The following is a 66,681-nucleotide window of genomic DNA, read 5'->3' on the forward strand; positions in this document are numbered from 1 at the left end:
AACAAGGGTCACATATAGCAATTACTGACTGCCTGACACAAATAACAGATGGTGTGAGGGGAGACGGGAGGGAAGGGATGCATTCCTATTTATGCTCTGCGGAAGCAGTCATTATGAAAAACCTCTCTGCACCTTGTTCATTACTGGAAGCATCTGTTAATTTTGCCTGCCTTTTGACTTTGTTAGCATTACTTTGCTTCTGGCTCCTAGAATTATTATTCATTTCTGAGAATGAATTCTGCTGTCTCTGAAGGGGCTTTCTTGATTCCATTGAAAATTAGATGATCTAAAGTCCAGGAAGAGAGCACAAAGCATTAAAAACCATGAACAGCCTATAAAAAGAAAAGAGTTCATGGGTCTGAGTCAAGAGATTCCAAGTGGAGTTGGGTAGAATTGACAAATTAAGCCAAAATCAGAGAAGGTATGCACTGAAGAGGTTATCTGGAGATTAGCTAGTGCTGTCCAACCCCTTATTTTACTTCTACAGGCTCAGAGAGGGTGAGTGACTTTCATAAGATCACACAGCAGCTTAAGTGCATTCATATCTCTTTATTTGCTGCCCTGTGACCTTTCTGTTGCCTGAGCAGCTGCTAAAACAAGGCAGAAAATATCTCAGAGCAGGCAGATGTGAAGCACCAACATGAATAGATGCAGAGCCTTCACTTCCTTCCATGCACAAATGTAAAGAGACAATTATATGTCATTGCAAAATATACAGGAAAGTAGTCAAAAAGCAACATTTGTTAAAAGAGTGAGGAAGATAAGCCTTAAAACAATAACCCATCCCCATTTGTGTGGTGCTTTTTAGTTAACAGAGACCTTGCATCCCCCTGAGTTGTTTTGTAACAATTCTAAGAGGTTGACAGTGCAGGAAATGTCCCTATTTTAAAGAGAAACTGCTAAAAGTCATAAACACCTGCTGTGTTCCACTGTTCTGAATGCTTCTTAGGTATTAGTAAATCCTCATAGTGATCCAATGATGTGGTTACAATTATTATCCCCATTTTTCAAGGGTAGAAACTAAAGTGCAGAAAGGTGAAATGATTGGTCCAAGATCACTGCCCATATCTAGATATGGTGGACACACTCTAGGTTGACCCCCCAACAAGTCACTGTTCTGTGTAAAAATCTCCCCTTGAGTGTTGGCAGAACTTGTGACTTGCTTCTATTATCAACAGAATTTGGGATAAAAAAGGATATTACACAATGATAAAGGGGTCAATTCTCCAAGAACACATAGTAATTCTTAAAATGTATGTGCCTAACAACAGAGCATCAAACTTCATGAGGCAAAAACTGATAGAACTGCAAGGGGAAAATAGATGAATCCACTATCATAGTGCGAGACTTCAACACCCTCTCCCAGAAATGGGCAGATCCAGCAGGTGGAAAATCAGTTAGGACATAGTTCAATTCAACGATGCCATCAATCAACTGGATATAATTGACATATAGAATATTTCATCCAACTAATAATATATATTCTTCTCAAGCTCACACGGAACATTCACCAAGATAGACCACATTCTGGGCAATAAAACACACATAACATACCATAAGATGTTAGGTTGGTGCCCACATCCTGGGCCATGAAACACATCTACCTGGTTCACTAGTTGAACTCTTAGAGTTGTCACAAAACCTAACAAATTTAAAAGAATAGAAATTATGCAATGTCTATCCTTAGACTACAATGGAATTAAACTAGGAATCGATAATAGAAAGATAACAGGGAGATCCCCAAATATGTGGAGATTAAACAACACACTTCTAAATAGCACATGGGTCAAAGAAGAAATATCAATATAAAAGTTAAAATATTTTAAACTAAAAGAAAATAAATCACAACTCATCAAAATTTGTGGAATGCAGCAAAAGCAGTGCTTAGAGGGAAATTTATAGCACTGAATGCATCTATTAGTAAAGAAGATCTAAAATCAATCATCTAAATTTCCACCTTAGGAAACTAGAAAAAGAAGAGTAAATTCAATCCAAAGTAAGGAAAGAAAATAACTAATAAAAATTAGACCAGATATCAATAAAATTAAGAACAAGAAATCAATAGAGAAAATCTATGGAACCAAGAGCTGGTTCTTTGAAAAGATCAATAAACTCAATAAAGCTCTAGCCAGGCTAAGAAAAAAAGAGAGAGCATGACTAATATCAGAAATTAAAGAGGGGAAGAGACCTTCAAGATGGCAGAGGAGTAACATGTGGAGATCACCTTCCTCCCCACAAATACATCAGAAATACATCTACACGTGGAACAACTCCTAAAGAACAACTACTGAACGCTGGCAGAAGACCTCAGACCTCCCAAAAGGCAAGAAACCCCCCACGTACCCGGGTAGGGCAAAAGAAAAAAGAATAAACAGAGACAAAAGAATAGGGATGGGACCTGCACCAGTGGGAGGGAGCTGTGAAGAAGGAAAGGTTTCCACACACTAGGAAGTCCCTTCATGGGTGGAGACTGCGGGGGGCGGATGGGGGTATCTTTGGAACCGTGGAGGAGAGCGCAGCAACAGGGATGCAGAGGGCAAAATGGAGAGATTCCTGCACAGAAGATAGGTGCCGCCCAGCACTCACCAGCCCGACAGGCTTGTCTGCTCACCCACCAGGACAGGTGGGGGCTGAGAGCTGAGGCTCAGGCTTCGGAGGTCAGATCCCAGGGAGAGGACTGGGGTTGGTTGCATGGACACAGCCTGAAGGGGGCTAATGCACCACAGCTAGCTGGGAGGGAGTCCAGGAAAAATTCGAACTGCCTAAGAGGCAAGAGACCATTGTTTCGGGGTGCGCGAGGAGAGGGGATTCAGAGTACCGCCTAAATGAACTCAAGAGACAGGTGTGAGCCGCGGCTATCAGCGCAGATCCCAGAGACGGGCATGAGATGCTAAGGCTGCTGCTGCAGCCACCAAGAAACCTGTGTGCAAGCACAGGTCACTATCCACACCTCCCCTCCTAGGAGCCTGTGCAGCCTGCCACTGCCAGGGTCCTGTGATCCAGGGACAACGTCCCCAGGAGAACACACGGTGCACCTCAGGCTGTTGCAATGTCACGCGGGCCTCTGCCACCGCAGGCTTGCCCCGCATTCCACATCCCTCCCTCAGCCCAGCCTGAGGGAGCCAGAGCCCCCGAATCAGCTGCTCCTTTAAACCCATCCTGTCTGGGCAAGGAACAGATGCCCTCAGGTGACCTACATGCAGAGGTGGGGCCAAATCCAAAGCTGAACCCCAGGAGCTGTGCAAACAAAGAAGAGAAAGAGAAATTTCTCCGTGCAGCCTCAGGAGCAGCAGATTAAATCTCCACAATCAACTTGACGTACCCTGCATCTGTGGAATACCTGAAATAGACAACGAATCATCCCAAAACTGAGGCAGCGGACTTTGGGAGGAACGATATATATTTTTTCTACCTTTTTCTCTTTTTGTATGTGTATGCTTCTTTGTGTGATTTTTTCTGTTTAGCTTTGCTTTTAACATTTGTCCTAGGGCTCTGTCTGTCCGTTTTTTTGTTGGTTTTTTGTTTTCTTTTGTTTTTGTATACTTTTTTTTTTTTTTTTGCAGTACGCGGGCCTCTCACTGTTGTGGCCTCTCCCGTTGAGGAGCACAGGCTCCGGATGCGCAGGCTCAGCGGCCATGGCTCACGGGCCCAGCTGCTCTGCGCCATGTGGGATCTTCCCGGACTGGGCCATGAACCTGTGTCCCCTGCATCATCAGGCAGACTCTCAACCACTGCGCCACCAGGGAAGCTCCTGTTTTTGTATACTTTTTAGCACTTGTTATCATTGGTGGATTTGTTTTTTGGCTTGGTTACTATCTTCTTTCTTTCTTTCTTTTTTTATTACTTTTTAAAAAAATGTTTAAAATATTTTTAACAACTTTATTTTATTTTTTTTATTTATTTATTTTCTTTCTTTCTCTTTTTCTCCCTTTTCTTCTGAGCCATGTGGCTGACAGGGTCTTGCTGCTCTGGCCGGGTGTCAGGTCTGTGCCTCTGGGTTGGGAGAGCCGAGTTCAGGACATTGGACCACCAGAGACCTCCCAGCTTCCACATAATATCAAACGGCAAAAGCTCTCCCAGAGATCTCCATCTCAATGCTAACACCCAGCTCCACTCAACGACCAGCAAGCTACAGTGATGGATACCCTATGCCAAACAACTAGCAAGACAGGAACACAACCCCGCCCATTAGTAGAGAGGCTGCCTAAATTAATAAAAATGTAACAGATGCCCCAAAACACACCACTGGATGCAGTCCTGCCCACCAGAAAGACAAGATACAGCCTCATCCACCTGAACACAGGCACCAGTCCCCTCCACCAGGAAGCCTACACAACCCACTGAACCAAACTTAGCCACTGAGGGCAGACACCAAAAACAAATGGGAACTACAAACCTGCAGCCAGTGAAAAGGAGACCCCAAACACAGTAAGTTAAGCAAAATGAGAAGACAGAGAAACACACAGCAGATGAGGAAGTTAGGTTAAAACCCACCAGACCAAAAAAATGAAGAGGAAATAGGCAGTCTACCAGAAAAAGAATTCAGAGTAATGATAGTAAAGATGATCCAAAATCTTAGAAATAGAATGGAGAAAATACAAGAAACGTTTAACAAGGACCTAGAAGAAATAAACAGCAAACAAACAGTGATGAACAACACAATAAATGAAATTAAAAATTCTCTAGAAGGAGTCAATAGCAAAATAACTGAGGCAGAAGAACGGATAAGTGACCTGAAGATGAAATAGTGGAAATAACTACCACAGAGCAGAACAAAGAAAAAAGAATGAAAAGAATTGAGGACAGTCTCTGACACCTCTGGGACAACATTAAACACACCAACATTCGAATTATAGGGGTCCCAGAAGAAGAAGAGAAAAAGAAAGGGACTGAGAAAATATTTGAAGAGATTATAGTTGAAAACTTCCCTAATATGGGAAAGGAAATAGTCAGTCAAGTCCAGGAAGCAGAGAGACTCCCATACAGGATAAATCCAAGGAGAAACACACCAAGACACATATTAATCAAACTATCAAAAATTAAATACAAAGAAAAAAACATTAAAAGCAGCAAGGGAAAAGCAACAAATAACATACAAGGAAATTCCCATAAGGTTAACAGCTGATCTTTCAGCAGAAACTCTGCAAGCCAGAAGGGACTGGCAGGACATATTTAAAGTGATGAAAGAGAAAAACCTACAACCAAGATTACTCTAGCCAGCAAGGATCTCATTCAGATTCGACAGAGAAATTAAAAGCTTTACAGACAAGCAAAAGCTAAGAGAATTCAGCATCACCAAACCAGCTTTACAACAAATGCTAAAGGAACTTCTCTAGGTAGGAAACACAAGACAAGGAAAAGACCTACAATAACAAACCCCAAACAATTAAGAAAATGGTAATAGGAACATACATATTGAACATTACCTTAAATGTAAATGGATTAAATGCTCCTACCAAAAGACATAGACTGGCTGAATGGATACAAAAACAAGACCCGTATATATGCTGTCTACAAGAGACCCACTTCAGACCTAAGGGCACATACAGACTGAAAGTGAGGGGATGGAAAAAGATGTTCCATGCAAATGGAAACCAAAAGAAAGCTGGAGTAGCAATTCTCATATCAGACAAGATAGACTTTAAAACAAAAACTATTACAAGAGACAAAGAAGGACACTACATAATGATCAAGGGATCAATCCAAGAAGAAGATATAACAATTGTAAATATTCATGCACCCAACATAGGAGCACCTCAATACATAAGGCAAATACTAACAGCCATAAAAGGGGAAATAGACAGTAACACAATAAGAGTAGGGGACTTTAACACCCAACTTTCACCAAAAGACAGATCAACCAAAATGAAAATAAATAAGGAAACACAAGCTTTAAATGATACATTAAACAAGATGGACTTAATTGATATTTATAGGGAAACCATCCAAAAACAACAGAATACAGTTTCTTCTCAAGTGCTCATGGAACTTTCTCCAGGATAGATCATATCTTGGGTCACAAATCAAGCCTCAGTAAATTTAAGAAAACTGAAATCATATCAAGTATCTTTTCCAACCACAATGCTATCAGACTAGATATCAATTACAGGAAAAAATCTGTAAAAAATACAAACACATGGAGGTTAAACAATACACTACTAAATAACCAAGAGATCACTGAAGAAATCAAAGAGGAAATCAACATATACCTAGAAACGAATGACAATGAAAACACAATGACAAAAAAGTACTGTGATGCAGCAAAAGCAGTTCTAAGAGGGAAGTTTATAGCAATACAATCCTACCTCAAGAAACAAGAAACATCTCAAATAAACAACCTAACCTTACATCTAAAGCAATTAGAGAAAGAAGAACAAAAAAACCCCAAAGTTAGCAGAAGGAAAAAAATCATAAAGATCAGATCAGAAATAAATGAAAAAGAAATGAAGGAAACAATAGCAATGCTCAATAAAACTAAAAGCTGATTCTTTGAGAAGATAAACAAAATTGAAAACCATTAGCCAGACACATCAAGAAAGAAAGGGAGAAGACGCAAATCAATAGAATTAGTAATGAAGAAGAAGTAACAACTGACACTGCAGAAATACAAAGGATCATGAGAGATTACTACAAGCAAGTATATGCCAACAGAATGGACAATCTGGAAGAAATGGACAAATTCTTAGAAAAGCACAACCTTCCGAGACTGAACCAGGAAGAAATAAAATATAAACAGACCATTCACAAGCACTGAAATTGAGACTGTGATAAAAAATCTTCCAACAAATAAAAGCCCAGGACCAGATGGCTTCACAGGTGAATTCTATCAAACATTTAGAGAAGAGCTAACACCTATCCTTCTCAAACTCTTCCAAAATATAGCAGAGGGAGGAACACTCCCAAACTCATTTTATGAGGCCACCATCACTCTGATACCAAAACCAGACAAAGATGTCACAAAGAAAGAAAACTACAGGCCAATATCACTGATGAACATAGATGCAAAAGTCCTCAACAAAATACTAGCAAACAGAATCCAACAGCACATTAAAAGGATCATACACCATGATCAAGTGGGGTTTATCCCAGGAATGCAAGGGTTCTTCAATATATGCAAATCAATCAATGTGATAAACCATATTAACAAATTGAAGGAGAAAAACCATATGATCTTCTTAATAGATGCAGAAAAAGCTTTTGACAAAATTCAACACCTATTTATGATAAAAACCCTCCAGAAAGTAGGCATAGAGGGACTTACTTCAACATAACAGAGGCTATATATGACAAACCCAGAGCCAACATCGTTCTCAGTGGTGAAAAATTGAAACCATTTCCTCTAAGATCAGGAAAAAGACAAGGTTGTCCACTCTCACCACTATTACTCAAGATAGTTTTGGAAGTTTTAGCCACAGCAATCAGAGAAGAAAAAGAAATAAAAGGAATCCAAATTGGAAAAAAAGAAGTAAAGCTGTCACTGTTTGCAGATGACATGATATTATACTAGAGAATTCTAAAGATGGTACCAGAAAACTACTAGAGCTAATCAATGAATTTGGTAAAGTAGCAGGATACAAAATTAATGCACAGAAATCTCTTGCATTCCTATACACTAATGATGAAAAATCTGAAAGAGAAATCAAGGAAACAATCCCATTTACCATTGCAACAAAAAGAATAGAATACCTAGGAAAAAACCTACCTAAGGAGACAAAAGACCTGTATGCAGAAAACTATAAGACACTGATGAAAGAAATTAAAGATGATACAAGCAGATGGAGAGATATACCACATTCTTAGATTGGAAGAATAAGCATTGTGAAAATGACTATTCTACCCAAAGCAATCTACAGATTCAGTGCAATCCCTATCAAACTACCAACGGCATTTTTAACAGAACTAGAACAAATTTTCATAATTTGTATGGAAACACAAAAGACCCCAAACACCCAAAGCAATCTTGAGAAAGAAAAATGGACCTGGAAGAAATAGGCTCCCAGGCCTCAGACTATACTACAAAGCTACAGTAATCAAGACAGTATTGTACTGGCACAAAAACAGAAATATAGATGAATGGAACAGGTAGAAAGCCCAGAGATAAACCCACGCACATATGGTCACCTTATTTTTGATAAAGGAGGCAAGAATATACAATGGAGAAAAGACAGCCTCTTCAATAAGTGGTGCTGGGAAAACTGGACAGCTATATGTAAAAGAATGAAATTAGAACACTCCCTAACACCATCCACAAAGATAAACTCAAAATGGATTAAAGACTTCAAAGTAAGGCAAGACACTATAAAATACTTAGAGGAAAACATAGGCAGAACACTCTATGACATAAATCACAGCAAGATCCTTTTTGACCCACCTCCTAGAGAAATGGAAATAAAAACAGAAATAAACAAATGGGATGTAATGAAACGTAAAAGATTTTGCACAGCAAAGGAAAACGTAAACAAGACGAAAAGACAACCCTCAGAATGGGAGAAAATATTTGCAAATGAAGCAACTGACACAGGATTAATCTCCAAAATTTACAAGCAGCTCATGCAGCTCAATATTAAAAAAACAAACAACCCACTCCAAAAATGGGCAGAAGACTTAAATAGACACTTCTCCAAAGAAGATATACAGATTGCCAACACATGAAAAGATGCTCCACATCACTAATCATTAGAGAAATGCAAATCAAAACTACAATGAGGTATCCCCTTACACCAGTCAGAATTGCCATCATCAAAAAATCTACAAATAATAAATGCTGGCGAGGGTGTGGAGAAAAGGGAACCCTCTTGCACTGTTGGTGGGAATGTAAATTGATACAGCCACTATGGAGAACAGTATGGAGGTTCCTTAGAAAAGTAAAAAGAGAAATACCATATGACCCAGGAATCCCACTACTGGGCATATACACTGAGAAAACCATAATTCAAAAAGAGTCATGTACCACAATGTTCATTGCAGCTCTATTTACAATAGCCAGGACATGGAAGCAACCTAAGTGTCCATCAACAGATGAATGGATAAAGAAGATGTGGCACATATATACAATGGAATATTACTCAGCCATAAAAAGAATCGAAATTGAGTTATTTGTAGTAAGGTGGTTGGACCTAGAGTCTGTCATACAGAGTGAAGTAAGTCAGAAAGAGAAAAACAAATACCGTATGCTAACACATATATATGGAATCTAAAGAATAAGTAAATAAATAAATAGGTTCTGAAGAACCTAGGGGCAGGACAGGAATAAAGACGCAGACGTAGAGAATGGACTTGAGGACATGAGTGGGGGGGAGCGTAAGCTGGGACAAAGCGATAGAGTGGCATGGACATATATACACTACCAAATGTGAAATAGATAGCTAGTGGGAAGCAGTTGCATAGCACAGGGAGATCAGCTTGGTGCTTTGTGACCACCTGAGGGGTGGGATAGAGAGGGTGGCTGGGAGACACAGGAGGGAGGATATATGGGGATATATGTACATGTATAGCTGATTCACTTTGTCATAAAGCAGAAACTAACACACCATTGTAAAGCAATTATACTCCAATAAAGATGTGAAAAGAAACAAAGAAGTGAGTAGATAATATATAATAGCTACAGGCTTTTAAAATTCTGCTTGGTTACTTTTTACGTATGATGATATAAGTCATATATAATAATTAACATAAATCAAAATTTAAAAAATGAAATTAAAGAGGGGACATCACTACAGATCTCATGGACATTAAAAGGATAATAAAGGAATACTATAAACAACTCTATGATCACAAATTTGGTAACTTAAATAAAATTGACCAATTCCTTGAAAGACAACTCACACAAGAAAGAGACCATCTGAAAAAGCCAACAGACTATGGCAAAGCTGGTGGGATATCACTCCCATGGTTATGTTACCTCATATGGCAAAGGTTAAGGAATTCTGCAGATGTCATTAAGGTCCCTAATCAGTTTGACTTCCAATTAATCAAAAGGGAGATATTTCTGGGTGGACCTGGCCTAATCAAGTTCGTCCTTTATAAGACAGCTTAGGCTTTTCCCAAGATCAGAGACTTGAAGCAGCAGAGCCTCCCTTTTTCCTGCTGGTCTTGAAGAAATAAGTTCTATAGTCACAAGGAAATGAGTTCTGCCAACAACTATGTGAGCTTAGAAGAGGACTCTGAGTCTAGATGAGAGCTCAAGGTCTGGCAAACACCTTAATTGCAGCCTTGTGAGACCTTGAGCGGAGGATGCTAAACCATGTCTGGACTCCTGAGCGGGGGAAAATGTGACATAGTAAGTAGGTACTGTTTTAAGCTGCTAGGTTTGTGGTAATTTCTTGTGCAGCAATAGATGACTAATATAGCAGAGGAGCAAAGATTCCCACCCAGTCTGACTCCAGGATACGTGCTTTAAATACTGGTTCTCAGATTCTCTCTGACACCAGATGAGAGATTTTTTTTTCCCCAAACCAACAAATTCGCTATTTCTCCAACACCACCTAGGTGTTCTACAATTGAAATTCCAACAGTTTGACAGGAACTGGGGACAAAGACCAAATGTGTATATCCCATTATACCACATTGGTCTTTAAGACCTTTTGGAGGAGGACTGTGGCCCATACCAGTGACTAAGTGACCAACCAACGACCTCATGGCCACTGACTTAGGGACAAATGCCCCAGTCTTCATACTTTAGGACTTTTTGACTTCTAGCTCTATCCCGAGCCTGGGCTATCACCCCTAGAACGCGTAAAGGCAGGTAAAAGTAAAACTTTTAAAGGAGAATTTTTAATATATAAGAGGCAAGAGGACATTGGCTAAAGGTTAGTAGTTTTCGCATAGGTCATATTCATTATGATTCTGTGAGGTAAGTCAAAGGAGATACGGAAAGTGAAGCTCAGAGAAACTAAATAACTTCTCCAAGGTTACGGTCATGGGAGAGGCCCTGGGATTTGACCCTGGGCCTGACGCCCTCTTTCTCTTCCTCACAACACCACCAAAGAACAAAAGGGGAATATATCAACTATCTTCTAGTTTCCAGTGGATTGGCAGAATTCTTTAAGGAAGGACTATAATCAGGAAATTTCCATCTCCACAGAAAGAACTAAAGAAAATGAATGATAATTAAACCATAAAGGATTTAACTTAATCCTAAGGAAGAGCTTTCCAGGGGTAAGGTTAATTAAACACTAACAAGATTTTATTTCAGAAAAAAGATCGAAAGGCTCTAAAATTCTGCCTCCAGATTTCTGTTTATAAAGTCTCATGTAAAAACAACAAGAAGAAAGGTTGGGGATAATTTTTCAAGCCGGTCAAAATGCTTGCAAGCCCGAGGTCTTCAAATTTGACCCTAAGGATGAACTGAGTAAATACTGTAAAGATCAGTCATAGTTTTCTGGGAACCTATAGCAAATGTTAATAACATTAAATGTTTACATGTTAATTTCCAAGTTTGAAATAAAAACTAGCTTTTCTCATGAAATCATTGGTATTATTTTTCAAAATTATCAAGAAAGAAAGCAAATGGATTCAGGCACAGGTTTCAGCACTTACATAGTGTATCTCCTTTATAGGTGAAGGATTTCAGACCCTGCACCCTCCCCCTGCCCCACTGCAGGGCTGCAAAACTTCCCTCCTCCCCCATGGCCCCTGCTTTGTACTCTTTCCTTTTGCTGCTGCAGATCCATTGCTGCATGAGACCCTGTATTCAGCCCCAATCCTTTGATGCGTCATGGGCAGTCTTGGGACAGGAGATTTAGGTGACCTCATGTGCCATGGGGTGGGGGCAAAGGTATTAAAAAGTGACGGGGATGACCCCAAATTCTACATATTTGTGTACACCTTTCCTGTCCTATCTCTCCAGATCTGGCCCGAGATCCCCCAATCCCATCCTTTCTTTCTACCCTACTTCTTACACCCAGCTCCTACTCTAAGTCTTTTGACAAAATGCCCGAGAGAGGGGTGGCTTCCTCTGGATGTAGCTGAGTCACATTCTTAACTCCTGGTGTAGTCCAGAGGCCAGCCCTTTCCATTTATAGAACTCTTATCAACATCTAACTGAAAAGAAAAAGAAAGGAAGGGTAGTAAAGACAGCACTTTCTTGATTGAAAAGAATGGGACCATGAATTCCAACTTAGAAATAAAAGGAGCAAAAGGGGTTGGGCAAGGAATGCTCTCAATAACAAAATTTGGCAGTAGCAAAACTCTTTAAAATAACCATATCATTTGGTTCAGGCATTCTACTTTTAAGGATTAAACAATGGAAAGATAAATAAGATCTACATAAGTAGAGTGATATACCATTTTCATCGATTAGAAGTCTCAACATGGTAAAGATATGGAACTATCCCCATTTCACAGATGAATAAACTGGGCACAGAGAGGTTAAATAACTTGCCCAAGGCCACACAGCTATCAAGTGGTGAAACCATGATTCAAAACTAAGCAGCTGGGGCCCAGAGGCCATGCCCTTTACCACTCTGCTTTCCTACCTGCTCCCTGTGCTCCCACAGCCCCAAGCCACTGTTCTCACAGCATTTTCCCCTCCCTATGTGCCTGTTTCCTCTGCTAGAAAGAGCAAGAACCGCATCTTACTCACCTTGGCATCTCCAAGTGCCTGGCACACAGGAAGTACTCAAAATATTTTTATTGAACCCAACAAAATGGTGCATTAGTAAAGTTGTCTAGTCAATGGAGCTTATGCTTCTACCTTTATAGAATTCTCTGTAAACCAGGACACAGACATAGTTCCAAATATACAGACTTAAAAATGATTCTTAAGAAAAATAGTTTTCTCAGCTACTCCTCTTTCTTGGTTTAGGGTTGTTAAATTATTTAAATGGTAGATCCAGAATTAATTTTTTAATATGACTTTCTAAATTGGAAATTCCAAGACATTTCTCACCTTTATATTATTTGAGAGCAAGGATCAAGTATTTTCATTGTTATTCTATAGCGGGGGTTAGGGGGTGCCCAATAAATATTAAATACTGATGTCCCCATTAAAACTATAAAATTATAAAGAGGAAAGCTTTTTTTAAAGGAGGATGTATGGTTAGAGGAGGGAGATAAGAAAGGATTTCTTTATGCCTCTTATGTTTACAATAAAAATACTGAACCTGGTGGAAGTTTATGAGACCTGTGAATATGAAATGCTTAAACAATCACTAAAAGTTAGTTTAAGAAACTGGAAGTAGAGCGTTCCCAAGCAAAACTGCAGACATTTAGATCTGCCTCTGGTTGATGTGGTGTCTTGCTGTGTTTCAATATATAACCAGTCCCCTCAGCCCTGACTACTCTAGTCATCATAAAACCACATAGCCTCTTTGCTTTGACCTCTTAGTATTACCAGAATTTTACAAAACTCATGATCAGATATGTCATAGAGAAAGTGACCTCCGGCTGAAGAGGTCCAATTTAGGTCAGAAAAGACAGGAACCCTTTTCTGGTAATCATTATTTGTTTTGATAAAACCATTGTATTTCTCAGGGTTCTCCAGAGAAACAGAACCAATAGGACATGTGTATCTCTCTCTCTCTCTGTCTCTCTCTGTCTCTCTCTGTCTCTCTCTGTCTCTCTCTGTCTCTCTCTCTCTATATATATATATTTCCTTAAACTAATTGGCCACATGATTGTGGGGACTGGCAAGTCTGAAATATGCACGGCAGGCTGGCAGGCTGGGGGCCCAGGGAAGAGTTGATGTTGCAGGCTCAGGTCTAAAGGCTGTTTAGAGGCCAAATTCCTTCCTTCTCTGCGGACCTTGGTCTTTTCTCTTAAGGCCTTCAACTGATTGGATAAGACTCACCCACATTACAAAGGATAATCTGCTTTACTCAAAATCACCAATTTAAATTTTTTTGAATTTTTGAATTTTATTTATTTATTTTTATACAGCAGGTTCTTGTTAGTTATCCATTTTATACACATTAGTGTATACATGTCAATCCCAATCTTCAATTCATCACACCACCACCACCATCTCCCACCCCCGCTTTCTCCCCTTGGTGTCCATACGTTTGTTCTCTATATCTATGTCTCTATTTCTGCCCTGCAAACCGGTTCATCTGTACCATTTTCCTAGGTTCCACATTTATGCGTTAATATACGATATTTGTTTTTCTCTTTCTGACTTACTTCACTCTGTATGACAGTCTCTAGATCCATCCACGTCTCTACAAATGACCCAATTTCATTCCTTTTTATGGCTGAGTAATATTCCATTGTATATTCTTTATCCATTCATTTGTCACACCTGTCAGAATGGCCGTCATCAAAAAAACCTACAAACAATAAATGCTGGAGAGGGTGTGGAGAAAAGGGAACCCTCTTGAACTGATGGTGGGAATGTAAGTTGATACAGCCACTCTGGAGAACAGTATGGAGGTTCCTTAAAAAACTAAAAATAGAACTACCATATGACCCAGCAATCCCACTACTGGGCATATACCCAGAGAAACCATAATTCTACCATTTAAATGTTAATCATATCTAATATCTGTACAGCAACATCTGGACTGGTATTTGACCAAAAACTCGGTACCATAGTCTAGCAAGTTGACACATAAAATTAACCAACACAACCGTCAATATTCTTTTTTATGCCAGTTATTACAGCTACAATTCATTCAGCCAATAGGAAGAGACATACCTTTAAATTTCTCCCCAAAACAAATCAAACCAGTCCCTCTTCAAATTGTGTAATATTTCTGTGGACTAAAATCTATATCAAATATCCTTTGGCCAGATTCTTCCTCGGCCTACATATTACCCAAGAGTAGTTGCTATCATTTTTCAATATCAGCATGATGGCTTTTATCCTCTTTGACTACGTATTTCCAAGGAGGCACCACAGAATAAGGTGCTATCACATTCCACCAGCATGGTATCTCTCATCGATTAAATTATCCCAGTTGCTTTGATACAGGTAAGTAATTGCAGTCCCTTTGTTTATAAATCTGTGTCTTGGATTAAACATTCATGGCATCCATACAGTGAAGAAAAACACAAGAGTATTCTACCTCTAATGAAAGTTTAAACATTATCTGATAGCGGGGGCTTACAAAACGCCCAAAGCTGCAACTGGGTGGCGTGATCTCCTTGCTGGTCAAAAAGTAGGGGTTGCACACACTTCACCTGGGCATCTATGCCAGCCACCTCACTTCACTGCCAGCTCTCTCTCTCCCACCTGCACAACTTCCTTCTTCTAATTCCTTACATTATCTAAACAGCTATGGAGCCCTCGGACCGGGAACAGAGCTCCCAAGAGCTGGATTTAGAGGAGATAACTAGGAAGATTTCATTTCTGGACAAGTGGAGGGAAATCTTTAGTTATCACCGGTAAGATGTTCTCATTTTCTCATTTCTCTAGAACCAGAGGGATTTTAGGTGTTTAAGTAATCAGCTTTTATGCTTGCCACGTGAGAAGTGTCCGTTACAGATTTACATTTTAAATGCTTCAGGTATGACTGTTTGCAGAAAGAGCCATCCGTAGCAAGGTTGAAGTTGAAGAGGTTTGAGGGTATAAGGGTTGAACATAGTGAGTAATTTTCTTGATGTTTTCTCTTTCATTTATAGGTTGGGAACCAATAATACAACTTCTCAGGTAATTATTTTTCTCAAAGCCAGTGTGTTTTCCTCTAGCTGCTTCTTCAAAACAATCACATTAACAGCATAATCTGCGTTTATTCTGTGCACATAATGTCACTCAGGCACCCAGCATTTAACGTGTGAAAACACAAAACTAGAAACCTTGTTGAAGATCTTTTCTTGCACTTTCTTTTTTCATAAAAATCTCTTCCTATTTTTCTTTTTAATTGGGGTATAGTTGCTTTACAATGTTGTGTTAGTTTCTGCCGTACAATGAAGTGAATCAGCTATATGTATACATATGTCCCCTCCCTCTTGGACCTCCCTCCCGCCCCACCCCATCCCACCCATCTAGGTCACCACAGAGCACCGAGCTGATCTCCTCTTCATCATTAAAAGCACCATGTGGTTATTATTTTAGAAAAAAAAATATGAGAATCTAGAGTTCCTACACTTGTGAAATAACACTAGATTCTGACACCCAAGTGCTTCAGTGATCCTGAAGTAGTTCTGAAAATAGTTGTCTTGATTCAGCTTCTGAAAAATTGTTTTCCTTACCATCTTCAAATAAGGAAAAGATGACTGAATTCAGGTGTTAAAATGTATTTTAAAATCTGTTATACAGTATAAGATGAAAGATGTTTTTCTCTCACGTCACCTGAAAAGGTTAGAAGGTAATGGACTTTGTGTTTCAGATATTAATTCAATCACTGAACAAACACAGCATAAAATATTAAGGTGATTTTCTTGGCACTAATATATGATACAATCAAACAACTGAATTATTAAAATTTTAACTATTAACACTAAAGCACCTTGCTCCAAGTAACCTGTGATCAAAAGCCTTATTATTTGTGCTGAAACTCTCTTACCCAGTCTATTAGAATTGGGGAGATAATACTTCTGTTTTAGTCCTGAAAGTATTAAATGAGCTAGCTATCATTTGGGGGAATAGAATAGTCAAAAGATAAAACAATCTTTGCAAGGAAAAAAAATAAATGTCGAGTTATGCTTTAAACAAGGTGGAGGAAACCCCCTGCCAAACATGTAAAGATTTTCCATGTGATTTACGAAATGCATCTTATCCCACCAGTAGTCTGTGACTTGGATGCTGTGTTTCTGAGATAAGAAAGCATCTTAGCCTCTAGGAATCCAGAAAAACTAGGAAGGCAGTTTCCTTCATGTTTCAGCTACCAACTGGGCAAATTTGTTTCATGAAATTAGGATAGAAGTAAATTGGAAGAAGAATCAATGCTAACTTATATTTAAATGCCGTAAGAATCAGTTAAGAAAAGTAAAAATAGATATTTTTCTTAAAGGTAGGGGGTGGATTTTTTTAAGGAAGAAAATTATTATATTCACTTGCTAGGCAACAGGAATCTGAGAGAATTAAAAGGAGGTAACCTGACTTTGTTTACTGGCCAGTTAACAACATAATGAGAAGTACCTCATATAGACTGGAAAGATTCACTCATTCTTTATAAAATGTTGCCTTCTCAAAACAAGAGACAGTGACATTTACATTCTTCTATAAACATAATTTCAAGTCAAGGTCTTGATAGCGTTAATTATGTTTCCATAGTTACACTTAACCTCTCCGAGTCACATAAAACTTAGGAGAAACCCTTTTGACACAGACACTGGGATTTTTCTGCCTCTTCTATTGTTATTTATGAAAATTTTCAGACAGCTTTAAAAGGGAGACAGCATTTTCTGAACACTAATATTTCAGAGAGAGGGAGAGAAAAGAGAGGAAAAAAGGTCATCACCAGCTCTGTTTGCTTTGTTTTTTGGTGGTGGCATTTTACACAGAATCGTGAAGGCAACCATATATCTGCCGGTGAAACTGAAGATGGAACAGGAATACCTCAGCCAAAAGGACACGGACATTGGCCATCGAGCAGCCTTTGTTCTATTCCCAAACCCTCTATCATCTCTTCAAAATCGGGCGGCCTTCCTATCTCCCTAGCAGTGGCCACGGTAAGTATAGCTTGTCAATTAAACATGAAATGAAATGTAATCTTCCCCAAACAACAAGGCTGGGGAATCTTATCTGCTGTCATGTGAGAGTATTATGGAAGATAAGACTACAGACGGTGGTTACTGGTAAAAGGCGAATATAATTAAAATGACTTATTTATGGTATTTTTCAAGGACACCGGTGACGTTACAGGCTTTTCCTCCCAAACTCTCAGTCTCTCTTTATTTACTCCCTCAGTGTGACAGTCAAGTGTGAAGCCATGAGGGAGTTAAATTCAAATAATTTACATATAAGGTAGGACAGGGCAGCCGGTGAGGACTGCAAAGGTGGAAGACGAGGTAGATGTGGGAGACAGGACCCCTGTCCTGTGTGGGCAGGAGAGAGGGAGGTGGGGGCACATGTCCAGGCCCAGTCTTGGGGCAAAGAGATGATCTCAAGCAAGAAACGCTCCCTGGGGCTGCCAACTAATAAGCAGATTTGAAAAGAACCCGATGTTTAAGAATCCAAGTGGACCTGGAAGCTACTGTTCCCAGGGACTATTTGTTCCATTCAAAACTTGACCAGGGTTGGGGAGAGGGGCTGAGGCAGAGACCCAGACACACCTCATTGCATGGGCTGGGGGCAATGCCTTGGCGAATGGCCAAAGGACCAGCTGTCATGGTCAAAGAGGCATGATCGGGACCTGGGGAAGTGAAGCCAGGGGTCGAGGCAGGGAAAAAGCACCAGAGAGGGTGAGAGATCCCGCCAATAGGATTGTTCTGTAATATGGCCCTTTCAATCATAGTGAAAATCAGGGCTTTTAGGGACAGTTTTCCCACATTCACCCCATTTCCTCAACCTCCAGACCACATTCTAGATACTTAGGCAGAGACCTCTCCTTGGGGCCCTAAGGACAAAAGTCGGAAGAAGCACTTCCTTTCTGAGGACACGCGGCCCTGCACCTGGGCACGCTTGCAGAACCCACCCGGGACCAGCCTGGTCTTCTGGGTAAAGACCAGCAAGGCCTACGGTCAGACCTGCCATGGACATAAAGCTCTGTGCCCTGCAGGCAGGGTCCCTGATGAGAGGCAGGAGTGGGGGCCAGACCCCCCTCTGGGGAAACCTCACAGTCTCCACCTGCTTGTCGAGCCCAGAGGCCAGGCTGGCCCCGACTGCAGTATTTCTAACCCTCAGTGTAGCTGTTCCTGAGGCTCCCCAGGTGGAACATCATCGTACACAGGGACTACAGCCCCCGTGTTCTTTTTCATCACGCACATCTGCACAGGCTTCACAGAGCAACTCTCTCCACTGCCGTGGTTGCGGCACAAACGTGCTGGGAGGCCCACGTGCTCTTTCTTATCTTCACAGATCTTTCTGCCTCAATCCACCTTCCCTCTTGTGCTCCTGTGCCAGATGTCACAGGAAGACAGGCCGGCAGGGCTCTCTTGAGATGCTGCACTTTGCTCATTGGCCTCACAGTTCCTGGATGGTGCCTTAACTTGTGTCTTAGGTGTCTAGTTCATCACTCTCCTTTTGAGTAATGAAGACAGGTAACGTGTAATCCTATTAGCATCTCCAGGCTCAGTGGTTATTCTGCCTACACTGTGCTGTAGAAACAGTAGTTAGAGCAACTACAGTGCCCCTCAATATCCTCGGGAGATTGGTTTCAGAAGCCCCCAGAGGAAACCAAAATCCTCCGATGCTCAAGTCCCTTATAGAAAATGGCCTAATACCATTGCCCCCCCACCATATCCGCAGATACAGAGAGCCGAGTGTATCCACATTTTACTGTAAAAGGTTTTTAATGAACACTTTAATAAAAAAGTATTATTGGCTACTAATGAATTTCTATGGAGAATGTCATTTTAAAATTTACACATATCAGGAAATAGGCTACCTTTTGTATGGAAAATAGAGAAAACTGTGATTCTACACTGATACCGTATTTGCCTGTATATGCACACAGAAATTCCAGAAGGCTTCCTAAAATGTAACAGTAGGGGGAGGGAGGGGGCAAGGGCCCTGGGTCGGGGGGAGTCTTCTCAGCATAGCTTTTTGTACTCTCTGGATTTTGAACCATGTGAATGGACAATCTATTTCTCAAAACACCGTCATGCATTTCAAAAACAGGGAAAAAAAGGCATTCACAGGTGTTTCCAAAATCTTCTAGTTCCTCTCTATATTGTGGAGGCAGGAGAGTCTGGGTCTGAATTCTCCCACTTGTCTACAAACACAGACGTGATGCAATTGGAGACCTCCTCAGTGACTTTTCCAAGGTAATTCTCTCCCTTTGGAAAAGGCTGGGAGACGAAAGAATCAGACCTGATGGAGGGTTCAGGAAGTCCCAGAAGCAAAGAGAATTGATTTTTCTTCAAAAAAAAAAAAAAAACAAATTTGGATGTATTCCCATTATGAGGACCAGATGATAATGTATCCTTTAAATAACAGTAGCATTAATTAAACACACCCTGGGATTTCAAGATGATGAGCCTTGCGATTCTGAATACTCGTGTCCAGGGAGGCAGTTTGGAAGCTTGACCAATTCTAATTGACATTTTGGCCGTGCAGCCGCCGGGCAAATTATTAGAGCGATTGGATCCTAGCACTCACATGAGAGTGTTTTTCGTTGTCATTCTGCTGTTCTCATTTCCCGCCTCCATTTGGAATTGCGATTCATAGGATTTCCTGACATTGGCACACACTTTTTGCTGGGAATCTGCTGAGAAAGTAGGGAGTGGGCAAAGCAGCCAATGCCCCTTTGCTTTCCCCGGCTCTCCTGTTTCTCACCTTTTGTTGCCCTATTTCCAATACCACAGGGTTCTTCCTTCCCCCAGCCGCATGTCTTATAGTGTGTGTGGTGTAATGAATGGCAGGCAAGGCTGCTGGCCCAGGTGGCATCATGGGAGAAGGTGAGAGTCCTCCTCTGGGCTCTTCCACAGCAACACCCCCTCCCCCGCTGTGCTTCCCACCAGCAGGAGTTTTTCATCCTCCTTCACAGTCAGGCCCTTCTGCAGGACCCAGCCTGGAATACATTCCTATTGCCTCTTTTATCAGCAGCCAATAAACAAACCCCTAGTGTATTTGCAGTATCACCCAGCAGGATCATATTAAAACTGTAATACTGGGAGATCAAAATATTCTGGAGGAGAACCAGAAGAATGAAGCTCTAATCGAGGGTAACAGGCAATGGGCTGGTTTTAGGGGAGCAGAAAACACAGCCTGGTAACCCCAACATAGGTCTGGCTGATAGATGGTCCTCAGTAGATATTTCATTCATTCATTCATTGCCTCTGGGTGATCCCCAAGAGAGGCATCGCTGTACATGGTAGTGGGTGTCATTTGTGTGCCCCTTCAGAAGCATACTCTACCCCTGTCCGCCCTGCTTTCTGCGCTGGAGACTGAGCTGTACTCACCCCATCAGTAGGGCTCCCTCCTCTGACTTCCTGTTGAGTTTGACCAATGGGAGCCCTGGAGGGAGCCTGGAGGGATGGAAGGGAATGAAGTCAGGTGTGCAAAGCTGGCTGAATCCCCCTCTTCAGAAGGCAGTCCTCTCTCAGGACTCTCTTATCCCTTCCACCCCTCCAGGTGTCGGCGACATAAAAACTTCTCACTCTTGCTGATCCTGGGGCCCTGCATTCGCCACTGTTGCTGCCCCACATGCAGCCCACATCTTTGTAAATGGTCCCTGAATTAAAGTTTCCTCAAGTTAATTATCCTGACTCGAGTGCCATCTGTTTCCTGCTGGGACCCTGACTGGTACCAGTTGAAAGGCTTGCATTTGATTCCTGGCACTACCATTTACTATCTATGTGACCCTGGGCATACCACTTCACTGCTCTGGGCCCCAAGTCCTTTAACTGTAAAACAAGAGAGCCGAATCAGATTTTTAAAAATTCAACAACTACTTCTTGCGAGCCTACTAGGTACCAGGTACTGCACCAGATGCCGAGAAATTGATGGTGAACGCAACCAGGTAAAGAGACTACCACTCTATTTCTTTTTGGGTTTCTTTGTTTGTTTTTGCGGTACGTGGGCCTCTCACTGTTGGGGCCCCTCCTGTTGCGGAGCACAGGCTCCGGACGCGCAGGCTCAGCGGCCATGGCTCATGGGCCCAGCCGCTCCGCGGCATGTGGGATCTTTCCGGACCGGGGCACGAACCCGTGTCCCCTGCATCGGCAGGCGGACTCTCAACCACTGCGCCACCAGGGAAGCCCTACCACTCTATTTGATGGGCTAGTTTAGAAATGTCTTCTTAGGACGCAGTAATTCTAACCTCTCTGATTCCATGATGGTCCAGTAATTTCTAAAGCAGGAAAAGATTTAGGGAAAGAGCTTCAAAGAGAATTATTCTACTTCAAATTGTGGGCAGGGAGCATGTGGGAGAGGACTGGATGGGGACAGGTGGTCACAAGAGGTCCCTCTAAGACCAGGGACAATGGACAAGGCAGTCAGGGTAAGGAAATGAAATCTGTTGGGAAGAATGATCCAGGACCTGTGTGTGTGTGTGTGTGTGTGTGTGTGTGTGTGAGAGAGAGAGAGACAGACAGACAGAGAGACAGAGAGACAGAGAGAATGATCACCATCGTTATCATCATCACAGCAATCAGGGAAGAGAGGTATTCCTGGAAAACTAACAAAGTGAAGAGAGAAAAACCGTGCTTGATTGTGTTAAGTAATAACAATCATTATAGTCATTTATTAGGACCATTTGCCATTTGTGTCTAGTTACCAGGCAGCACAACAACATATATGTATCATTGACTATGTGTCGGGTTAATCTTGTTATAAATTATACCGATATGAAAGTCAGTGTTGGGAGGAGGGATAAATTGGGAGATTGGGCTTGACATATACACACTACTATATATAAAATACATAACTAATAAGGACCTACAGTATAGCACAGGGAACTCTACTCGGTACTCTGTAATGGCCTATATGGGAAAAGAATCTTAAAAAGAGTGGGTATATGTATACGTATAACTGATTCACTTTTGCCGTACAGCAGAAACTAACACAACATTCTAAATCAACTATACTCCAATACAAATTTTTTAAAAAAGAAAAGAGGGCTTCCCTGGTGGCGCAGTGGTTGAGAGTCCACCTGCCGATGCAGGGGACACGGGTTCGTGCCCCGGTCCGGGAAGATCCCACATGCCGCGGAGCGGCTGGGCCCGTGAGCCATGGCCGCTGAGCCTGTGCGTCCAGAGCCTGTGCTCCGCAACGGGAGAGGCCACAACAGTGAGAGGCCCGCGTACCGCACAAAAAAATTAAATTAAATTAAATTAATAAAATTTAAAAAAGAAAAGAAAGTCAGTGTTACATAAGTAAGGTGAGTCATCTCTGTTGCCACCCTGGACACTGGGGGCTCCCTGAGAAGCCTGCAGCCCCCCTGTTCTAGGCCTTCCCAAGGTGAATCTGGACAGTGGCTCTCCCTAGGTTGGAGGGGGCAGCTGGCAACAGAAATGGGAGTTTGATTTGGCTTACTGAGTTTTTTTAATTGAATTTGAATTCTCAGCTTTCTTAGCCACAATTGTCTTAGGCTGTCACATTATCCATGGCTTCTCCTCCCTTACCCCTGCCAGTGTCTGGGCTTTTTCCTTCTGGGCTGGGACTTTCTTCCATGCAACATGAGAGGTTCCAGTGTAGACAGGTTGTGTTTTCACAAAGGTAATAACAGCACTTATGGTTCCCACAGTCCTTTCCATACTTCTCCTCTTGCAGTGGTAGCTTTCAATTTCAGTGATGGGGCCAGAGCAGGGGTTATCCCCATTTCAGGATAAGCAAAGAAAGTCTTAGAGAGGTTTGACAATCTGTCCCCGTTCATGTGGTCGGCATGTTCAAGCAGAGCTGGGGTTTCTCAACCCTGGAGTCAGGAGTGAGAAGTTTTCTTCTGTGCAGTCTTGATGTCAGGGAGACACTTTCTGTCCATATTCAGGGCTCTGCAGGGGATGTCCTGGGTTGGTGGCCCTCTTTGGTTACAGGGCACACCGAGTCTGTGTCTCCCAGGAGCAGCCTTCTTCTCCCTCTCCTTGATGGCCACCGGACAGATAATTTTCCTTCAGGTGCAATTCTAGGCTCTTGCTTATTCTGAAATGCACCTGTCTCTATTTCTCTGTAGAGGCAATCTTTTCTTTTGAGGGTGGGTGCAGAGGTGGCCAGGAAATAAACTCCAGCCATGGAACCAGACCCTGGTTTGAGATGGGGGAGACCATTCCAGATGCATGCTTCTCCTGCATCTGTCCTTCTTGGAAACCATTAGAGCCCATGCTATGCACAGCTGGGAAGAGGCACCCTGGCTCTCCACCGGTTGGGCTCCATGTTCCTTTTGTCCACACTCTTCAACTGGCTCCTAATGCCTGAGTGTGATATTCAAAGCCCTCCAGGATCAGACCCAAGGTACTTTCCATTCTGAGCTTCCACTGACTTCCTGCCCTGTAGCCCCAGAACACACAGTGTTCTAGACCCAGTGAACCACTCACTGTCCCTGGATACCCTGGTACCATGTGTGTGTGTCTGCAGATCTCTCTCTCTACCCAGCCTCCCCGCCTTTACAGGCAACAGACCACTGTGTGGTCTGTCACAGAGTGTGGGACATGTGCCTGTGCTGGAGCATGGGGTGCTTTGGGGATATGGCAGTAAGCGACACTGAATAGCACTGAGTTACCTCGTGGGAAAGTCAGCCCCTTCTCCACTCTGGCAGGCCAGGGAGAAGACCCGGTAAAGGGCAGCACACATTCACACCTCTTTAACACCTCTTATCTCCCTTTTTAATTACAAAGAGTGCTGGGCTCAGTCAGAGCTTTCACAGGCAATGGTTTCTAGCATAATCTAATAACATCATTATATCTCTATTATTTTTTTTTATTATGGCAAGTGATTTTGATTCTCATTTAAGGATGTGGTATAAAGTGTCCTTTTAAATAAATGCTTTATTTATTTATTTAAATGAATGTTTCCTTGTAAAATGAGGATTAAATGAGATAATGCACATATCTGACCCTTTGTAAGCTCTTAATGACGGTGAACTGATTTGAAATAAAAGAGAAACTGCCAACCTCCCTACCAAGACAGACAGACAGACAGAAAGAAAGAAAGAAAGAAAGAAAGAAAGAAAGAAAGAAAGAAAGAAAGAAATGCTTTAAATAAATGTTTTCTAAGTTATAAAAGAATGGCCCAAGCTAATGAGAAATATTAATTCAATAATTATTGGCATACAAAAATGACAGCAGTTATAAGGATGGCACATACACGATTAAAGGTGGGGAGGCAGATCAGTGGTGTTAGAATGGGTACGAATACCAGCTCTGCCTGACTTGGTGGGTGACCTTAGGCAAATACTTTCCTGTAAAAGGAGGATGATAACAGTACCTTTCTCAAGGAATTAAATTAACATAATGAATGCAAAGCGCTTAGCCCAGTGCCTGGTGCGTAGAAAATACTCAATAAACGCTAGACACCATCTGCCAGCCTCGTTTAAATGCCACCTCTTCCATGAAGCCTTCCTGAGTACTTCAGTCGGAAGTTCTCTCTCTGTATCCATACCCCACACAGGACCTAGCGCAAGCCGCATGATTAATATGCCTCTGATTATAAAGGGATTCCCTTTTTGTCACGGGTTTGGTTTACAAAGGCTTGTGCCCAATTTTCTGGGATTTTCTAAAAGACCCTCTGCAATCTTAACATGCTGCAGAGTATCCAGAAAAAAACTTAAAGATTCTAGGGCAAAAAAACAGAGGCTGCTTGTTTAATACCAATTTACACCACTATTGTACTCAGACTGCTGGAATCAGAGTCCTGCCTATTCCTTTTTTCTGGAGCAAGAGAGAAAGACCCTAACGTGGGAGAGATAGGAGTTATAGAGTCATGGTTAGAGGAATGAGAGGCATAAGGAGAGCGTAGTCGCCCGTCATGGATCTTAAGGGGGGTACAGGGAAGATGGCTGGCAATGGAAAGTGAGACAGACACAGAGACAGAACTCGGATGGGGATAAAAAGGTGCAGAGTTGACACTCTCAGCCTTCAGGATAAAATGTCCTAAGTGAACCCTATGCAAACCTTTTGCACAGAGCTGGACAATTACAATCAGGGAATAGAGTAATGTGTGAACCTGACTCTAGGAAGGGGACAGGCCCTCCTCCACGGTTTCAACCACCTTGCTTAAGTCTGTTTGCTGAGGGCTTGTGTCTAGGAAGAATTCTCTTTGTTTGAACCATTTATTTCCCCTCTTTTCAGAAACTGCGCCAGATCCTCTTCGGAAATACAGTCCAGGTCTTCAGCTCTGACTGGACAAAGGCCTATTTCCGGTTTCATGATCCTTTTTCTGACCTGGCTTTCGCTTTGGAAGTGGGAAAGGTAATAGCAGGTGATAATTTTTTTTTTTTTTCTGGTACGTGGGCCTCTCACTGTCGCGGCCTCTCCCGTTGCGGAGCACAGGCTCCGGACACGCAGGCTCAGCGGCCATGGCTCATGGGCCCAGCCGCTCCGCAGCATGTGGGATCCTCCCGGACCGGGACACAAACCCGTGTCCCCTGCATTGGCAGGCGGACTCTCAACCACTGCGCCACCAGGGAAGCCCAGGTGATAATTTTTTAAAGTCCTAATCCCATGCTCCCTGTCTGTGTTTCCTTCCATCCTCCTCCATACGAGGCATGTTTTCATTATCATCATATGTAGAAACATATCGACGATTTAAAATTTAACCTTAAATGATAACAGACTATTGAAAATTATGACACGCTATCTAGGATGTCACAAAGTCTCAAACTCCTCCCCACTCTCTTCCAAATTTTCGTTTTCCTGGCACTTTTCTCCAGGTCCTAAGCATTCCTAAGAATCTAGAGGCTGGAAGAGATCTAGGAGTTTCTTTCTGGCTTGTTTAAAACCTCAATAATTCAAATCATTGATCCCTAGCCAGGCAGAATTTCAAGAGCTAGCTGACTAGTTCCTTACCTCCTGCAAATCTAAGGGTTGGACATGAGGCACGAGCCCAGTGAAGGTGGGGCGGAGCGGGACAGGCATCCCGGGGTGCCAGTCTATGGGGCTCCACAGAGAAGCTAGTCATTGCAGATTCTAGCCCAGCCATGGCACGGCCACAGCCCATGGGGAGGGATGGCACATGTAGAGAACAGTGGCCCTTCACTAAGCCTAGGCGATGCTGTGCCCCAGAAGGGAAAAGGCTGCCGAGAAGAATAAATAATGACATCCATTTCCAAGACTTCTCTTTTATAACGTGGGCCCTGAGGGTTCCACCACCATTGTAAACTCCTCACTGTTGACCCTCCGCTTTTCAGGGAGGTGCCCGAAGCATTCAGATGGCTGTACAAGGATGCATCATTAAATATTTGTTGTTTACAAGGAAGGGAAAAGACTGTAACTTTCTCAGGTAAGAGGCCTATGAAAAGTATTTGCAAAGAATTACCCATTTCCCGAGAACCTTTGTAGGCTAAATAACCACCAGGGAAAATCCCCCAGGTTGCCTCAGGAAGGGGACTTGCCTCATAAGAGGACTTGCCTCGTAAGACAGAAATGGCTCTGGCTCTCCCAGAGGGACTGAATTTCGTGACTAGGTAGAGCTCTTCCAGAGCCCCTTTCAATGTTCAGTTGCAGGGATAACACTGACAGTTTTTACGCTCCACTGCAGAGCACCCTGACAGAGGAGATGAAGCACCAGGTCTCCAGACAGGCTTACTTGACAACATTTGATAGGAAGTCCCAAACTAACAGTTCCAGAGAGACAACAAAAGGGGTGATGACAAACCTAATAAATGAAGGATTCATCCTCCTATTTAATCACGCTGACAAAGTACAGTGTTTGGTAGTTGCCTATTTAAAAAATCAGTTCAAATTATTTTGTTCTTAGATGCTAATAAACCCCTATCAAACTCTATGGTTGATATTAGGGGAAACAGAAATAATTAAAAGGCATCTACCTACCCTCAGGCAGGGTAACTTATCACCAAAAACAGGAACTGAATGTCTAATCTATTCTAAGAACGTGAATTGCCAGCTTCCTTAGAAGCAGAGCCAGAGGTGGGAATTCTTCATGCAGGTGATTTATTAAGGGAATGAATGCCCTCAGGAGAAACCCCTAAGAGAGCAGGGGAGCAGGCTGGGGAAGGAGGAGAAGCAGAGGAGGCCTGTGGCTGCCAGGGATGCCTAGCCTCCGCCTGATCCATGGGAGCTCTGGGGGGCAACTGCTCCATCTTCAGATAAGGGGGCGGGGCCTTTTCACCTCCCACCCTCATCAGGCATCCGCTATGGACCCTCCTATGGGAAGGTGGCACAACCCCAGTCGCTTCCAGGGAAGGTGGCTCCAATTCATCAGAGAAAGTTGAAGAGTATGAGGCCCTAGCAGCAGTACCCAAACCATTGGGGGGGGGGGGGGGGGGGGACATGTCCACCAACTGCGTAAAAGGGATCCCAAGGGATCTAGATGGAACACATACAGCATTTGCTCCATGAATAGCAAGCATTTAGCACAGTACCTGGCATATGGCAGGTATTACATAAATGCTAATGAGTAATTGCTATTATCGACCTGCTCCTTGAAGCCTTCCTGAACCTTCCGGATCACAAGTTCTCCCTCCTGCCCCTGTAGTCTCACAGCACTTTGTCTGACTCTCATTCTACCTTGCACAAGGGTTTTGGAGTGTGAGGGTCCTGCTACTGATTTCAATATCACCATAGAGCTAGATGGATTCTATAAATCAGGAGTCCCCAACCACCGGGCCACAGACTGGTAAGCAGTCCGTGGCCTGTTAGGAACCGAGCCACACAGCAGGAGGTGAGTGGCAGGCGAGCGAGCGAAGCTTCATCTGTATTTACAGCCGCTCCCCATTGCTCGCGTTACTGCCTGAGCTCCACCTCCAGTCAGCATTATGGTGAGCTGTATAATTACTTCATTATATATTACAATGTAATAATAATAGAAATAAAGTGCACAATGAATGTAATGTGCTTGAATCATGCCCAAGCCACCCCCCGACCCGTTCGTGGAAAAATTGTCTTCCACGAAACCAGTCCCCGGTGCCAGAAAGGTTGGGGACCGCTGCTATAAATCATGGGTGAGTTCATTCATTAACCTCTGTCATGTGTTTCTTCACCAGGACGACAGTTGTCAATGTTAAACATTTAGAAAATGAGCATAGGAAAGGTCTGTGATGTAAACATTGGCTCCCATTTCCGGGGAATTCTCACCCACTGGGATTATTTGATGGAATCTAATGGTTAAGAACAATCTAATGGTTAAGTCAGGAGGCACACTGTCTGCATTCAAATCACTGCTCTACTGCTTTAAAGGTGAATGACCAGGGGCAGAGTACTCAACCTCCCTGTCTTACTTTCCTCATCTCTAAAATGGGACTAATAATATTGATAGCATCCACCTCACAGGTTGTCATAAGGATTAAATGAGGTAATACGTGTTAGGTGCTTAGAACAATTCTGGGCCCAGTGAGTGCCAGATAAGTGTCGACTATAAGTTAGTAAGGGGGAAGTGAGCCTCAAATGATTCGTAGGATGTGATCAGGCAGGAAGAACAGACAGAGCTTGCATATTAAAGGCAGACAAGTACATGAGAAAAAGCATGGAGGTAGAATGCAGAAACTATGTCCAGGGAACTAGTCCATCTGGGGCAGAGGGTTTGCAAAATGGAAACCTGGGAGATAAAACTGGAAGGATTGTTTGGGGTTGCACTTGGGAAGGGCCTGTGTTATCAGGTTAGAGAGTTTGGATGGAGCCCAGCTGGAGTTCAGGAGAGAAGACGGTGTTGAGATTCAGCAGGGGCAGTAATGCACAGGGAGGGATCAGTGGAGAACCCAGAGGATTAATGCTCTGGGGTGAGGATGCCCGTTCAGTGCGGGCAGAGAGGATGAGGCCCTCCACAATGTTCTCACAGTGTAGGTTGACGAAGGAACCAAACTGACCCATCCCATACTCAGAAGGGTCCATGAAAGTGGAGGGCCAGGCCCTCAGCTAGGGGGCACTCATTGCAATGCGTTCCTACCCTCCCCCCGGGCTGAAGTTTGTGCGCGACGAGCAAGCAGGGGCAGAAGCACGCGCTGGCCGCGGCGCTCGCGGGCATCCTGTGGGCCGCAGGAGCAGCTCGGAAAGCCACCATCTGCCTTGTCACCGAGGACACTTACGTCGCCCCGACTCCTGACTACTCTGGGGACGGTTTCACTGAACGGGTGAGTGCACTCCTGCCCGTCCTGTCCTACCAGGTAAAGGATGGTGAAGCCTGGGTGAGTATTAGACTCACCATGGAACTGGAGGTGGACCTGATGCTCCTGGGTGGACCTCCACGATGTAAGCATCTGATGTGGCCAAAGGTACCTGCCAAAGAGGCAGGGTCAAGGGCATAAGTAATCCACGCAGCCAAAAGAGAGATGCCTGTGAATTTTTCCTTCCAGAGTTCACCATGATCAAGAATACTCCATACCCAACAGAAAAGAAGCAGATTCACAGACATAGAGAACAAAGTAGTAGTTATCAGTGGGGAGAGGGAAAGGGGAGGGGCAACATAGGGGGAGGGGATTAAGAGGTGCACACTATTATATATAACATAAGCTACAAGGTATGTTGTACAACACAGGGAATAGAGCCAATATTTTATAATAACTATGAATGAAGTATTACCTTTAAAAATTGTGAATCACCATATTGTACACCTGTAACTTATATAATATTGTATATCAACTATACTTCAACAAAAAAAATATTTTTTAAAGAATATCCCATGCCTGAAATGATCATAAACTCCATTTCCATAGCCACTCTTCTAAACTTGGCTAAATTCTACCTATTAGGGAAAAAATCTGTTTACAGTTTTCCTGCTCAAGATACCATATTGGTTTAAAACTGAGGAATGTAAAAGTGAGGCCGGTGGCCACCCAAGCTTACCATGTATGTTTTACGTGGCCTTGTGTATATGTCAGTTTCTAGCAATGTGATTTTGCAATGAAACAAAGAACTCCCTTGAGGTACTAACAGTGAGTTGACATCTTCTAGATATAACTTTCTTCTTCCTTTTCATTTTTATCTTCTATTTCTGATTTATAGCTCCAGCTGTTTGAACTTTTAGAGAAAGAAGCCACTGAGAAATTCATCTATGATCACGTACAGTGTGTAAGTATTTAAGTGTTGAGATAATTCCTTTATGTTGAACTGATCGTACAGGACTCTTCTTCCTTTTATAAAGTGTATTTCTAATGATGCTTGTTAAGAAAAGCAGGTCATTTTGAGGACTAAGAGAGGGCAGAACGAGGGAAAGAGAAACCTGTCTCTCCCTCCCCACAATCTAGAAAGAGGCCAGACCACACACAGGCCCACTCACAAATGTCTCTTTCTCCTTGGCTAATCAAACCCAGAGAATAATACTACAGAGGGCATATACAATAAGATTGCTTTTATGGGAAGAGAAAATGTTAGAGCAGCCTTGCCTCATCTAAGGGATAAAACACAAAAATGGTAGTCTAAATTACCAAAACGGCCATTCACATTGGCTCAGAAAAATGACTGCCAGTCTGAAAAAGGTGGCCCCCTTTCACATCTTCTATCAGCACCTTCCACACAATGCCCTCCCCTGCAATGAATCTCCCCACCTCCTGTGTGGGAAGGACACAAAGTAGGGGATAGGGATGGTGGAAAACGGAAGGTGCTTTTTTAAGTTTCCTCTGTGGATAAAGAAATGAAAGTTGATTTTCTAAAGAATCAGAGCCTTACAAGGTAGCAGAGGAAAATTAGAGTAACCATGAAGCCATATAAACGTGGCTTGTATGGAAAGGGAAAATTTGATGCATGAAACTCACAACCCCGTTCCTTTCAAAGGTCATAGGGACAGAAAACTTGGGCATGAGTTCTCAGCCACACACTAGCTACGTGATCTTGCTTAAACTAGTTACCCCAGACCTTCCTCCCCCACCCTCTCTTGGGTCTATGTGGCAGGCAGAAGAATGGTCCCCTGAAAGATGTCCATACCCTACCCCCTAGAACCTGTGAATGTTCCATTACATGGGAAAGAGGAATTAAGCTTGTTAATCAGATGAGTCTAAAATAGGGAGATTATCCTGGATTATCCGTGTAGGCCCAGTGTAATCTCAAGGGACTTTAAATGTGGATGAGGAAGGCGTAAGACAGGGGAAGACTGATGTGATGCGAAAAGAGTACCACCAACTGTTGCTGGCATCGAAGGTCGAAGGTGGGGGCCATGAACCAAGGAACGTGGGCAGGGCTGCTAGAAGCTGGAAAGGGCAAGGAAACAGATTCTCCCCCAGAGCCTCCAGAAAGAACGCAGGGCTGCTAACATCTTGATTTTAGGCCAGTAAGACCCATTTCAGTCTTCTAACCTCTAGAACTGTAAGATAATAAATCTGTATTATTTAAGCTACTAAATGTGTGGTAATTTGTTACAGCAGCAATACGAAACTAATGGAAGCTCTATGATAGATTTTAAATACCTGACATGAAATGTTAAGCTAGAAGCCTGCTTAGGGACTTTTTTGTGGTAGAGGGAGATGTTTAATGGGGCTACGTGGAGAGGAACCATGTAAGAAATGACTCTGCCAGCAAACAGAGGCAAACCCTTCCCTCTCTTGTCTTCCATCTCTTCAACTCAGACCTGGGAGAGTCTGATTCAATAAGAAAGTCTTTCACATCTGCAAGGGCTTCTTAAGTGTAGCCGGAGTTGAGAATAAGATGATTAGAGCTAGAGCTATACATAGGTTTTCCCCCTCAAGGACAAAGAGTTGATAATGGGGACCTACTCTACAGCACAGGGAACTCAATACTCTGTAATGACCTATATGGGAAAAGAATCTTAAAAAGAAGGTATATATGTATATGTATAACTGATTCACTTTGCTGTAAAGCACTAACACAGCATTGTAAATCAACTCCACTTAATTTTTAAACTAATGTTTAATTAATAAAAATTAATTTAAAAAATAAAATTTAAAAAAAGACTAAGAGTTGAGCTGGAATAAGTAATGAAAGGAAGCAGAATCAGACTGCATGGTGCAGGTGGGCTTTGCACAAGAGTGGTGTCAAGTGGACCCAAGCTGACCATTACCATAGCCACACGGGGAAAGGGTTGGCACCATTTCCTGAGTGAGGGGGCATCTTGATGCATAGATACTCCTCTGAAGGGCACTCCCTAACCGGGGCTGCATGTGTGATCAGCCCCCATCCAGACCTTTACCAAACACCATTCACTATCAAAATGAAGCAATTCTGTGCTCTGTCTTCAGGCAGAGATCACAAGCTAGAGGTCTGAGGGTTACACGTGGGCAGTAGGCCTATTGTTATTATGGGTTGAATTGCATCTCCCCTCTCCCCAGAAAAGAGATATGTTTAAGCCCTAACCCCCAGTACCTGTGAATGTGTTCTTATTTGGAAAGAGTTTCTTTGCAGATGTAATCATGTTAAAATCAGGTCATGCTGGATTAGGGTGGGCCTTAATCCAATGACTGGTATCTTTATAAGGAGAGAGAAATTTGGTCATAGACACCGACACATGCAGGGAGAATGCCATGTGATAATGAAGGCAGAGACTGTCCCAAACCAAGGACACCAAGGACTGCCAGCAGCCACCGGAAGCTAGGAAGATACAAGGAAGGATCCTCCCCTAAGGCCTTCAGAGAGAGCATGGCCTGCCTCTGACACCTTGATTTCAGACTTCTAGATTTCAGAACTGTGAAACAATAAATTCCTACTGTTTCAAGCCATTCAAATTTCTGGCCATTTGTAGGGTAGGTCTAGGAAACTAATACATCTATTACATAGGATCTGCAGTATTAGCTCATATGGTGTTGTATTTTTAAAAACTCGACTTGGTGAACTTCAAAAATAATCAGAAAATTCCAGGTAAAAACCTAAATGTTCCGGCATTCCCTGGTGGTCCAGTGGTTAGGACTCCTCACTTTCGCTGCTGAGGGCACAGGTTCAACCCTCAGTCGGGGAACTAAGGTTAAGCCACCCCTCAATCTGCACAGAGCAACGACAACAACAACAAACCACACACAAAAGCTAAATGTTTAGGTCCTCCCCACTCCCACCCCAAATCAGAAAATCTGACAGCACTAGGCCTGTATTCTAGCATGTCTTCAATCAGCTGATAAAGGGAGCAGTGACTCCCATTAGACAAGTTGTGATAGACTGAATGATGTTACCTAACTGGTAAAAAGGACTCTGCAGATGTGATTAGGTTCACGATCTCAGATGGGGAGATTATTCGGAATTTTTCTGATGGGCCCAATGAATCATAAGGGTTTTATAAGAGAAAGAGGATGGCAGGAGATTCAGAAAAAGGGATGTGATGAGGGAAGCAGAGGAGAAGAGGCTATGTGATGTGGAGTCATGAACCAAGGAATAAGGACAGCTTCTAGAGGTTGGAAAAGGCTAGGAGACATCATAGCCTCCAGAAGGAACACAGGCCAACCAGTAGTTTGAATGGAGTCCAGTGACACCAGGGCTGGACGTCTAACCTCCAGAACTGTGAGATGATGGATTCCTGTGGTTTTAAGCCAACACGTCTGTGGTCGTCTGTTAAGGCAGCAACAGGAAACTGACACACAAGTGCTGTCCCTTGCCTCGGGCCCCACCTCTCCCCGTTCCCCTCACGTCCTGGCGTACACCCATTTGGGTTCTTATCTGCCTTCTGTGGGCACTGAAATTTCTTCTCCTGCCTGAAGATCCAGCCCCTGCAAGGGCATAGATAGTGAAGGGGACAAATTAATCCACAAAAGGAAAAGTGCATGCATTTTAGCAGAAGGCTTCCTGATATAATGCCTTTAAAGAAGAGGCTTTAACCCTGGGCACCTTGAAAGCCAGCCAAGGAGCTTCTTTTCTGCAGGTAGAGTACTGACACAAAGCTAAGATAAGGCCAACCAGTGAGAGGCCCTGAATGACGATGGATTTTATCCTGGAGCTCACAGGGCACCTTTGGAAAGTTCGGAGCAGAAAAGTAACATGGCCAAGAAAAGAGACAGGGAGAAGTGCCTTAGAGAGGGACAGACAGTAATTTTGCTGTGGTTCTAGCATGTTCTAAGAACTACGGTAGGTCCTGTGCATTATTTCATTTAACTTTTGCAACAATCCTAGGAAAAGGGTCTTTTTATCTACATTTGCAGGTGAGATTGAAACTTAAAGAAGCTGGAGTTAATACAGTAGAACTGGTTTTGAACTCAGGTTTGTATAACTCCAAAGCTATTTCTAGAAAGGCTTCTCTGCTCCCCCAGAGTTTAACAGGATGATGAGGGAGGATGCACTGACGGAGGGAGGCTGGATAAGGGCCATCCAGAGCAGCTCTGAGGAACTGAGCTAGGATAGATGCTGGAAAATGGAGAGGAAGTATACACTATGTCTTAGCCATGATTCGAAGAGAATCACATGATAGAAGTGGAGGAAACATGGGTTGGAAACCAAGAGAATGATGGTGCCATTGGCACACCTGAAGCAAGGAAAGAGGATGCATCTGAGGGTGGAGGTGACCTAGAGAAGCAGAGAGAGCTCCCATGGTCCTTTTGGCAGCTAGAAAAAAATCTCTCAGGTGTAAATCCTTGAATTCATGCCCACAGATACACAGAGATGCACTGTGTTTATGCAAATGTATTTTTCCTTTGTTTTTCAAATAGTTCAAAGGAGAAGGAAGCCATGGTGTCATCTTGTTTCTTTACAGTCTGATCTTCTCCAGAACATTTGAAAGGTAAATTCTACAAATATTTGCACAGGTATTTCCTATAGCTCTGGGGTCACATAAACAATGCTCTCTTGTGTTGGAAAATATTTTCATGCCTTATTGGAAACATGAGTGCAATTTTTTTCTAGTGGACACTCTTGTGTTGATGGATCCTTTTCTGTAGTCAGTTTGGCCATATTCATGGGAGAGTGGATGTCATCAGAAAAGTTTGAATCTACTTTTCTAGCACAGTAGTAGGTTCCTTTTTCTTGTGGTTATAAATATTGGCAGATACCACTCAGGCTTATTTGTACAGCTCTCATAAATGAAAATATTTTATGATTTCTATGTACGATAAAATATATATCCACAAATATTTATTTTGTCCCTATGAAATGCAAAGCCCTGTTCTTGGCACTGTGGGAAATACCAATAAAAGAGAATATGGCCCTGACCTCCTTGCAGGTTCCAATTTGGGAAAAACCAGGGGTACACAGAGAGACTGAGCCATCCCAGGTGGTACTTGACGTGCCAAATGAAGTACAGAGACAATGAATCTTAACGGATTCCAGAGGAGGGAGGGGCCCCAACAGATAAGGTGGCCAAGGAAGGCTTCTGGGAAGAAACAGACTTTCCTCTGGACCCTGAGAAAAGGGTAAGCTTTTGAGAGTCAGAGAGAGAGAAACAGAGGGCCCCCAGAAAGGAAGAACTTCAAGCCTTGAAGCAGTTCCTGAAAACCTGTCTTTTGCATATCATACTTTTATGATCTATATTATTATTTGCTTAACAATGTCCTTAAATCAACACACACTTGGGACTTCCCTGGTGGTCCAGTGGTTAAGACTCTGTGCTTCGACTGCAGGGGAGGCACGGTTTCAATCCCTGGTCAGGGAACTAAGACCCTGCATGCTGTGTGGCATGGCCAAAAAATAAATAAAAGAAAAAATTCAAAATCAACACACATTTAGATACCATCCTCTTAAACATTAATGTCCTCTAAATCATGTAGTTGCTGTGCTAAAGAAAAAGTGTTTTAAACACATCACTGTAAAATTTTTTTAATGCTCATATCTATACCACCTAACATCATGCCATAATTTAGGAAACACTGCCCTGAATTATATCTGATGCTTGACCCACGTCTTTAGGTCTTATTCACAGAAGTGCTTGACCTTCCAGTCCTGTGAACAGGTTCGTTGAAGAACACATACAGCTCATATAACTCAGCATCTCCCTCCAGGTGACAACACGAGCCACTTTCCACCTTGATATTATACTGTCCTGGATGGAACCCTGACCCCTTGGCCCTGGTGAAACAGTAGAGGCTTCAGCCAAGACATGGGCTTAACTCCCCAGCTGGTGGTTTCCACTTGAACAGTCTGGTCAACTCTGCCTTGGGCCAGCACTCTCTGGAGGGGTCACGTGTCACCACCCTAAGCCAAGCGTCCCTTGGCACTCAACGCAAGCAGTTTTGCTACACAGCCCAGCACCCACACGGAGCCCACACCCAGGGATTCTAACGTGTGAGGTCTGTCGCTTCGTCCTCCTCCCTGACCACTTATCACTGGCTTCCCCCAACGGCATCCAGAGCTTGCCCCTTCACCTCTGCAGCCCCAGTCCTAGAAGCTTTCCCAGTGACAGATGGAAACGTGCCAGGCACATGGGAAGGACAGTGACCAGGCAAGCGCAAGTCACTGCTGCTCTGCGTTGGGGGGGTGGAGAGAGGAGAGGCTGCATGTCCCTGGAGCATCACCGTCCGTGAGTGTTGATGGCTTCTCCCACTCTGCAGGCTTCAGAAGGACCTGGACGTCTCCACCACTCATCTGCTACGACCAAATGCTGGAGGTTTCCTGTGCAGGCAGGTGGGTTGGAAGACTTTGCCTTTTTATTGTAGCATCTCAATTAGGCTTTTTTTTTTTTTGCAGTACGCGGGCCTCTCACTGTTGTGGCCTCTCCCGTTGCGGAGCACAGGCTCCGGACACGCAGGCTCAGCGGCCATGGCTCACGGGCTCAGCCGCTCTGCGGCATGTGGGATCTTCCCGGACCAGGGCACGAACCCGTGTCCCCTGCATCGGCAGGCGGACTCTCAACCACTGCACCACCAGGGAAGCCCTAGGCTTTTTTTTTTTTTCCTTTCAACTAAGCATATTCTCTCCTTAAGTGAAGAGTGATCAAATTATCTTTGAAAAACTAAGATGCTCCCCTGAGTTTGTTATCAGATTCTATCTTTCCACTTTCCATTACAGTCCTTTCTAGTTTACCTCTGAGAGCCTGCCATCCCTGAGATTCTAGAAACATTAGAAAATATCTTGACAAGACCGCCCAGGAGTCCCTAATAACTGAAAGAAAAGCACTATAAAAACTTCTTAGCTTCATGCAGCTTAAATCACAACTATGGAAACCTAAGTTTAAAAAAAATATGAAGGGAGGAAGGGCCCATGGGGAGTTATGGGGCATGGCTCAAGAAAAAAAAAATCAATAGACTCCTGTTTTAACACTACCAAACATTCATGACATACGTTTTCCCAGAATTATATATTGTGGGATTTCATTCTTTTCACTAAAAATGATACATTTTATGATGATTAAAAGAAAAAAGAAATTAAGTCCTTGTGTCATCGCTACCTGAAATGTAAATATTTGTAAAATGTGTCATCTAGGCAGTTCTGAACATGATTTTAACTGGAAGAGCCAGTCCACACGTCTTTAACGGCTATCAGAAAGGAAAGTCTCAGGAAACGTTATGTGGGGTCCTGACCCGCAGTGACGTCGGCTATTTGCAGTGGCATAAGGACACCTCAGAGGATGACAGACTCTCACAGGTGAGTGTGTTCCAGTTCTCAACCACACCACCAGAGTGTCACTATCTGGACAAGGCAATTCAAATCGGAGCTTACTTTTTCCTTTACTACTTTCCTGCCTGCCTTCCACTTGCACATATAGACACACGTGGAGATTTTTCAGCGACTAAATGGAAATATCCAAGTCTACTTGCTTCCTATTTTACTTTATATATTTTTATGTATACAGAGTATAGGTAATACAAGTAATATGCAAATAATTTTTAAACAATACTTGAAATATACAAATAAAGTCTCCTGGCATCCCCACTCATCAGAAATCAATACTGTCAGCAGAGAATGGTTACCCTCCCAACCGTTTATTATGCAAACATGAATGCATATATTCTATCTATCGCTCAAAGCTTTAAAAAGAATAACTGAAAAAAAAAGGGAATCCCACTTACAAAACACCCCTCAAAAAGCTTTCTAGCTCAGGGGATGTACAACCTCTGACAACCAGAAAGCAGACTGTGCTGTTGAAAAGCACAGCCAGAGAATTAAGTAAGATGTGGTTCTGTAAAAACAACCAGGAGAGAGAGTGAGGAAGCAGGTGTACCCACCCAAACCACAAATCAAAGGTGCTTCTGTGATATTTTCACCAAAATGTCATTACAAAACCCAGGGAAGGCAAGGCAGATTCTATGAAAAGCCAGCACTTCTTTGGAGCGGCCCTAACGCTAGCTGGGATGGAATTCAATGTGATGGTGACAAACCCCCCCAGGCTCACCGCCCACCAGCACCAAATGAGGCCCCATTACTCAGAGCCTGTCCTTCACTCTCCTGGTTCCAGCTCAAAATCCCTTTCAACGTACAGGGCTTTACACTTTATAATGTCCTTTTATATCCATAGCTTCATCTGTCTTTCCTCCTACTGTTGGCTCCAGCTACAATGTGTTAATCATGAAATCAGCATCTCACAACACATACAAATCACGTCTGATAGCACTGGGAATGTAGCGTCTGACTTTCGCAGAATTAGTATATTTTGTGTACAAGTGTGTCTTAAAAGTTTACCTAGTGTTCCTTGAGTTTGAAATCTAGTCCATCATAGAAAAATGACACCAGAAACTAATATAACATTGTAAATCAACTATACTTCAATTTAAAAAAAGAAAAAGAAAAAAATGAGAAGTGACAGATAAGCTAAAAGCAAAAGAAATGAACCCAATCCCATCACCCAGGGTCAATCTTCTCAGAAATGCTTCCTTCTCTTTCTCATATAAATACGTTCTATCCTACTCCTCTGGACCCTGCACTTAACACTAACGTCCTTATATGCCAATGAATATATATCCTTCATCACATTTAATGGATACAAAGATTTGCACTGTGTGAATGTGAAGACTGTACTTTGAATATGCCCTAGACAGAGAATGGATTTGTTATTATTATAAAGTTCCTAATCGTTTGTTCCAGACAATTTGGGAATTCATCTTAGAATTTGATATACATATATATATATATATATATATATATATATATATATATATATATAATGACAAGGAAAACTAAGCCAGAAATAGGGGACTTACAGATTTCATTTTACATATTTTTCTTTTCTTTCAACCATGCATGGTCACTTGAGGTCCATGGTAAAGCATTCTGTACCGATCAGAGCCCAGTAACAGGCCAAGACTCAGTCTGGTAGGATACACTGGGGGCAAGTTTCAAGGAGTGAGGGTGCAAAAACCACAACAATTTTAGTGCTTTGCCTACTATTACAAAGCTGTTTCACAATATTATTTCACTGTATCCTCATTTTAAGCTACAAAGATTTAAAGCGTTTCTCATAGCTCTGTCATTTAAGTAGGTAATTCAAAAGCTTTGTTATATCTTTGCACCACCTCTGTTGTTATTTGCTTAATATTTTCCTTTAAATCAACTCACTTTTACAATTTGAATCTAACGTTTTCTGCAGCAGTAATACAAACTGTGGACTTGATATGCTATTATTTTTCTAATACATATTAAATAAATAAGGAAACATGTTTTGTTTTAAAGTTCACCCCTTGTGCCCTGACTTCCATGCCACATGCCACCAAGGGGCACGTGCACCATACTTTAGAACCTGGTGTAAAAGTGAGAAGGTTCCCATAACACGTGGAAAACAGCCCTGTCCCGGGAACCAGGAGACTTGGCTGGAGGCCTTGCCCTGCCACTCACAGGACTGTGACTTGGGCCAGTCACTTACCTGCTCTGAGCCTGCTTCCTCGTCCACAGACTAATGTCCTAACACTTGCCCTGCAGCCACATGACTGATGTGAACAGCAAACAAAACCATGAATGCGGAAGCCTGTTTGGAAAGCCTGAGTGCCCTCTCCACACATAAGGCTTTATAACAGATGATAAGGAAGAATAGTAGAGTGTTTTATTCGGCCATGTTCATTCAGCATCTATTGATTGTGAGATTCTGTGTCCAATACAAAGAGGAGTTATACATGGGCCAATACCACGTACATAAACTGAGTGCTATAGGAAGGATAGGCAATAAAAGCTAAGTAACAGCGATCTTGACACTGGCTGCACATTGAAATCACCTGGAGAGTTCTGTTTTTTCAAGCGACTTTATTTTTTTAGAGCAGCTTTAGGCTCACGGCAAAACTGAGTGGAGAGTATTTACAAAGATTTCCATGTATCCCCTGTCCCTACACATGCATGGCCTCCACATTATCATTATCCGTCACCAGAGTGGTACATTTGTTACAACTGATGAACCTACACTGACATATCGTTATCATCCAAAGTCCATCGTTTACATTAGGGTTCACTCTTGGTGTTTACATTCTATGGGTTTGGACAAAGGTACAGTGACACGTATCCACCATTATAGCATTATACAGAGTAGTTTCACTGCCCTAAAAATCCTCTGTGCCCTGCTGTGCAACCCTCCGTCCCCCCCAACCCCAGTCACCAATGATCTTTTTACTGTCTCCATAGTTTTGCCTTTTCCAGAAGGTTACCTAGTTGGAATCATAGAGTATGTAGCCTTTTCAGATTGGCTTCTTTCACTTAATACTATGTATTTAAATTTCCTCCATGTATTTTCAGTTTGATACCTCATTTCTTTATAGCACTGAAAAATATTCCATTGGAATATTGTGAGTAACATTTCATTGAACAAATATTATTCTACTGATAAACCATGGTTTATTTATCCATTCACTTACGAAAGGTATCTTGGCTGCTTCCAAGTTTTGGTAATTACGAATAAAGCTGCTATAAACATCCATGTGCAGGTTTTTTGTGTGGATGTAAATTTTCACCTCCTTTGGGTAAATACCAAGCAGGGCAAATGCTAGATCATATGGTATGTTTAGTTTTGTAAGAAACTACCAAGTTGCCTTCCAAAGTGGCTGTGCCATTTTACATTCCTACCAGCAATGGATGAGACGTCCTGTTGCCCTACATTCTTGCCAGCATTTGGTATTGTCAGTGTTCTAGATTTCGGCCATTCTAATAGGTATGTAGTGGTATCTCAATTATCGGGGTATTTTTGGCATTGCCCTGATACTATTATAGTATATGATGTGGAACATCTTTGCATATACTTATTTGCCATCTGTCTGTCTTCTTTGGTGAGGTGTCTGTCAGTCTTTGGTCCACTTGTAGAGCTTTTAAAACTATCAGTGCCCAGGTCACCCTCCAGAACAGTGTCAACTACACGTGTGTAGGACCTGTGTGTTCACACTAGCCCCACACTTACAAGGTACTGCACTTGGTTTGATGCTCTGTTGTCACTGCCTTAACATTCTTAACACTTTTTCAACAAAGGCCCCCACTTTTTCATTTTGTACTGGACCCGACAAATTGTATAGCCTTGTCCTACCCAATGATTCTGTTTATCTGGGTTGGAGAGCACCTGGGCATTGAATTTTTTTTTTAAGTCTTCAGGTGATTCTAATGTGCATCCAAGGTTAGAAACCTCTGTTCTGGAACAGGGCTGCTTAACCTCAGCACTACTGATATTTTGGACTAGATAATTCTTTGTGATGGGGGCTGTCCTGTGCATTATGGGATGTTTAGCAGCATCCTGGCTTTTACCCACTATGCCCCCCGCCCAGTGTGACAACCAAAAATATCTTCAGACATTGCCAAATGTCCCCTGGGGGACAAAATTGCCCTGCCTGAATCACTGCTCTAAAAAACAGAAAAAAAAAAATAATCTTGTTAGGCTTAGCTGATTAAATCCATGGTGTGCAGAATTGGAAAACTAGCTATTTCAACTGAAATTACAAGAAAGAGTATCTTCTTTCAATCAGTATCAGAAAGGTTGACAGCTTTCTATTCCTTTTTACCGTTTGCAAGGCTTTCGGGGCAAGTTTCAAACCTTATCTTAAATTAAAATTAAACAGGTGTTTGCTAAATAGCTACTAAGCTGCTCCAACAAAAGAAACTATATCGAAGGCTACGCACCCCACCACCACCACCCCTGCCCTTGCTCCAAGAAAGAGAGATTGAGAGAGAGAGAGAGAGCCTCAGAGAGTCAAGAATTCACAGCCATCCAGTGCTACCATTTTCCATGGATTGCATTTCTTTTGATACAAGTCAGCCCTGACCAATAGTGCTACTAAATCATGCTCTAAAGAAAAATACCTGCAGAGCCTAAAATATCCTCCAATAATAAAGTGGATGTTTGTTGAGACCTTAAAGTCAATCAAGAGGCCGAGGCCTAAGGTTAAAATAAATAAATAAATAAGAGCTTTCCCGCCGGGAAGAGGGCAAAATGTCCCCGACCTCAGGACCACCGTCCAAAGGCCCGCTCACAGATTGGAAGTAGGGCAAAGGATGGCGACAGGCCAGGTTAGCTTTTAAATCTACATAGAAATCACATGTAGAAATCAAAGCTTCCATCTTTTCAAAAAGTGACTAATGTGGCTTTTTGTCCTCTCTTCTTAGAGTCAGTGTTCTCTCCCCAGGGAGACGCCTATGAATCCTACCCGCGGTAAAAATTGCCTGAAATTGTACACTCATGGCTTGAAACCCGGAGGATGTTTATTATGTTGTCTCTAACGTGCGCTTCAAGTTTGGTTTCAGAACAAATGTATTAAAGAGCAAATACAGGCTGGTAGGTAGTATTCTTACTTGAACTGCTGAGATATATGACTGTATTAGGTCAGCCACATGTGTACATATAGAGTTTATTTAATCTGAAGGTGCTTTTCCATTTTCTACAGCAGCTCATTATATTCCAGGATAAGAGCAATCCACAGCTCATCTATTATTGTTAAAATAATTTTTACATAGAATGATTTTATGTATATGAGAATTTTATATTTTCTCATCATCCCTGAAGATGGTATTTTTTAAAGCTCATTTAGTCATTATAGTGCCAACAGCCACTTGTGTAGAGCACGTACTGTGTGCCAGGCTCTCTCTAAGCCACTGGTAATGATATCTTCCTTCATTTCATCCTCACTTCCACTCAAAGGTATAATCAGTGTTAGTTCAAGTACACTGGCTGTTGTTTGGTCATTCATTTTAGAGATGAGAAAATCCAGACTGAGAAAAGTAGAGGAAGTTGCCCTAGGCCACCAGCTAGGGAAGTGTCAGAGCCAGGGTTCTGACCCCAGACCCAGCTACATTCCAAGGCCCCTTCAGCCCATTTGTGCCACGTTGACTGTCATGATCATCTTGGCTTGTTTTCTGATAAAGTGGTAAATACAAAATGTCATCTTGGCATTATATCATCAGAAGTACTTTCGTAATTGATCACATCAATGTATTGACATAGAGATGTAGATCTGTATTACATAATCTATAAGATCAATCACAGGTACAGTGATGCTGAACTACAACAGTTAGATGGTGGCAAGATCATGGCTCCGTTTTAGAATGCATGACGGTCGTGCTCAACATCTAGAACTTTATCCACTGACTTCTAGGTTAAAGCAGTGGTGAGTTTGAGCTGATCATGAACTGCAGGTACTGGTAGCACGCACCCTTTCAAGTATCTGTTACCCTTCACCTGTGGTTTGTCAGACCACAACTCTCACTTACGCGCTAGAAGCACAAGCTCAGTGGCACTCAGAGACGTGCTAGCCAGAAGCCCCATCTGACCGCAGTGCATACAGATGTCTAGTGTTTCACGACATTTTATCATAGAACTTCTTGCAGAACAACAATTTGCTCAGAAAAGAACCAGATGTGGGTCTAGGACAATGCTTTAAGCATCACTGGATTGAGGATCTCACAATCACTCCCCTCCCTTTCTGCTCTGTGGCATGGTGACTCTGCACAGGACACATGAATATGCCAAAAGCATCTAGGTTTAAGCATTTTATGGGTACTTAGGGACTCCTGCCTAGGGTGGGTGCTCTAAATAAGAAGATTCTATGTAGGCACTGGTAATAGAAACCTAATATAAGAAGGTTTCTGAGTTCAAAAGAAAACCAACGTGCTGCCTGACAGATTCTGCTGTCGAGGTGAAACCCCTCCTGTACCACTGCATCTGTCTTCCCGAAGTGAATCTCTTCTTACTCAGTGACAAAATTGCAGAGATTGCAAAAACACACGTCTTTCAGTCCCAATGTCACAGCCCAGTGGGTGAGATTAAAAAATGAAAAAGGAGCTCTCATTAGATGACATGGCAAGGCCCCCAGAGCCCAGCAGACGGATGGTTCCTGCAGCACACAGCCAGCTCCCCTCAGGACAAGGCACTATTTTGAAGCCTCCCGTCACTTTTCTATTTGAAGGTACAGGTTTGAGTGTGAGGTTCCAATACCTAAGTGAGAACATAAAGCAGTTGGAGTCTAACACCATCTGGAAAGCCTTAGGAGGTTTACATTACCTTCGCACCTGCCACAGAGAAGAAAAATCAACTCTGGTTTTTAGAAGGGACTGAAGCCATTTATATCTTGCTGGATTTATTCCCCCGGCAGCCCTGGCAGAGCACATCACCATCCGAGTCCTACCCTCTTCCCTTTTTACACTTTCCCTTTAAAGAGACTGATAGGAAGATAGCCAACCCTAAAAGTACCAGATGAAGCTCCACCCACTGTTCTCTACCACTGAGTCACTGAGGTAGTGCCCTGCAAACATGACAACACCCCTGCAAACTCACTGAGAGAATTTACATCAACTCAAGTTCCAGGTGGCAGAGATGAGAGTCCAACCACGAGCACTCACGCACACAAATTGTCACCAGGAATCAGCGAAAAAAGCACAACACTTCCAACACCTTTCTCCGGTTCAGATCACCAGCTGGGGGCCTTGGGACTTCAACATCAAGCTCGCTGTGCAAAGGCATACTGTAAGAGCCATTGTTCTAGACGGCGGCATAGGAAAGCATTACGTGGACTCCATCCTCACCCTCTGGTGCTTAGAACTGTCCCATCCTTCTTCCTATCTTCATAACTTTACATTAAATGATACATGTTATGGAAGGCTTGATTGCTGCATGTAAGGCTGAACACACTGGGCTTATTACACTATGAGTGAATTTAAGGAGAAAGGTATTTTATTTATAGCACCACTGTATCACAATTTAATTTCCTTCTTACCATGGCAACATGAGGCAACACGCACAAATTCTGCATTGGTGGAATCTCACCAATAAAACATATTTAGAATCCTCCTTTGGGGGAGCTTGGCTGATAAATTGTGTCTACCCCAAAGCAATACAAATTCTTTTTTTATAAATTTAATTTTATTTATTTTTTTATACAGCAGGTTCTTATTAGTCATCCATTTTATACACATCAGTGTATACATGTCAATCCCAAACTCCCAATTCATCACACCCCCACCCCACCCCTCCGCCACTTTCCCCGCTTGGTGTCCATACGTTTGTTCTCTACATCTGTGTCTCTATTTTTGCCCTGCAAACCGGTTCATCTGTACCATTTTTCTAGGTTCCACATATATGCGTTAATATACGATATTTGTTTTTCTCTTTCTGACTTACTTCACTCTGTATGACAGTCTCTAGATCCATCCACGTCTCTACAAATGACCCAATTTCGTTCCTTTCTATGGCTGAGTAATATTCCATTGTATATATGGACCACATCTTCTTTAACCATTCGTCTTTTGGTGGGCATTTAGGCTGCTTCCATGACCTGGCTATTGTAAATAGTGCTGCAATGAACATTGGAGTGCATGTGTCTTTTTGAATTATGGTTTTCTCTGGGTATATGCCCAGTAGTGGGATTGCTGGGTCATATGGTAAATCTATTTTTAGTTTTTTGTTTGTTTTTTTTTTTCCGTACGTGAGCCTCTCACTGTTGTGGCCTCTCCCGTTGTGGAGCACAGGCTCTGGACGCACAGACTTAGTGGCCATGGCTCACGGGTCCAGCCGCTCCGCTGCATGTGGGATCTTCTCGGACCGGGGCACGAACCCGTGTCCCTTGCATTGGCAAGCGGACTCTCAACCACTGCGCCACCAGGGAAGCCCTATTTTTAGTTTTTTAAGGAACCTCCATACTGTTCTCCATAGTGGCTGTATCAATTTACATTCCCACCAACAGTGCAAGAGGGTCACCTTTTCTCCAAACTCTCTCGAGCATTTGTTGCTTGTAGATTTTCTGATGATGCCCATTCTAACTGGTGTGAGGTGATACCGCATTGTAGTTTTGATTAGCATTTCTCTAATAATTAGTGATGTTGAGCAGCTTTTCATGTGCCTCTTGGGCATCTGTATGTCTTCGTTGGAGAAATGTCTATTTAGGTCTTCTGCCCATTTTTGGATTGGGTTGTTTGTTTTTTTAATATTGAGCTGCATGAGCTACTTGTAAATTTTGGAGATGAATCCTTTGTCCGTTGATTTGTTTGCAAATATTTTCTCCCATTCTGAGGGTTGTCTTTTTGTCTTGTTTGTAGTTTCCTTTGCTTTGCAAAGGCTTTTAAGTTTCATTAGGTCCCATTTGTTTATTTTTGTTTTTATTTCCATTACTCTAGGAGGTGGATCAAAAAAGATCTTGCTGTGATTTATGTCAGAGAGTGTCCTTCCTATGTTTTCCTCTAAGAGTTTTATAGTGTCTGGTCTTATATTTAGGTCTCTAATCCATTTTGAGTTTATTTTTGTGTATGGTGTTAGGGAGTGTTCTAATTTCATTCTTTTACATGTAGCTGTCCAGTTTTCCCAGCACCACTTATTGAAGAGACTGTCTTTTCTCCATTGTATACCCTTGCTTCCTTTGTCATAGATTAGTTGATCATAGGTGCGCGGGTTTATCTCTGGGCTTTCTATCCTGTTCCATTGATCTATATTTCTGTTTTTGTGCCAGTACCATACTGTCTTCATTACTGTGGACTTGTAGTATAGTCTGAAGTCAGGGAGTCTGATTCCTCCAGCTTTGGTTTTTTTTCCCTCAAGACTGCTTTGCCGATTCGGGGTCTTTGGTGTCTCCATACAAATTTTAAGATTTTATTTTCTAGTTCTGTAAAAAATGCCATTGGTAATTTGACAGGGATTGCACTGATTCTGTAGATTGCTCTGGGTAGTACAGTCACTTTCACAATAGTGATTCTTCTAATCTAAGAACATGGTATATCTCTCCATCTGTTTGTATCATCTTTAATTTCTTTCATCAGTGTCTTATAGTTTTCTGCGTACAGGTCTTTTGTCTCCTTAGGTAGGTTTATTCCTAGGTATTTTATTCTTTTTGTTGCAATGGTAAATGGTAGTGTTTCCTTAATTTCTCTTTCAGGTTTCTCATCATTAGTGTATAGGAATGCAAGAGGTTTCTGTGCATTAATTTTGTATCCTGCAACTTTACCAAATTCATTGATTAGCTCTAGTAGTATTCTGGTGGCATCTTTAGGATTCTCTATGTATAGTATCATGTCATCTGAAAACAGTGACAGTTTTACTTCTTCTTTTCCAATGTGTATTCCTTTTATTTCTTTTTCTTCTCTGATTGCAACGGCTAGGACTTCCAAAACTATGCTGAATAATAATGGCGAGAGTGGACATCCTTGTCTTGTTCCTGATCTTAGAGGAAATGTTTTCAGTTTTTCACAATTGAGAATGATGTTTGCTGTGGGTTTGTCGTATATGGCCTTTATTATGTTGAGGTAGGTTCCCTCTATGCCCACTTTCTGGAGAGTTTTTATCATAAATGGGTGTTGAATTTTGTCAAAAGCTTTTTCTGCACCTATAGAGATGATTGTATGGTTTTTATTCTTCAATTTGTTAATATGGTGTATCACATTGATTGATTTGCATATATTGAAGAATCCTTGCATGCCTGGGATAAATCCCACTTGACCATGGTGTATGATCCTTTTAATGTGTTGTTGAATTCTGTTTGCTAGTATTTTGTTGAGATTTTTGCATCTATATTCATGAGTGATACTGGTCTGTAATATTCTTTTTTTTGTAGTATCTTTGTCTGGTTTTGGTATCAGGGTGATGGTGGCCTCATAGAATGAGTCTGGGAGTGTTCCTTCCTCTGCAATTTTTTGGAAGAGTTTGAGAAGGATGGGTGTTAGCTCTTCTCTAAATGTTTGATAGAATTCACCTGTGAAGCCATCTGGTCCTGGACTTTTGTTTGTTGGAAGATTTTTAATCAATTTCAATATCAGTGCTTGTGATTGGTCTGTTCATATTTTCTATTTCTTCCTGGTTCAGTCTTGGAAGGTTATACCTTTCTAAGAATTTGTCCATTTCTTCCAGGTTGTTCATTTTATTGGCATAGAGCTGTTTGTAGTAGCCTATTAGGATGCTTTGTATTTCTGCTGTGTCTGTTGTAACTTCTTCTTTTTCATTTCTAATTTTATTGATTTGAGTCCTCTCCCTCTTTTTCTTGATGAGTCTGGCTAATGGTTTATCAATTTTTTTATCTTCTCAAAGAACCAGCTTTTAGTTTTATTGATCTTTGCTACTGTTTTCTTTGTTTCTATTTCATTTATTTCTCCTCTGATATTTATGATTTCTTTCCTTCTACTAACTTTGGGTTTTGTTTGTTCTTCTTTCTCTAGTTACTTTAGGTGTAAGGTTAGATTATTTATTTGAGATTTTTCTTGTTTCTTGAGGTAGGCTTGTATAGCTATAAACTTCCCTCTTAGAACTGCTTTTGCTGCATCCCATAGGTTTTGGATCATCGTGTTTTCATTGTCATTTGTCTCTAGGTATTTTTTGATTTCCTCTTTGCTTTCTTCAGTGGTCTCTTGGTTATTTAGTAACATATTATTTAGCCTCCATGCGTTTGTGCTTTTTACGGTTTTTTTTCCCCCTGTAATTGATTTCTAATCTCATAGCGTTGTGGTCAGAAAAGATGCTTGATACGATTTCAATTTTCTTAAATTTACTGAGGCTTGATTTGTGACCCAAGATGTGAACTATCCTGGAGAATGTTCCGTGTACACTTGAGAAGAAAGTGTAATCTGCTGTTTTTGGATGGAATGTCCTATAAATATCAATTAAATCTATCTGGTCTATTGTGTCATTTAAAACTTGTGTTTCCTTATTAATTTTCTGTTTGGATGATCTGTCCATTGGTGTAAATGAGGTGTTAAAGTCCCCCACTATTATTGTGTTACTGTCGATTTCCTCTTTTAGAGCTGTTAGCAGTTGCCTTACATATTGAGGTGCCTCGTATGTTGGGTGCATACATATTTATAATTGTTGTATCTTCTTCTTGGATTGATTCCTTAATCATTATGTAGTGTCCTCCCTTGTCTCTTGTAACATTCTTTATTTTAAAGTCTATTTTAGCTGGTACGAGTATTGTTACTCCAGCTTTCTTTTGATTTCCATTTGCATGGAATATCTTTTTCCATCCCCTCACTTTCAGTCTGTATGTGTCCCTAGGTCTGAAGTGGGTCTCTTGTAGACAGCATATATATGGGTCTTGTTTTTGTATCCATTCAGTGAGCCTGTGCCTTTGGTTGGAGCATTTATTCCACTCACGTTTAAGGTAATTATCGATATGTATGTTCTTATTACCATTTTCTTAATTGTTATGGGTGTGCTTTTGTAGATCCTTTTCTTCTCTTGCGTTTCCCACTTACAGAAGTTCCTTTAACATTTGTTGTAGAGCTGGTTTGGTGGTGCTGAATTCTCTTAGCTTTTGCTTGTCTGTAAAGCTTTTGATTTCTCCATCGAATCTGAATGAGACCCTTGCCAGGTAGAGTAATCTTCGTTGTAGGTTCTTCCCTTTCATCACTTTAAGTATATCATGCCACTCCCTTCTGGCTTGTAGAGTTTCTTCCTAGAAATCAGTTGTTAACCTTATGGGAGTTCCCTTGTATGTTATTTTTTGTTTTTCCCTTGTTGCTTTCAATAATTATTCTTTGTCTTTAATTTTTGTCAATTTGATTACTATGTTTCTTGGCGTGTTTCTCCTTGGGTTTATCCTGCCTGGGACTCTCTGCACTTCCTGGGCTTGGGTGGCTATTTCCTTTCCCATGTTAGGGAAGTTTTCAACTATAATCTCTTCAAATATTTTCTGGGGTCCTTTCTCTCTCTCTTCTCCTTCTGGGACCCCTACAATGCAAATGTTGTTGTGTTTAATGTTGTCCCAGAGGTCTCTTAGGCTGTCTTCATTTCTTTTCATTCTTTTTTCTTTATTCAGTTCCGCAGCAGTGGATTCCACCATTTTGTCTTCCAGGTCACTTACCCGTTCTTCTGCCTCAGTTATTCTGCTATTGATTCCTTCTAGTGTATTTTTCATTTCAGTTATTGTATTGTTTATCTCTGTTTGTTTGTTCTTTAATTCTTCCAGGTGTTTGTTCTTTAATTCTTCTAGGTCTTTGTTAAACATTTCTTGCATCTTCTCGATCTTTGCCTCCATTCTTTTTCCGAGGTTCTGGATCATCTTCACTATCATTATTCTGAATTCTTTTCCTGGAAAGTTGCCTATCTCCACTTCATTTAGCTGTTCTTCTGGGGTTTTATCTTGTTCCTTCATCTGGTACATAGCCCTCTGCCTTTTCATCTTGTCTATCTTTCTGTGAATGTGGTTTTTGTTCCACAGGCTGCAGGATTGTAGTTCTTCTTTCTTCTGCTGTCTTCTCTCTGGTGATGAGGCTATCTAAGAGGCTTGTACAAGCTTCCTGATGGGTGGGGCTCAGTTCCCTCCCTGTTGGTTGTTTGGTCTGAGGCAACCCAACACTGGAGCCTACCTGGCTCTTTGGTGGGGCTAATGGCAGACTCTGGGAGGGCTCATGCCAAGGAGTACTTCCCAGAACTGCTGCTGCCAGTGTCCTTGCCCCGTGGTGAGCCACAGCCACCCCCCGCCTCTACAGGAGACCCTCCAACACTAGCAGGTAGGTCTGGTTCAGTCTCCTGTGGGGTCACTGCTCCTTCCCCTGGGTCCCGATGCACACACTACTTTGTGTGTGCTCTCTAAGAGTGGAGTCTCTGTTTCCCCCAGTCCTGTCAAAGTCCTGCAATCAAATCCCACTAGCCTTCAAAGTTTGATTCTCTAGGAATTCCTCTGCCCATTGCCAGACCCCCAGGTTGGCAAGCCTGACGTGGGACTCAGAACCTTCACTCAGGTGGGTGGACTTCTGTGGTATAAGCGTTCTCCAGTTTGTGAGTCACCCACCCATCAGTTATGGGATTTGATTTTATTGTGATTGCACCTCTCCTACCATCTCACTGTGGCTTCTCCTTTGTCTTTGGATGTGGGGTATCTTTTTGTTGAGTTCCAGTGTCTTCCTGTCGATGACTGTTCAGCATTTAGTTGTGATTTCCGTGCTCTCGCAAGAGGGAGTGAGCACACGTCCTTCTACTCCGCCACCTTGAACTCGCAATACAAATTCTTAACAGAAGATTCCAGTCAAACAGATTACATGGTGCTCAGAGGAATGAAAGGGACATGATATTTGGCTGGGTTCCATTGGGAGGTGCTCAGTTTTGGTTTTGTGGTACTCCCTTTAAACCAGGTATGTTCTCAGCTGTAATCCGAAGGCTCACCCCTCAGAGTTAAAACCCAAAGTGCTGGGACAGACATTTTCCTCTTGATCAGAATCTCTCAAGGCAAGCGGGACTCTGCCTGTTTAGTGTGGGGTCTCTGGGCGATCACTTTGGGTGTTGGAGATTGTTATATTTATAACTACTTCATTTTCCTCCTACTTTAATAAAATCTTGAGTAGCTTTGAGTTCAGGAAAGAAAACCATTGCATTGTTGCATAAAATCACAACAGTGTGGTGTCAGCCCTTTGCAGAGTATGAATCTGAGTGCCTGTTGAATTTTGCCTACATTACAAAGATTCCATGAAACAATATCATATATGCCTACAGTCTATTACATCCACCCACACATAATTTACAGGAAATTTCCTTTGCTTAAAATCAGCCAGAACATCGACCTGAAGTTCAAATGGAGTGGCTTTTGATTACAAACAGCCCTCAGTTTCCTAACTGGTTGATCCATGTGTTCCAACCTTAACAGTTCCAAGTCATATGGATCATATTTTGATTACACATAACCTTAGCACAGGAGGCACCATCGCAAGAAGGCCTGAGAAAGAAAGAGCTTATTTTATAACTATGAATGGCGACAGTGTTCTTTGGAACTTGGGGGTGGCTCCTGGAACTTAAACACATGGGGCTGCTTCAATGGCACATCCTCTGTGTTTTATTTCCGATGTAGCCAGTGGGCGACTTGTCCCGCGTTTGGTGTGTGAGAGGCTCATGTTATACTCAGCCCAGAGGGGCCAGTGCTGGTGTGGCCCCACCTGCACCCACTATGAGCATATCCAGACTGGGGTGCTGGGTTTGCACCCCTTTTTCCAACTGTCAACTAAAACTGAGGTCATTTCTTTTGAACACAGTAATATAATTTTTCTCCAGTAGCTGAAGAGAAAAGCTTAAAGACAAAAGCACCTCTGATTCACCCACTCACCCACAATTGAAGAATTTAAACTCTAGAAAAAGGAAGAGATTTGAATAGAGCTATTGAGAAATCAGAATGTCAAGTTATTAGCCTTTAGTACTTGGGTTTACAAAACACGTGATCATTTTCTGAAAGCTGGATTTCCCACACAAAAGAATTTGCTCCTGAGCACACAGGACAACTTGAAGGACTGAGAAGAAAAGAAACAGAACTGAATCCTTTTGTCATGGGAAGACTTGCCAGGGCTGAGGGTCCAGAGCTCTCCCTGGCATCATGGGAAAATGATGGGGTTTCCATGTAGCTCATGTTTATCTCTTTAAGTAGAAAAAAAAAATTTTTTTAACGTTAATGAGTTTCAATGGCATTTAAAAAAATGTGCTTCCCTGCCTCTTCAAACAATACGGGAGACACCATTAAGAAAAATACACTATAATATCGAGATACCCTCAGGGGCTACTGCAGTGTGCCGGACCCTTTGTTACGGCACCTCCCAGAGTGGTGTTTTTGTGAATCTAATGCACTAACTTGAAAATTCAAGGCTGAATTGACAGTTGCCTGGAAAAACCAGATAACAAGCTGATTAAATCAGTGAACTTAAAATTATAGGTAATATTAAACTAGTACACCCAGCTCCAAGTACCTCTTCACAATTGATCTACACGTTAACACGCAGATATAGGTATACCTGTGTGAGTGTGAGGGTGTGTGTGTTCCCCTTATTTCCCAGAAGCTTTTTTTTTGTATTCAAAATATTCACTATTTCCATATTCTAAATAGTCTCTTTTTCCTATATTCTAAATGGTTAGTGCTGCCTGAATGACCACCTGCTGAATGAAATACTGTCCTACCTTGGGAACGGGGGTAAACACACTAGTCAACAACAAAGACTGCTTGACGTTCTCTTGTTCCACCCCTACATTTCTATTTCAGTTTATCTATTTATTCTCCACCTCACTTCCAAACTGAACTGAGATGGTTCCACCTCCTCCGTGAGCCCATCCCCAAAATGTTTTAAAATACAATCCATGCAGAGAAAAACTGCAGTGTCACCACCACACCATTCATAAATGCAAATTCATTCATGATGAAGCTTTCGTTTGAAATCTCCCTTCACACACTGCACCCTGCACAGCTCCCAGCGCAACGCCGAGCCTCCAAGCTGCTTTTTGATCCTGATGCCATATCAGCACCTTTCACAACGTGGCCACATCTCTATGTTCATCTGCATTCCCCTCTCCCCTTGCAGGTGGGCAGCATGCTGAAGACTCCCAAGTTACCTATTTGGCTGTGCAACATCAACGGAAATTACAGCGTCCTTTTTAGCACAGACAGGCAGCTGTTATCAGACTGGAAAGTGGAGCGCCTCTTTGATCTGTACTTCTACAGTGGCCAGCCCGCACAGAACAAGCCTGCGCACCTTACCGTCGGTGAGCATTCCAGATCCCAAGCGCCCTGACCTTTAATGCGCTCAGAGAGATGCGGCTACTGCCGGTTCACAGCTCATGCTAGCTCTACAGGAAGATGTAGAAGTGTGATCTCTGAGATGAAACCTAGGCATCAATCCCATGGGCCTAACCTAAGCATTGTAACGTGGAAATTCTAAACCTGCTTTAAATAAGGGCAGGGGGTCCGGAAGTAGCACAGAGGAACCAACAACTTTTAGGTAAGAGAAAAAACAAAAGGTTGAGAGTCAGATTTCCAAAAAAGTCTTCCCTGGGGTCTTCTATCTGCGAGCACAAGGCATGTACTGCCCAAGGAAAGAACTAGAAAAACAAAGGGATAGGGGCAGGGGGGTTCCAACTGGTCTATTCTATCCCAAGAACAAACATCGGATGATCAATCACCCTGGGACATAGTAACGAAACTGAGAGGGCATTTGTGTTCAGATTAGTTCAAAAAGCATTTTTGAGGCCTACTAACAGCCAGCCACTAGGAAAGCAACGATAACGAAGGCACAGTCCCAGCAAACCTTAGAGGTTCTGCTCCAAGGGCGACCACACAATCCACTTCAATTCCCACCATATTTTTTTAAACACATGAGGAAAAAAGACTAATCTTAAGATGTCTTTAAACATTGGCCTTTTGGACAAGGGAAAAACCATGATGAGACTGGGAGGCTGTATCTGGTGCCTCGGCACCATAGATGGAGCCTTGCTGATTTGACGTCTGACTCTTTGCGTTTAGTATCACAGGTCTGGCGTTAAGTAACTTGTCATTATTATGACTAAATGTGGAAAAGTATCTTAGTGGCTGCTTTATCTGTGTGACTCCTAATTCTTGTTCTCTACTTATGAGAAATATCTGTATAGATATATAGATATATATGAGCCCATTTCATTTAGTGGGACATTGACAATACATTCCTTAAAATATATTATTGTTTCTACTTTACTCTCTTCTTCGAGGAAAGCATCGTTTTTTCTTTTTGTTTTTATTAGCTCACATGCATGGCAAGCATTCTGTTCCGGGTGCTGTGCTGAAAACTTTACATACATTATCCCATTAAATTCTCCCAACAGTCATCTGAGGTAGATACTATGGTATTTATTTTACATAGAGGAAACTGAAGTGGCCAAAAAATGATTTCTAACTGAGTAAATGAGGCTGAGAGATGTTAAGTACCCTCTCAAATGTCATTTGAGACCAACCTGGGCCTGGAACTCAGTTCTTGACTACTCATGAGAATACTTTGCCCTTCACCCCCAAATGCAAAGGTACTCTTAGAAGCACTGAGAAGCGGTAAGCTCTCTCTTCTCTTGTTTTTCCCGACAACATCCGGTGACCTACACCCGGCTCTATGTGTCCCACCTGGTGCTGGACCATGCCATTACATGTCATCAATATTCCGTTTCCGAACTCTACAACAACCCAGGTTATCATGGTCATGTTTTGTATGGGGCGAGTCTAAATACCATCATCTACTAGAATCCCCCTCTGCTTACCCAGTTCTAGGAACACAGCTTCCTGAGCCCAACTCCTGCCCACCCATCCTACATTCCTTCCTTCCTGGCTTCCTCCAAAATGGTATACATAGGCTGGGGTCTAAATGCTGGCTGTTTCCCCCCTCAGATACTCATTCCCATCACTGGGAAAGAGTCCGACATGAAGATGAACACAGGCCAGGAAGACGGTTTTCTCCAGTGGAGGCAACAATCAGAACCAAGTGGAGAGAGGCCACCATCAACTGGAATGGAACCGTTCCCCTTTACTAAAGAGAAAGCCAGGATGTGCAATGAAGTCTGAAGTGTCAGCACCGCTGGGATACAAAGCCTAATTGGGGGAGAGACCATTTCACATCTACATTCCTCATTCCGAAGCCCCACCAAACCCCGCACCCCGTGAGCAGTCTGTTCTTCCTTTGGTCCTCTATGAACTGTCTGCACTTTCTATATCAGTGCTGTAGGAGACGTACAGGCCACTTACTGCCGCATCTGGAAGGTGTGTCCTCTACACTCACCTAGGCTGGTGCCTTCATTTTTATTCAAAGAGAAACTGAAGTCTCTTTCCTTCACGTTCTCTCCAAATTCCTCTCTTCTCGGTGTGATTCTCCCCGGGGATTACGGAAGCAGGGAGCTAGCTTTCATTTGGGGATGAAGTTACCAGTAATACACCATCAGATTTTTAGTTATGGCAAGAACTCAAGCCTTCTCAAAGATTTCCCGGTATGAAGAGCATTCCCTTCCAAGGTTACATTTTGAGTGCCCACATTAGCAAGCTCTTGTCATTAAAATAGTAAATGGGCTTGAAGTGGGGTCTATTCCTGGTAGGCTGGCTATTGTAGCTGGCTGGGAGTTCAAGCCATCAAGGAGAGCACACAGCAGGAGAGATTCTTTCTATCAGTGCTATGTTTGCTTCGTCTCTTTATAAGCTGGATATAAATACATAGACGGACAAACAGATAAACTGAGAAAGAAGTCTGATTCCTAGACAAAATAAAATTAGATACAAAAATAAAATGTCTTCTCATGTCACTGTTCAAGGGGGAAAACAATTCTTTTTAGAATATGATCTTTCCCTGTCCTGTTGAATGCTTACACTTTTTCTGTAGAAATACACAGAGCAAGACACATATTCTGTCTAAAAGAAGCACATGGGGACCATCTAGACCTTTTTCCTACCCACCCCACTAGTCCACCGACTCATAGAATTAGGGCTTTGTAGTCATAAGCCAAAGGTTCGTTTGCAAAGAACAACTTGTCTGCACCCGCTGTCCAAATTAATTTGTTAAGTGCATTTTCTTTTGGCTCAAAGAATAATGTTTCAGCTTGAGAAGCATATAGAATATGAAACTTCAAGGTGAATAATAAATTATGTCAAAAGAAAAAGGCAATATGGCTTGGATGGCTGACTACAGTATCCTTATCATTGATGCTTTCATTCGGGATTTTAAATATGTTGGACAAGTGAGTGGATCCCTACAGACCCTCAGCATACTTCTTAGTCTTAGCAATATTGTGCTTTTCCTGAGGTGCGAGCCTGTTTCTGTTTCACGGACACTGACTTATTTCTAACCAAATCTCCCTTTTGGTGTGGACTGCTGGAAAGCTTAGAGCCTAATGAGAACCACAGCAAGTGCATCGGTCAGAAACCTCCCAGCCACAAGTAAGAGATCTCACTAAAATTGTCTCACACAGCAAGGACATTCCTTTCTAACAAAATGGTCCAGATAGGGGCCCATGACTCTCTTAGATCAACCACGGTTCATCCTCCAGGACTGAGCACAGGATACGCGATATCAGAACATAATCAGGGCTCTGTAGAAGGAAGAAGGGCAGGACAACCTGTTGTGCAGACAACCAGCAGTGTTGCCTTGCAGTATATTAGTCCTTACGAAAGGCATTTTTTAATTGACCTCATTTCTGAATCTATTTTCTATCCTACCCTATTTTTCTTTTGAATTCTTAATTGATTTATAATTTATGTTACTTCGCTGTATTTTATGTGCTGTTATACTATCTTCAATTATTCCTGGAACAAATGTATTAATAAGTAAAATAATAGAGGAAAGATTAAGAACATGTTTTATATACAGTTGTATAATAATTTTGACATAGAAAGGCATTAATCACTTTGTATGTCAATATCCAGTGAAAATGAGTGTTTATTTCATCTTAGGAACATGGCACCCAATAATGTTTGATTCTTTTTGTAACGTGGAAACATGTTATTGAAAAGTAGCTAGAAATTTCCTAGGACTGGCAGTTCACCTTTGAACTTTCTGTGTTTTGAGATAAATGACTTTAATTGTCCTGTCACCTTCTAAAACATAAAGCAGGAAAAAGCTATTTGCGTGAAGATAGAGATAATAATTTTTCTGAACAGTTACCTAAACTGAATGTGTTTTTAGTGAGACCATGCCCCTGAGGAGACGGCAAATACTTTTGGTATGTCCCTCAAAATCATTGTCTGTTCTTAGCGAAGACGCACGTATCATTTTTGTCAAGGGTATGCTCACCAATGTCACAAGACCAGGCGGGACCAGGCCAGGGGGCAGGCGGGCCTGAGTTTCCCTGGCCAGGTTTGGCATCTGCAGGTTATGTTCAACCTTCCATCACACCTGGACCTGATTTTATTTACATGTTCGTAAAACAAACTATGGATATGCACTGTGGACTGTTGTAATTGCCTCGTCAGGGCCTCAGAGACACAGCAGTTCACTCATTCATTCAGGGAGCTTTTTATTTATTTTTTGCAGTACGCGGGCCTCTCACTGTCGCGGCCTCTCCTGCTGCGGAGCACAGGCTCCGGACGCGCAGGCTCAGCGGCCATGGCTCACGGGCCCAGCCGCTCCGCGGCATGTGGGATCTTCCCGGACCGGGTCACAAACCCGCGTCCCCTGCATCGGCAGGCGGACTCCCAACCACTGCGCCACCAGGGAAGCCCACAGGGAGCTTTTTAAACATCACCTATGTGCAGGCACTTGGCTGCGTGCTGGAGATACAGTGAGCAAACTCAGCCGTGGGCCCTCTTCCCTCTGGAGCTCTTTTGAAGCAAAGGCTTTCATCAAGAAACCACTTTAGTGAATATAACTTGGAAACTGAGATAAGTGTTCAGAGGGAAGGTATTTCTGATGTGTAATAGCTTATAATAAAGGCTGGAAGTTCAGGAAAAGGCACCTCTGAGGAACAGAGGGCTAAGCTGAGGTAGGAAGGCTGAGTGGAGATAAGCATGGGAGGGGCAGAGCGACGAGCAGGTGCCAATCCCTGCAGTGGACACGCTTGAGGAACAGAGAAGCAGCGGGTCTGCCGTGCAGAGCACGGTGTGGAGCGTGGCTGAGAAGCAGCTGGAGGGGCAGGGAAGGACCCACCACAAGGCACTGTAGACTAGGAGGCATGGGTTTGGAAGGTTTGCAGTGGCCTGAGAAGATGTGCATTTTGAGAAAATGCCTCAGTGTGGAGAATGGATTAGAGAGCCCACAGTGGACACGGAGACTAGTTAGAAGGCTACAGCAGGGGTCTAGACAAGAAATGACCAGAGCAGAGTGGTGGCAATAAAGGTAGGCCAAAGTGAGCCACTCAGGAGAAACTACGTGGTGGGTAAAGCAGATAAGGCCAAGAGATCGATTGCTGGAGCGGGAGGGGGGGATGATGAGGGTGAAGCAGGTATCAGGAATAGCTTCTAAGCTTCTGGTTTGAAAGTTGGATGGAAGTTTGTGTCTTCATTGAATTTAAAAACACTAAAAGAACAGCCGTTTTGGAGGGGAGGAAATCCCAAGTTCAGTCTTGGATGTGAAACATTCACATGCAGAGGCAGAACAGTGGGTTAGAAATAACGATCTGGACCTCAGAGGAGAGGTTTGAACAACATAAATACATTTGGGAGGTACCATGAGGTGGTGAGGAACATGGTGGTCGGGAATAAATTTGCCTGAGGAGAATATGATGTAAGAAGAGAACTGGGCCTGAATCTGAGTCCCGAGGAGTTCCATTGTTAGTGGTCAGGCAAGTTCTGGTGAGCCTGGAAAAGAGACAGAGAAGGAGCAGACAGAGATATAGGAGGTGGCCCTCAGATGACATCTGAATAAAAGGTATCTTCAGTTAGTGACTCTTTATGTCAAAACTCAACCAGAGAGAATGGACTTCGAATAAATACAGCCTGTCAGTTTCAGGATAGCCGGAAATTAATTCTGTTGAATGTATTCATATCCCCTCTCTTTCCAAGAAGGACCTGGGGTGGCTGATAACTGGTAAACTTTCTGGAGAACTTGGTGTTGTCTTTTGGTTTTTTTTCCTCCAGTTATTAAACCCAATTTTTAAAACTTCTCACTGCTGTCCACAAGGTGGTGCTATGAGAGTGACTTTTTCAATCTCATCAAAAATAATTAAATGTGGTCAATTCAATCACACACACAAAAATAAGCAAATAATTATAAAATTGATGCGACGGATATTTAATTTTTGTGATACTTAGAACTGGTGTCACTAAGCATGGCGGGTAGTACTGTTCTCCTTGGAGTCTTTCTCTCTCTTCAGCTCCAATGGCGGTGAGGGGGGAGGGGTGTGGAGGGGGTGCAGCAAGAACTATAAATGTTAGCTCTAAAATACTTCCATCTGCATTGCCGCCTTCCTGGTGCAGACACCACTGGACTATTAAAATAGCTGCCCGGGTTTTCCATGGTGGCGCAGTGGTTGAGAGTCCGCCTGCCGATGCAGGGGACACGGGTTCGTGCCCCGGTCCGGGAGGATCCCACATGCCGCGGAGCGGCTGGGCCCGTGAGCCATGGCCGCTGAGCCTGCGCGTCCGGAGCCCGTGCTCCGCAACAGGAGAGGCCACAACAGTGAGAGGCCCGCGTACCGCACAAAAAAATTAAATTAAATTAAATTAATAAAATTTAAAAAAGAAAAGAAAGTCAGTGTTACATAAGTAAGGTGAGTCATCTCTGTTGCCACCCTGGACACTGGGGGCTCCCTGAGAAGCCTGCAGCCCCCCTGTTCTAGGCCTTCCCAAGGTGAATCTGGACAGTGGCTCTCCCTAGGTTGGAGGGGGCAGCTGGCAACAGAAATGGGAGTTTGATTTGGCTTACTGAGTTTTTTTAATTGAATTTGAATTCTCAGCTTTCTTAGCCACAATTGTCTTAGGCTGTCACATTATCCATGGCTTCTCCTCCCTTACCCCTGCCAGTGTCTGGGCTTTTTCCTTCTGGGCTGGGACTTTCTTCCATGCAACATGAGAGGTTCCAGTGTAGACAGGTTGTGTTTTCACAAAGGTAATAACAGCACTTATGGTTCCCACAGTCCTTTCCATACTTCTCCTCTTGCAGTGGTAGCTTTCAATTTCAGTGATGGGGCCAGAGCAGGGGTTATCCCCATTTCAGGATAAGCAAAGAAAGTCTTAGAGAGGTTTGACAATCTGTCCCCGTTCATGTGGTCGGCATGTTCAAGCAGAGCTGGGGTTTCTCAACCCTGGAGTCAGGAGTGAGAAGTTTTCTTCTGTGCAGTCTTGATGTCAGGGAGACACTTTCTGTCCATATTCAGGGCTCTGCAGGGGATGTCCTGGGTTGGTGGCCCTCTTTGGTTACAGGGCACACCGAGTCTGTGTCTCCCAGGAGCAGCCTGAAGAAAAAAAAAAATAGCTGCCCAGGTACTCCTCTCCCTTTCTCTCTTGTCCTCTTCTGTTTTCAACACAACAGTTATCTTTTAAAACTTTGAACCTGATCATATTGTGTAGTAGAGTCATGTTTATGGACTTTGGACAAAATGCCGACATCTTAACATGATCTCCAAGAGCCTGTGGGATTTAACTTCTGATTCATCTCGTGCCCCTCTCTTGCTAATCACCATGCTCCACCCAAGCCAAACTCACCCCCACCTCAGGGGCTTGGCACACATCCCCCTCCCTCTGCCAACAAGGATGCTCAGCCCTATCTCACTCTTCAGATCTCTGCTTAAAAACCACTTCCTCAGATGGACCTTCTCCGACACTATCCCCCATCTAATAGCTCTCCCTGGTTTGTCTCTCTTAGCACCTTCTTCTCCTTTATACACTCACTGTGGTGGTTAATAATTACATACTTATTTGTATGCTTATGTGTTGAATGCCTAACTACCCACTAGCCCGGTGGTTCTCAAACTTTTTGGTCTCAGGACCCCTTTATGCTCTGAAAATTATCAATGATCCCGAAAACCTTTTGTTTATCAGGGTTATTCTGTTAATATTTATCCTGTTAGAAATTAAAGCTGAAAATTTGTTTAAATATTTATTCATTCATTTAAAATAACAATAATAAACCTATTACATGTTAGCCTATCTTATGAAAAACAACTATATTTTCCAAAGGAAGCAGTGGCATTACTTTACATTTCCGTAAGTCTCTTTCATGGCCAGCTTAACATGAGATGGCTATATATTCTCATATCTGCCTCTTATTTCAATCTGTTGTGATACACTTTTAGGCTGAAATACATGAAGAAAATCTGGCCTCACATAGATATTTAGCTGGAAAACAAAGGAGAAATGAAATAGCTTTGCGGCTATTCTTCTTTGATACTACACCAGAACTCTCCAAGTAGTCATTTCTGAAAGGTTAGTTGCAATGCAGAAAGTGAAACCGTATCAACGAGCTTTTCAAACTCTGTTATATTAAAATTCATTGGTGTGCCTTGCACTTTCAACGCATCTTTCCCATGCACTAGTCATTTGGAAAATACTGCTTTGTTGAATTATGTAGATCATTAAATGTTGTCGTATTTTATAATGTCATAGCAAAAACTTGTATGAGTTACTAATGAGCTATTGCTACATGAAACAACATGGATGGAGCTCATAAACATAATGTTGAAGGAAAGAAGCCAGACAGGAAATGCTACGTGCTACACAGCTCCATTTATATATAGTTCAAAAATAGACAGAACTGGGGCTTCCCTGGTGGCACAGTGGTTGAGAGTCTGCCTGCCAGTGCAGGGGACACGGGTTCGGGCCCTGGTCCGGGAAGATCCCACATGCTATGGAGCAACTAAGCTTCGTCACAACTACTGAGCCTGTGCTCTAGAGCCCGCGAACCAGACGTACTGCCGCCTGCACGCCTGGAGCCCGTGCTCCGCAGCAGGAGAGGCCACCGCAATGAGAGGCCCACGCACAGCAGCCAAGAGTGGCCCCCGCTCGCCGCAGATGGAGAAGGCCTGTGCACAGCAACGGAGACCCAACACAGCCAAAAATGAAACAAATAAAAAATTAATTAATTAATTAAAAAAATAAATAGGCAGATCTGCGGTGATAAAGGTCAGGAGAGCGATAAGCCGTGGAAGTAGTGACTAGCGGGGGTACAAGAGCGTTGTGGGGTGCTAGTAATGTTACATTTCGAAGTCTGAGCACTGGCGACACAGCTGTGTTCACTTGCAAAAATTAATCAGAATTATACATTTAAATGTATGCTCTTTTCTATATGCATATTATAATTAATAAAAAGATTTTTCTGAACTAGGACGTTTGAGGATAGACATATAGATCAATGGAAGGGAATTATGAGTCCAGAAATAAGCCCTAAATTTCACAGTCAGTTGATTTTTGACCAAGAGGACAAAACAATTAAATGGGAGAAAGAATAGTCTTTTCAATAAATGGTGGTGGGGTAACTAGATATTCACATGCAACAGATGAAGTTGGACCCTTATCTCACACAATACACAAAATTTAACTCAAAGTGGGTCATAGATTTAAATGTAAAAGTTGAAACTGTAGGAGTCTTAGAAGAAAACATAGGAATAAATCTGAGATTTTGTATTAGGCAAAGGTATCTTAGATACAATACCAAAAGCACAAGCAGTAGAAGAAAAGATTGATAAGCTGAACCTCTCAAAATTAGAGACACTTGTTCTTCAAAGAACACCATCAAGAAAAGACAACCACAGACTGGGAGAAAATATTTGAGAATCATGCATCTGATAAGAGACTTGTACCCAGAACATGTAAAGAACGTGTATAACTCAATAATAATTCAGTTTTAAATGTGCAAGTGATTTGAATAGAGATTTCTCCAAAGAAGATCTACAAATGGCTAAATAAACACACAAAAAGATCTTCAACATCATTATCCATTAGGGAAATGCAAATTGACACCCTAAGAAATATTACTTCACACCCACTAGGATGGCTGTAATCAAAAAGACAAGTGTTGGTAAGGATGCTGATTGCTTCATTTGCTGGTGGAAATGTAGAATGGTACAGCCACTTTGGAAACCAGTTTGGTAGTTCCTCAAAATGTTAAGCATGAAGTTACCACATTAGCCAACAATTCACTCCTAGATATGTACCCCAGAAAACAAAAGCCTATGTCCACACAAAAACTTTCATGCAAATGTTTATATCAGCATTATATTATAAATGACTATTTATAATAGTCAAAAAGTAGAAACAACCCAAAGGTCCATCAACTGATCAATAAACAACATATTGTATATCCATACCATGGAATATTATTCAGCCATAAAAAGGAATGGCCTACATAGATGACCACATCACAGTTGACTATAACATAGATGAACTTCAAAAAATTATGCGAAGCGAAAGAAGTTAGTCACAAAAGACCACATACTATATGATTCCATTTATATAAAATGACCAGAAAAGACAAATCTATAGAGGCAGAAAGTAGATTAGTGGTTGCCTCAGGCTGGGAGGAGAGGGTAGGCAGGGAGGATGGGTGGAGAGTGACTGCTAAAGGGTACAAGGTTTCTTTTCTGGATGATGAAAATGTTCTAAAATTACATCATAGAATTGAATACACACTCTGTACATACACTAAAGAACATGTAAACAGATGAACTTTATGGAACGTAAATTATATCTCAATAAAGCTGTTTGTAAAAAATTGCTATTTATAAGGGGTACTAACACCATTTGTTTGAAAGGGGCCATAGTAAAATAATAAGGATCTGATAGATTTGCAAAGACAAGAAGTCTTTGCTTCTGACAAACGTGTCTTGAGAGGCATGACTGTTTATGGTGGAGGGAGAGCCATGGCCGCTAAGCCTGCGCGTCCAGAGCCTGTGCTCCGCAACAGGAGAGGCCACAACAGTGAGAGGCCCACGTACCGCAAAAAAAAAAAAAAAGCTGGTACTTTGGCCTATTTCACACACTGAAATCAGACCCTCCCCTACTTAAGCCCCTTCACCTCTAATTAGCTTTTGTTTTGCATGAGATTGTAACCCCACGAGGAGGGGGGCAGCAATGCAAATGGCCCCTTCCTCTCCCAGAAGCCCCAGCTTCCCTGCACGCTTTCCCCTTTCTCCCGTGGGTGCCTGAATGGCTGACCACCATCCACGAGAGATGTGCTGCGGGGAACACACAGGTTACCCCTCGGCAGCAGCCCAAGAAGCCACAATGTGCAAGAATTAATCAGACTTGACCAGGCAGAAAGACAGGGCAGCCCTGACGGGCAGAACCAAAGTAGAAGGTGAGCAACCTGCTTGATTGCTACTTAAAAGTAAGACAGATTCACTAACTGAGCAATTTAAAGCCACCGGGGAGGAAAGAGCTGTGCAAATGAGCTGGCTAAGTGAGCTCAACTGTCACCATAGAAAGTAAAATAGCCCCTGGCTGATGGGCAGTTCACAGGACAGTCTCACAGCACAATCAGTACCAGGTCTCGGGGGAGGTGAGGGCAAGCGTGCCCACTGTGAGTCCTTTCCGAACGTTGGGTCCAGCTCCGAGTAACATCAGATACACTCCAGAGCCTGAATTTCCAGGGTAATCAAAAGGCAGAAAGTTGTTCCATGCACAGAGCTGTAATCACTGCTTAAAGCCGTTTGTAGCTGCCCCAGCTATTAGCGTGTAAAATGAAAAACCAATTTGGAGTCTTTTCCATAGAATGAGATTTCCCAGTTCAAAAAAGGAACAGTACACCATAGAAAATACTTTGCTCCTTGGAATGATCTAGGTCACTTTGCCCTGCATACTCAGGTTGCAGCTGCTAGCGTAATGGAAAGGATGAAATCATCGTCCAAGAATTTAAGAGATCCAGCTATGTAAGGTATGACGGATCTCTTTGCTCTGCCCCTCAAAGTGCTACCCCTTCCCGGGAACAACCGAAGAAATGTGTGTGAACAGCTGCCATTCCAACATACAGGCCATACCCAGGCTGGGTTTTTTCCTACTTTCTTTCCATATACATATATACACACACACTTTTTCAGATTCTTTTCCATTATAGGTTATTATAAGACGTTGAATACAGTTCCTGTGCTATACCGTAGGTCCTTGTTGTTTATCTATTTTATACATAATAGTGTGTGTATGTTAATCCCAAATTCCTAATTTACCTCTCCCACCCCCTGCTAACGCTCTGGTAACCATAAATTTGTTTTCCATTTCTGTATCAATAAGTCTTAAAGCCATCTAGTCCCTACTATTCTTCTCAGTACCTCCTTCTCACCCATTGCCTTATAAGTCATTTATTGATCTGAGAGATACTTTTTTTTTTTTTTTTTGCGGTACACAGGCCTCTCACTGTTGTGGCCTCTCCCGTTGCGGAGCACAGGCTCCGGACGCGCAGGCTCAGCGGCCATGGCTCACGGGCCCAGCCGCTCCACGGCATGTGGGATCTTCCCGGACGGGGGCACGAACCCGTGTCCCCTGCATCGGCAGACGGACTCTCAACCACTGCGCCACCAGGGAAGCCCTGAGAGATACATTTAATCAGTCATTTGATGTTGATTAAAAGGTATCTTTTGGTGATCTAATCAAGACAGGTACCTTTACTGATGAAAAGAATAGGGAGTGAAGCAGGGCTGATGTTGATGAGTGTGAGAGAAAGAGAAAGGAAGGAAGGAAGGAAGGAAGGAAGGAAGGAAGGAAGGAAGGAAGGAAGGAAGGAAGGAAGGAAGGAAGGAAGGGTGGGAGGGAGGAAGGAAGG

General features: G+C 42.5%; 1 protein-coding gene across 1 annotated transcript; it reads left to right on the plus strand.

The window, feature by feature from the left end:
- Positions 1-15,214: 15,214 nt before the first annotated feature.
- Positions 15,215-56,044, plus strand: MINDY4B (MINDY family member 4B). The gene is made up of 12 exons (XM_029213745.1): positions 15,215-15,321; positions 15,559-15,586; positions 17,383-17,550; positions 25,765-25,884; positions 26,823-26,914; positions 29,555-29,720; positions 30,592-30,657; positions 35,163-35,233; positions 36,996-37,068; positions 37,867-38,028; positions 54,079-54,259; positions 55,902-56,044. The coding sequence occupies exons 1-12, from the start codon at positions 15,215-15,217 to the stop codon at positions 56,042-56,044; spliced, it is 1,377 nt and encodes a 458-aa protein (XP_029069578.1).
- Positions 56,045-66,681: the final 10,637 nt, after the last annotated feature.

This window comes from Monodon monoceros, unplaced genomic scaffold (assembly GCF_005190385.1).
Source record: "Monodon monoceros isolate NGI ecotype Baffin Bay Population unplaced genomic scaffold, NGI_Narwhal_1 Super_Scaffold_11, whole genome shotgun sequence".
Lineage (NCBI taxonomy): Eukaryota > Metazoa > Chordata > Mammalia > Artiodactyla > Monodontidae > Monodon > Monodon monoceros.

Bases quoted from the DNA above. Each gene is read 5' to 3' on its own strand.
- MINDY4B (XM_029213745.1), top strand. From the start codon at position 15,215: ATGGAGCCCTCGGACCGGGAACAGAGCTCCCAAGAGCTGGATTTAGAG. The intron at 35,234-36,995 runs GTAAATTCTACA...CCCACTCTGCAG, and splicing joins TTCTCCAGAACATTTGAAAG to GCTTCAGAAGGACCTGGACG. The intron at 54,260-55,901 runs GTGAGCATTCCA...TTCCCCCCTCAG, and splicing joins GCCTGCGCACCTTACCGTCG to ATACTCATTCCCATCACTGG.